This window comes from Amblyomma americanum, chromosome 8 (genome assembly GCF_052857255.1).
Source record: "Amblyomma americanum isolate KBUSLIRL-KWMA chromosome 8, ASM5285725v1, whole genome shotgun sequence".
Classification (NCBI taxonomy): Eukaryota; Metazoa; Arthropoda; class Arachnida; order Ixodida; family Ixodidae; genus Amblyomma; species Amblyomma americanum.
Window position 1 is genome coordinate 110,097,686 of NC_135504.1, and position 72,089 is coordinate 110,169,774.

Here is a 72,089-nt window from a genome sequence, read left to right on the forward strand (position 1 = left end):
AATACCGCATTCTCATAAGACGGCCAAATTTTTTTTATGCCTTTGCTACTACTTGCAGTTTGGTGTTTTTGTGCTTCAAGTATCAAATGCCACATGTTCTTTGAGTAATAAACATTTTGTGGAGAATTTAGGGTACCAGTAGAGCTTGGAATATCATTACAATTCGCTCACCGGGAACGTATTTAAGTTCACAGTGCCATTTACGTCTTTCGTAGGCTGCCGTGGTCTCGTTAGTTTCTAAAATTACTTGCGCCGCGACCATGAGTGTCGCCTGATCTACTTTGAGGCAAATGTTCACAAGCGTTGCTTTCGTTTTTCTACCGGCCAAAAAACATAATAAAGCTAACCAGTTCTTATAGTGCTGCCATAAAACATTTCCTTTCAGTATAAAAATCTACCTCGCCATGACCCGAAAACAGGCGCCAATTTGGAGCCTGGGACCAACATTCGCCTATTGCAGCGTTTATTTCACTTCGATACCCGAAATTTCTTGCATGCTGTATCAAACCCGGTAATCTCCTCGAACTGCTACTTCAGGTCAATGCGAGCTATTCATTCATATTTTATTCATACACCGAAGTGTACAGGAGGCAAAGGTAAAAGCCGTTCTACGACGGCTTGAGGGGTCCCTGGCCCCTAAATACAGTGGCAGAGGAAAGCATAAACACATAAACAAAAAAAGATTACAGCCTTATGCTACTTGTATGTGAGCATTCCCAAACGTAGAAAGATTATACAGAAATTATACATTGAGATTATGTACACAGAGATTATACAGATTATGCAGATTATACAGAGGATCTATGAAGTACATACATGTATGCACAAAAAAAATATAAACATCCATGGTGACAATCAGTTTGTAAAGAGCTGCTTCAGCTCAGACAAGATTAATTTCACAAGATCAGTGCTTGTCTATTGTAATAATTTAGAAGCCTCGGTAAAGTATTCTGGAGCATTTGCGTACGATAATTGGTGCGGCATTTTGGGATTTTCCAGTATTCTGTGTTTCTTGTGGGATATGACATCATTTCGCTTCAATCATGCGACGTCGAAAAGGAGAGATATCGAGTGTTTTGAGCTGAAATAAAACACGCGAGACCATATATAACGGTACAAATCATGTGCTCAGTGCACGTTGAACTGTTTAAAGAGAGAGGCAGACGATTCTGTATATTTTAGATTTGCAATTATGCGTAAGATTCTTTTTTGTAGTTTTAACCGCTTGTTTAAATTTGCCGTGGTAATGGTGCCCCATACTAATAAGCAGTAATGTAGAGAAGACACAAAGAGAGCATTATACATAATTAGTTTTACTGATTGTGGAAGGCAGTAACGGTGGTGATTTAGTATTCCAGTGACCGAGCTTAGCTTCTGCAATAAGTTATTTACATGATCATCCTATTGTAGTATCTCTGAAAAATAAACGCCCAACAGCTTAACACATGGAACAATATCTATTTTACAATTTCTAAAGGTGATATCATGCTTAAAGCCAATGCGTCTGCCCTTTGGACGAAAAATCACTGCCTTTTTTTAGTGTTTATTTTTAGATGGTTATTGCTCGTCCAGGTATCAAGCTTTCCTAACACACTATTCGCTCTCATTATTAAATCAGTTTCACAAGGTGATGGGATAAAAATACTCGTGTCATCCGCATATATGACTAGCTTAATGCCGGGACAATTGTGGGTTATGTCATTTATATACAAATTAAAAAGTAATGGTCCGAGAATGCCTCCTTAAGGGACGACCGCAATATTTTGTTGTCCACTAGATATGAAGTCATTTACTGAGACAAACTGTATCCTGTGTGAAAGATAGCTTTTTATTAACCTTAAAGGGAGACCGCGGATTCCATAATGGTTTAATTGATCAAGCAAAATTGAGTGTCTGATGTAGTCGAATGCCTGATGAAGTCCACAAAGATACCAGCAACCAGCTGTTTATCCTCAAGCTTCTGTAATATGTATTCCTTTTGATCCATGAGAGCGAGTTCAGTGGACGTACTTTTTTCGAAAACCATATTGGGCTTTAGTTATAACATTGTATTTGTTGCAGAAACAAGTTATTCGCTTGAACAGAACCTTTCCTAAACTCTTTGAAAATACAGGAAGAATAGAAGCAGGTCGATAGTTTGAAACGTCAAGACTACCGCCTTTCTTGAAGATAGGCATGACACGTGCGACTTGCATTTTGTAAGGAAATATGCCGGAAGAAATACACAAGTTAAAAAGGTATGACAGGACTGGACCGATAGTATCTATTACGTATTTAACAGGTCTAATGCGCACACCATCAGAGTCGCAGCTATGGGAGTTTTTCAGGTTTAAAAATGTAGAACTGACTTCACTTCACATACAGCGGTGCACTCCGTATACACTTTCTGTAACAGGCCACCGCAGTGGCTGAGTGAGGCAAAATTCTAGATGCCCGTGTACTGTGGGATGCCAGTGTACGTACAGAAGCCCAGGTGGTAGGAATTTCCGCAGCCCTTCACTACGGCATCCCTCATAGCCTGAGTCGCCTTGGGACGTTAAATCCCCATAAACCAAACCAACACTTCATATAACTATATGGGCTATCCGAAGCTGTCTGTCTTCGACCCATTAGCTCAGACATTTCCTGAGGCAGGAAACGCCCATACCAGAGGGCATCTGTGCAAAGCTTTCTCAGCGCATTTGGTACTCATGTGTTCGAAAGATAAAATTTAAAGCAGTGGTTTTCGGCGCTTTATCCTGCCTTTTAAAGCGCACGTTCAGCAGGGTCATGTCTGAGCAGAAATGTGGCTAATTGCACAGGTGCGGAAGAAGGAGAGATTATGAGCGAGTTTTAAAGAAGCGGATTACGACTTCAACATGAAAAGATCACACAATTTTCTCAACAAATATGGTGATTACACTCTTGCAGAGCCAATCTATAAACTGATAGGGATCGATACTGAGCGCATTGCACTTCTGTCGCCACCTGCCCGAAAGAACACATCCCGCCGAAAAGTTGCGCGTTTTTCGTTTCCTCTGAGTGATGGCAGCTACAGTCCACATAACTCATCTGCGTAAATCCGTCTGTTTTTTCCAGCCCACCTAAGTAAAAACCAATCAATTTTCTTGTGATTGGTCTGAAACAAGCCGAAATCTTTCATCAACTGAAGGAAGCTTCATCGGAACTGTGGGGCGATGCACTAAGATGCGCGAGTAACCTCACTGAAAGAGCGCGAATGCGTGATAGTTACTTCTGCTTGCGTGCAGCCGGTCCTCGCTGAAGGCGAGTGATAGGTCCGCAGTGGCATCCGACCCCTTCCTGCCCCTCTTCGGGGACACTCGGCAGCCGTTTCCATGCACCCGCCTAGAGCGGTTTTTGGCACGGCACGTGCATGGGAAGCAGGAAAAGATCCAACCGGCGATGCTGTGAGAGCGGCAGTTACAGGAGTTAGGAATGCCATAAAAGAAGTCCAAATCTTTCATGACTTATTACATGAAGAGACCAACGTGGAACGTCCACAGCTCACAATGACTGTCAGTCGGCCAAGTGTAATCCGAACGCGCACATGACATCGCTAGCACCGCATTAGCCTTAGGCTTAAGAGACTCACATCACCAGTATGCATGGTTATTGATACTCGGCAGCTGAAGGGACAGCACTGTCGAAGTCTTAGAATTTTCGGAGGGAACATCTTTAAAAACGTATTTGTAAGCTTTTGTTACTCGGAGTGGGCGAAACGTTTTTGCGATTTTTGTCGGTTCAAAGGTAACTCAATAATTGAGACCAGCAAGGTGCTTGACGAAATGGAAGCCTGCATGAGTGCTCTTCAACCATGAAGGCTCAATTTTTTTTCAATCTCACAGCGATTCCTCAGAGCGCATGGCATTGTGTACTTAAAAAGCGCCCCGAGATAATTGGTTATGTGCGCCTTTCAGCAAGCCACTCACAAGGAGTTCCTGCGTCGCCTTTCTTCGCATCTCTTACTGAAAGAGCAGAGTTACCATAAGGAGTCTTGATACTGTTACGCAAGCCTGCCCGCATGGCTGCTTTCCAAAAGAATGCCGATTCAGTCTAGTTTGAAATTAGCGAGAACGCGCATTTCATCTGCGGTATTTGTGACCCTTGAGAGCCTCGAAGTGTATTCATGACCGGCCAACATGCTTTTCGGTTCTTCATCTCAGCTTACACATACACGAGAGCCAGCATCATTAGGTAAAATGACCCCTACATGCTGAAACAATGTCTGCAAAATAACTGTATAAGAGTAGCTTTTGCCGAGGCCATTAACCATGACTGATAGCTTACAACGACGAAGCAACCTTCTTTGTCTGCTTGCTGTTCTTGAAATATGTCCCTACGTTGTCTGTCAGTGCTTTTCCTTTCGGGGCGGATTTCTACAGTGTGGTCCTCGCGAAGCTGTCAACAGCGTCAAGGACGCACCTGTCTTCAATTTCTTTCTCCGCTTTCTTTGCTATGCGGCGCTTAAAGGCCAACAGCTCATGATTCGGAACGCTAGGCTCAAGGCAGTATCTCGGTTCCTTTTTCAAGGACGTCTGTGATGTCTTCTGGTGGTGTCACATTGCCTAGAACTACCGGTCCCTTCCTAGCATCTTCTTTTGCAGAAGGCTTCATACCAGTGTGCAGGGCTTGTCTTAACATGCACGCTCATAACGCCTCAACGGTCCTGGCTGCTGCGGGGGAGGGGGGGGGGGGGGTGAGGTCACAAAACAATATTTTCCAAGGTGACAGCAGTAAAGCACTGCAGATTAAAAGCATCAGACTGTATTTCACCGCCTCGTTTGAAGCAATGTGAATTCGCTGGCATGCAGGGAGACACAAGAGGTGCTGCCACACATGTCGCCTCTAACCTTGATAAAAAGGATTTCGGTACTTTCCGAGCTAATCTATCTGTGCTAATCGTCCGAATTTTGACGTTTTTCAAGTCGTAACTCACAGTTCTGGTCGTTTTCATCATTTCCAGAACGGCAGTGGGCGGGTAGATTCATATAGTCTGCTCTTCTTAATCTGCAGTGCTTTATTGTAGTCATCTTGGAAAAAATTTGTTTGGCGACCACACCCCGCACCCCCCGTTTTCTTGACCTTTTCGTTCTTTGGGCATAGCTGCGCATGCGCTCACTATCGTCTGTCTTATATGTTCAAAGAACATACTTGCCAATAAAGATAATTGGAGTCAGCGCCCATCCTGTCACTTTTTCTGTGTGTTCGTCTAAATATGTAGCTCTGTTAAATTTTAAAAACTTTACTCTGTAATCGCTGCCAAGACTGACATTTTGAATTATTATTGTGATTTGGCCGCTGAAAAGTCTGGATATGTTGCCCTAAGGCTGCCTGCAAAGCATAATCGTCATCATCCTGACTGTGGCCCCTGCAGGGCAAAGGCCTCTCACATGTCTTTCCAATTAACCCTGTCCTTTGGCAGCTGCGGCCACCATATCCCCCCAAACTTCTTAATCTCATCCGCCCACCTAACTTCCTGCAACCTCCTGCAACGCTTGCCTACTGTTCGAATCCTTTCCATTTGCCTTAAAGACCAGCGGTTATTTTTCTTTCGAAGTACGTGACCTGTCCAAGCGCATTTCCTCTTCTTGAATTTGACTGGGATGTCATTAACACTCGTTTGTCCCCTCACCCACTCTGCCCGCTTCCGGTCTCTTAACGTTACACCTATCATTTTCCTTTCCATGGCTCGCTGTGTTGTCCTTAACTTGAACTGAACCCTTTTCGTTAGCCTCCACGTTTCTGCCCCGTAGGTGAGTACCGGTAAGATACAGCTGTTGGACACTTTTCTCTTGAGGGATATTGGTAAACTGCTATTCATGATCTGAGAGAGCCTCCCATATGCGCTCCCTCCCATTCTTATCCTTCTAGTTATTTCCCTCTCGTGATCCGGATCAGCGAGCACTACCTTCCCTGAGTAGAAGTTTTTGCTTTCCACTTACAGCACTTTGTTACTAATTGTGAACTGTTGTTCCCTTGTGAGGTATTTGAACATTACTTTGGTTTTCTTCATGTTAATTATTGAGCCCATTGTTCTAGTCTGCCTGTCTGACTCATTGATCACGCTTTATAGTTCATCTCCTGAGTGACTTGGCAAGGAAATGTCATCATCGAATCGCAGATTACTTGGGCATTATCCATTAACTCTTCCCCAACAGTTCCCAATCCAGGCCTCGGAAGACTTTTTGTAAATAGGCGGTGAACTGTGAGTTCACAGCCCCATAGAGCTAAAAAAAATAGTGGCAGCGCGGAACACCTCCTTCAAGGCGAGCGATGTGCGAACACTTCTGCTTGCTGAAGTTGATAAAGTCGCACCACACAACTGCGCCAACGAAGTGCAGCACATCAACAGTGTTCAAGCTCACTTCAGAAAGATGCGAGCATTTGGTGACAAGCTTCAGCCGTTATCACAAGCCTGGAAAATGAGCACATTATAACAGAGTGTGTACGGTCGGCCACTGAGCCATTAGAGTGGGCTCCAAAATGTCACTTGCTTACTAATAGGAACTCTGCTAGCTCACTGGGTCAAATTGATTACCGTTCTAAACGTCTCCGAAAGAATAGTGCTCTTGATGAAGAAGTTTCAGTGTATCACCTGTTGTACTCAGCAATGTTATCTACGGGTGTGCGTTTATCAGCCTGATGTGTTTTTGATAATGATGAGTGTTATGGTAACTCATACGGCAACTCATACGAAATAGTACCATAAATCAAGATTGTTCGATATGCTCAGGGTTAGGTGTCTTGGACACACTTTTCAAGCAATTTATGTCAGAGGAGCCGAGCATCAAGTCAGAGGAAAGCTTCAACCAATTTTATCGCCAGTGGGTGCCCGGCGGTACTGGGGATCGAACTCCTGTGATACCCGCGATTACGCCAACCTGCTCAGTATCAGTGCTGTCCTCAAAGACGCAAAGGCTGATGCATGTTCCCCAGAATGCTGTGATAACTCTGAAGAAGTCACTGCCTCATTTTCATTGTGTTGGGCCCAAGTCATCACTTCAATCACATGACGGCCGTTGCACGCTCACTAGAACTCTGTGGTAATTGTCATGACATCATTCCTGCCTGTTGACGTTGCCCATTGTTGAATCTAACCTGGACGACAGGACCTACCGTGCACACTCCCTATTACTTTGTAATACCGGTTATGACGTCACTGTGTCAATTTCGCTTTTCACAGTTTTGGTGTCCACCTAGGCTACACGACTGCTGATGCACGTTCCTCGGAATGCTGATTGCTTTATCGTGTTGACTTACACTTCTTGGGTGCACCTTTTCTTAGCCCTGTGGTGTCAGGCTGCACCTTTGAATATTTGCAAGTGCTACAAGTTGCATAAATGAACGGCCTTCGAGCACAAGGCACGAGTGTATCAACCATATGTTCCAGCAAGTGTCAAGCCGCGAGACTCAACCAGAGGTTTAAGTCACAACATATCTGCACAATGATATCATTGTTAGCTCTTACTTAATCGGCATGAACCAGGGCAGATTTCACTGCAGCGCAAATAGAGTGTTGTGCCAAGAAGTGAGGGAAGGGCTGCCACATTTATGAGCGTGTATGCCCAGATATGGCCACTATGTGGCAGTGGCCGCGGGGCAAGAAGGATGGCAGCCGTTCATGCCCGGGCGACACCCGCTACCCTGTGCAAACAGTACAAACCTCTTCGCTTAGGGGCGAAAATTTTACAGAAATGCACTTAAATGAACTTAGTCGTTTCAGCCAGGGCCCAAAATGCTTATGCAAAGAGTGCATGTTTTTCGATAGCTAACTTCACAGTTCTCACGGCTGTGATGAACTGGCATCTGTTGCTGGAGAACCCCAGTAACAGATCCCCAGGATATTCCGAGTGGGTCAACTGTTTGCCCAGATGCCACAGTGCCAAGAGGCATTGCTCAAGTTTTTTAGTGACAAAAAGGAATGTTGACTTTGCAAATGTGTGATAGGAAAGGTGCCTGGAAGGCACTGTGTCTCGCTACAAGGTGCAAGCCTTTCCACCTGATGATATTTTTGCTAATAGGGTCATGGTTGTGTCACAAAGTTATAGGAGTACATGTTTGTATTAATTATCATAACTGCAATAAAACCTTTTATATTTGAAGTGTAATTCCTTGAGGTTCATGAAAATTGTGTGCATTGATTTTCGTGCAAAAAGCGGTCGTAAATTTAACATATTGTAATGAACCTTGTATCATCACATTCGTATATTTTAGGAGGACAGAAAAAATCAGTACTCGTGCCGTAGCGGTCTGCAATTCATGTGTGAAAGAGTGAATACCTTTGTCAATAGGTAAAAATGGGTCAAAGCCACCAAGTATAATATTATGTCTTAAGTACATATATACTGCAGTAATCTTATAGCCAGTGTCTACTTATATGCATCATCACTGCCTCAGAAAAAAGTGCAGTGAGATGTGATGTGTTTCTTGCACTATGAACAGTGCACACTGACAATAGGCAGCAAGCCTATTTTATCGACTCAGCTACTATTTTCCTTCTGTGGCAGAACAAGAAATCCCGTGCCCATTAGGCGATATCCAACGATATCGTCAGGCGAATCAAATATCAAGTATCTCCTTGTGAGCTGTTCTTACCGATAATTTCGAAAGGTTTGATATCTGGTAAGTGCGTGACACAGGCGTAGAAATGGGCATACACAGATGTGTTAGAAACTGTGTGACTGCTGTACGAGTGCATATCCCTGTACGGTACATATCCCTAAACCAACCACAAGCTACTAGGTTTCAACTCCCTTCATTCTGGCAGAACGCCCGGCAAAAGGCTACAATATTATTTGAATGGAACAATAAATGTCCAGTCACTCGACCAGCCCAAACACTCACAGATGTCAGGTCTCAAATCGTAACATAAAGTTAACACTACCATAAGTGAAAAGCTTACCCTAGGAATGCTCAGCATAGATTACTTTAGTTGAAATATCTAATCAAATAAATGTAATTCCTTACACCACCCGATTGCCTAATTCACCTCGATCACACACACGTACGTTTTGTACACAAGAGCTCTGCAAATGGCTTCTCTTCTGCAGTTTAATGTTAAATAAGGCTAAACGTCTTGAGCTACTCAGGGGTAATGGTATGTGTAGTGCACAACTTCTTTAGATTGTGGCACCATGAGTCAATTTAACATAAGTCAACTTTTTACTGGGCATTAGAAACAATTTCTCCATTCTTTAATGTGGTTGATTAAGAAAGGCAATTGACTTATTTGTTTTGTGTCAGAAGAGTGGGATATGCACGTGACGCACTGTAATTGGCATAATTACTCAAGTATTGAAATGATTCTACTCAATGTTGCACTAATACAGTTTGTTTCACTACAGTCAGAGGGGGGGGGGGGGGGGGGACCTCGAAACAAGTCATCCGTGACAAGTGCGACCGTGCAACACTAGAAAACAGCCAACAGCCGGTACAGACCTGACAGACAAGCTCTGATCTCAGCGTTTGTGTCACGCTTGTGGCGGTTGTTTTCAGTGTTGTGCTATAACACTTTAGAGAATTTTATGTAATTGGACGGCTCCTAATAATTTCCACCACATGGTGATTTTTAACCTGCGTTCTTTAACGTCGCTCAATGCATGGGCGCCTCAATTTTGGCAACCATCGAAATTGGTCGGATAGAACCCACTTCCTCGGCAGTACAGTTAACAGGACGCCGGGATCGTGAAATCGAGCAGGCGTTTGGATAATTCTTAAGTAGGTATTTTAACCCCCGCAATACCAGCGCTAAGTTCGGGTGTACAGCATGCCAATCAGCTGGTAGCGGTCATTCAGGTGCGTTGTTCAACCGCGAAAAATCAGTAGAGTGAATCATGCGTGGGTTTTACGAAGGAATGAACGCACGGCTACAAAGCTCACGTCTGTCGTTTGAAAAAGATTTAAGCGCCAAATCCTCCCGCATACGTGAACGAAGTCTACACGGGCGCCATTTCTACCTGGTGGGCAGTAAGTTTTGGAGCTAAAATCCTTTGATTAAGACTTAATTGACGTTAAATCCGGGACCAATGGTACGTCTTGCTAAAAAACATGTAAACGGCAGATACAACATGGACGCACCTATAATTTGGTTAAACAGCCTAATCAGACAACGGGACAGAGCGACGCTCTCGGATTTGCACGATCTATTTGGAGAGATGAGGGCGTACGGTGGAAAGTAACGAAGTGCTACGACGTCTAAAATACTGGCCTTTTTCTGTGCAAGCATTTAATGTCAATCTTCAGTTCATCTCACAGAGAAGATAAACTGGTGATCTAAAACAATGTACGGGCAAATATATGCTCACTCAAATCGACTAAAACGGGCTGAGCACAAACTAACCGGTTGCGCTAGCAGAGAAATGAGCTTCTGTATGCACCCCTTCCGTAAGTTGAATGCTTAAACTCCTCACATCCTGTTCAAGCCTCTTGCATATCTTATCATTTTCATCGATGAAGATACTCTTTCAGAACAGGAGATGCTGCGCAGGTATCAAGATTAGCGCCATTTATGAAGATGGCATGATGTTACTTTGGCAGCTTCAGTGATTGGTTGGCGGCGTAACCCAGCCGAGCTCCTCTTGTTGCCACCTGCTGTTCTTTTTTTTTTAGTTGTATCATACTATATTTGCAGCCAACTTATTCCCACGAACTTCATAAACTCATCCGCCCACCTCTCTTTCTTTTGCCCCTTGAAATCTGTTCCTGCACCCGGAAAGACTTCCTGTTGTGTTTCCTTGAAATTATATGTCCTGCAACATAGCCGTATATATTTTTATTTCAATTACAGTTCTATTAACTCGCTTTTGTTGCTTGGTCCACCAACATTTTTCCCGTCTATTGAAGTTGCACTTATAATTCTCTTCTCCGTAGCTTTCTGCTTTCTCTCCGGTTAATTTCGTCTTTTCATTACACTTCAGTATGTATGACAAAGGCAGCACCCATTTCACGTTCCCTCTGGAACAAGCCGGCTGCCACGGCAGAAGGATATTTATTTATTTATAAAATTTTAAGCCTTTTTCAGACCACCACGAAAGAATGGTCTAAAAAATTCATGAATCAATTTCTCAATTTCAGACTGGGCACATAGAAAACGATGAAAGAAGAAAAATACGACAAAAGAAACATGTATGTTACATCAGCCCCTCCAGTGACATAGTGAAAACGCAATGAGTGGCTAACAAGTGCATGAATAGAAATGTGCCTTTCTCAATGGTGTGGGGAGGTGGAAAGGTGGTGTGATTCGCCGAGGTGTTGTGTTCCTCGACGTAGAAGGCTTGGCGCTCTGGCCAGCGGCCCGCGCCGCATTTTTTGGGACGTGACACAACCACTGCTATCAAACTAAAAGGATGCTGCGAGCCATTAACACGTTTGTAGTCCGTTGGGGAGTCAATCTAAAAAATATATTACTGCCGCGCGGACAAAACAATAGACGAACAAAACAACCCCAACCAAAGCGGACACGCGCTGGCGTCCAACTAATTGTATTGGTGCATTAGAGGAAGCTTTTTTTAACCTTCACAGATTTTTATTTTAAAATCTTTGAGACAAGTCCGGGCAGTCTGTTCATTTGTACTGTACAGCCAAGGGGACATTATGTACAGCCGCGGTAAAAATACGCGGCCCACGGCTCCGGCGAAAGGAGCGGCTGCGGGGCAGCACCGCGGCGCTGCTACCTGCGTCGGGCGCTCACTGCGAGGGTGTAAAGAGTGACGACAAAGCTTCGATCTCACCCTCCCACGAGCACGCCACACGGCTGATGATTGTCAAGTGCGGCGTTAAGCTGTTTCGCGGCTGACGGTCAGTACGAAAGAGGGCTCTGCAATGCGTCCTGCGTGTGACATTCAGCGCCTACTCGAATATCTCGTCTTCCCTATGCACAGACCGGCTGCGGCAGGCGCGCGTTCGGCAGTTCGACTAAGCGCGTCTGCCTGCGAAGCGTCCGAGTTCGGTTCGCATTCCATACTTACGCGCGTCTCGCGTCCGTGTACGCAGCACTCAATGTCCGGCGCTTGGTCGGGTTAACCCTAATTTGTAGCTGGAGCTCGCTCCTTTAAAATCGTTAATTTAAAGCTAAAAAAATCTAAGCACGCTCCTGCTGCAACGAAATTACGAGTAACACACTACCTGAAACAAAACAGGGCTTCACCTAGTTCGCAGACCGGGGTCCTGACTCGACAATAACTTGGTCGGCCCTATTGAGCACCGTAATGCCCGTGCACCCAGGCTCACCACGCATGGGCGAGCGGGGCATACGAGAGCGAAGCAGTATCCACGCGGCAACGGTGAACCGCACGCATTCCCCTTCAGCGCGGTTGGCAAACAACGCAAAGCGGAGACGCGCCCCTTCATACTGACAGTCAGCCGCCAATCAATTGAACGCCGCACTTGACATTCATCAGCCGTGTGGCGTGCTCAGGGGAGAGTGAGGGCGAAGCTTTGTCGTCACTGCGTGCACCCTCGCAGCGAGCGCCCGACGGAGGTAGCAGCGCCGCCGTGCGGCCCCGCAGCCGCTCCTTGCACCGGAGCCGTGGGCCGCGTATTTTCGATCGCGGCTGTACCTCGTATGGATTAATAGACGACTATATAATTCAAAATAGCTATTAAACTTTTTATTTTTGATTTTAGGGGTCAAGGTTACATTGTGAAATTGATAGCCGTCAGCATGAAAGGTGTGCCCTGTTTTCTTAATTTACTTAATAGGCGAAGGGGTGCGATATATGGATCCTCAAAAATACTTATTTGAAACCTCGTTGAGTTGGCTTTCCTGCAGTACTGATTTATAAAATCGCGTCCCTGGCACTTCTTATGCATCAAGTACATGCGCAGTTGGTGTATTTGGGGCTTACGGTGCTTCAGCCCCCCACCCCACGAAAATTTTTCGAACTGTCACGCACCGCTGACCAAAAAAACCACCGGCGCCGGAAGTGATTATGGATTTTGTCACGTACAGTGTCTTTTTCAGACTAGAAAGACATTTTGGAGTTAGCGAGCATCGCTAACTCGGGTTGGATTTCGGGGAACGCCCATGCACCTGAAGTCATGCAACGCAAGGGGCCCCATCCTAGCACAGACTTTCAAGGGCCTATCGATAGCTCGGTCTTGCGACTAAAATTTCCGTGCAGTTACTCACAATACATGACCGGTGACAGCTGCTGCTGCTGCGCAGTGCACTGGAATGAAGGACAGCGACATTTAGCTTTTTTCCTGGCCGTTCCATATGTACAAAAATGTAAAGTTTCTTGAGCTACGAATATTCATTAAAATATTTGTCTTCTGCTTGCTGATTTCATGGCCTTTGCGTACTTCATATCAGCGGCATGCACTGTTTTGCTGGTTCCGGACCGATATAGTTCTAGACTTCGTGTGATATTTTCTTTACTCATTAAATACGCAACAACATGGAAGCACTGGTATCGGTTATGTCTGCCCCGAGTCAACGATAAGGAGATAGTTGGTATGACATGATTACAAGACATAAAACTGAGCAGGGGACAAGTCGCAGGAGAGAAGCAAACAGGAAGAGCTAGTCCTGTTTCCTTCTCTCCTTTGTCTTGTCCCTTGCTCAGTTTTATGTTTTGTAATCATGTCTGCCACAATTTTTAAAACACACGAATACATTGTTTTATTTTAAAAAATAATATTTGACTTGACTAGACAGTGCATAACATTATCTATTACACAATGGCATTTTCAATGCCAATAGAAATGCAATTATGACATGAGCCACCCCCCCCCCCCAAACAAAATTTCTGGCTACGCCACTGTTCCAGACTTGTCATGTTCTGGAAGGAGGGGTCATGCAGGATTATGTAGGCCTGGTGTTTTGTGGCGTAAGCATGCTGAGAGCTTCCTTTTCAGCGCTAATTCCACGCAATAAAGAAAAAGAAAGAAGTGCCTGAGGGGTTTAGGCGTAGCCTGTCTGGTTCCCAAATCAAGGGTGAAGGGTTCGATTCCCTTCTAATTGTCCAAATTTTCTTTTCAGAGTAAATAGTTAACTTTCCGTCGTGCTGTGAGCTCGTAATCCCAGTTTTACGGAATTGACGGCTTAACCGTTTCAATCAATCGAGATTTTCTAGCAATCTCAGCTCCAACAACTACGGCGGTTACTCCTCGGAACAGCAGTTTGACGCAATCGCATAAAAAAAATTGGAGGGGCCTCTTATGCTCCGCCTTACTGGCATGACGCAATAGCGTAATGTGTTAATAATCCCGAATTTGCAGGTCATTCTCCATCTTACATCCATAGATTCTTGGAGGTCTTCATAACCCTCCTGGAGCACTGGTGCCGCAGTTCAGCTATGCGCCATTTCCCTCAGGTGCTCCCAGTGGCGGGCCTTGTGCGGCGCAGGTTGCTCTCCCCTCTCGACCAATCATTAACCGAACTGCCACGCACTGCCGTGGTGGACAGTTCGCTCACTGTCCGGTGGGCAGGGTGTGATGATGCCGCAAGGTCACGCGACTTAGGGGGCCCGCCTGCCTCTTGGGTTGCTCTCTAGGGACAAGGCCGACGCCGGATTTCTTGGACAACGGGGCCTGTAACGCTCTCGCGCTAAAACATACTGATCAGCAAGCTCCTACGTGAGTGCCTCGAATATGGGGTAGTTGAAAACGTGCAAGATAAGGAGAGAATAGAAAGTGTTAAAGAAGAGGAGGCACGATGGCAACATGAAAATCGCGCTACATTATCAGGAGAGGGCCGAGCCTATCAGAGCAGAGCAGATCAATGCGGAGCTCATGGGACTAGTATTGCCACCTACCGGAAAAAAACACAACCTTCAAAAACAAACAGTGCTCTATAGCTTTGGGAGATGGCAGCACAAGTCCACACACCCTTTATGCGATCACATTTGTGCGCTCGCTCCTAGGTTTTGCGTCAGTATAGTAGACTAGTAGTTGTAGAACTAGTAGTAATAGTAGTCGGCGTAACCAACGGGCGTGTGCGAAAGGAGCCTATGCGATGGCATTTACCGTGGAAGGAGCAGGGCATGGAGACTGGAGTATGAAGAAAACTAAACGCGCTTGCGTTTCTTTTCGCACCCAGTAATGTTTGCCATTTTAACTACACTAACGCCACCGTGCAAATATGAAGCAATTTACGTGACTTCTAGGGAAACCAATTATAGCCCATGCCTGTCGTATGAAGAAATTAAGCCAAGTAAATATTGAATGCCGCGAACGTTACGACGCATGTAAAAATATCCAACGCTATCAACAAAAGAAAGCATTCCTTGGTCAGCCGGCCGGCGCCCCGTGCCCGCCAGAACTGCTCCAGGCGATTATTATGAGAGCCTCTAAACCCATGTCCTCGTTTTCTCGCCCTATATTCGGAAAACTGTTCTATTGAACCGGAGAATGAGCGTAACAACTTCCCTGCTACGAAAACCGTGCACCTAATAGCCAATGATAGCGTCGAGACCCAGGCTTTCCGCAATTCTAGCGTGGCCTATTGCCTGCTGCAGCATTTATCGGTGACAAGCCTATCGAGGCTCACCTAAATTCCCCTTTTCTGTGGTACGCACATCCCACAGTGATACAGCTGCTGAGTACACGCTCTTTCTGCTGCACGCTTTACAGCATACATTCGCGATGTCCCACCAGTAGCTGCGGTAGCAGCGGTAGGCAAAGTCAGGCGGAACCTGTATTGCCTAAAGTGCGAAAGTCGCTACTGACATCAGCGCCTGCACATCTTTGTGACGACGTGGCGTGAAGGACGTGTGTATGTACTTGCTGTCGCGTCACCCTCAACTGAGATCTTCCCCGCTCCTATGTGCCCTCACTGCCTTCACAGCGAAGCACCCGTTTACGACACCACTATGCACCACCTACGGTGGACATGCCCGGAAACTTCGCTGGTGCGCGCAAGTCGGCTGTCTTCCAATATTGACTCCCACTTCCACTTGTGCTTAACGAGAAACATTTATACGCGAAGTGTATGAGGCTTATTACACGTAACCATACTGAATGCTTTTTTGTAACGCTTAATAAAGTTACTTATAAACCATAACTTTTTTATGCCCTTGGCAAATTTAACACAACAAAAAAAGAATGAGCAATCAGAGGTGTCTTGCAAAGGGAGCCACCCTTCTGGTGGTAACCTTTGCCAGAGGAGGTTATAGCGAGAGCGTTAGAATGCGCAACTGGAGAGGGGTTGTCATAGGAGCAACTCGGAAGATGGCTATCGCGGAAGGGGAATATGGCGACAGCACAGTGTTTAACTGGAAGGTGGTTGCTGCGGGAACCGTCTGGAGTGTGGTTACCGTGGGAGGAGGAGTGTAAGGCGAGTTGAGAAATGCGCTACCGAAGGAGGGTTGCCACGGGAACGACTAGGTGTGACTACTGTTGAAGCAGGAGGGAGAGTAATGCATCGAAATTTCTCGCTGAGTATTTTGCCATACAGTGCTAACGTTGCTTTGATCATCTTCCCACTGAAATTACTAAAAGCACACTCAAATATCGGCTCTTCTTAGTCGATGCAAACCGAAAGCTTCTTTCAATTACGCGGAGTTTGAGTTGAAGGAAGCCTAGTAGGAACGCAGGGATGGGGGGGGGGGGGGGGGGCGGAATGGAACGAGCCACCTGCCGCCCCTGAACGTGAACGGGCGCTAAACACTTTTGCTTGCGAACGTCCTGTAAACACTGGGGTTAAGTGATAGGTGCGCAATGGCGTGTGATACCCTCCTGACTCTGCTTAGTGCGCTCGGCCACCCTTTCCTTGAGCCAGCCAAACTTAAGTCAGCCAAGAAACACGTGGATATGATGTCACGGAATTTTTGTTCCTTTTTTATCGAGCAATTGTTTAGTTCGCCTCACCCTTCAAAGACGCTCTGCGCCGCACCATAAACAGCCATGTTTAGAACGTGTCGCCTCCTATGCAAGCAGCCCGACCACTCTACATCTGCCTTGCCTGTGAGCTCCGGCGTATAGGAAGAAACAGGTACAGTTGCACTGACTGTTTTCAAGCAATTGGATGGGCATTGTTGCTGTTGAAGAGAATAAAATTGAAAGTGAACTGGATATAGAGGTGGCGCTGTGACCCTTAAAAGAGTATAGACAACTAATTTTAGTCCCGCGCTTTCCTCTTATAATTTCTTATAATTTACAACTGAATTTCTTCTGTCATGTTTTCGTTCCGTTTTCATCAACCAAACAATGACTGTGACATGCAGTTAAACTTTACAGGATGCGAAGCGCGAGAAACAATATAAACGGTGACAGGCACGTACCGTAGGGGGGACCCGGGCCCGAAATTTAGGTCCGAAAGCACTCTTTCAGTAGACCTATAAAATTCTAGGCCACCATCGCTTAACCGAGTGTCCGAAACTACAAACTCGGGCTACCAACTTTGAAATGGCAATCGAAGTCACCGGGAACCGGATTTGGCGGATGTGTGTCTGAAGCCTCCCGGCAGGAATTGGCCGGGGCTGGCAACTCGAGCTACCAACACTAAGATGGGAATCGAATCCACCAGCACCCGAGTCAGAGGCGCTGCTCCTATAGGCCATGCAGGAACTTCCATGCGGCTTGGTTATAAAGCTGGGCTTGATATCTCTATCGCTCCTGCCAACTTGGACAGCACAAATCACGGTCCTCCTCATAAACGTGCCTCTGGTAGGTGGTAGTCGGCTGGTGAGTCGTGACATGGCCGAGCGGGCCATGGGATTAGTCAAAACCGACTTGGCCCACCTTGGAAATTTTGGAGGCCCGCCCCCCAAAATAAGGCCTGAAAATCCTTAAATGTGGATGGACAGTCAAGAATTCTAAGCGTTCGCGCAATACCGCGTTTTTGTCGGAGTCAAACCGTCTCTCATTTTTCAGACCCCCGCTAAACTCGCACAGATTTCTATAGCACCGCCATATCAATCCCTACACTTCACAGATATTCGCCAAGGCTTGGAAGCGATCGATAATCGGACCACTAGCTCCCAGAAAACAGCAGTGTTAATGATGATACTAAATCAACTCCCTTCGAATTTTTTGGCTTTAATAACAACGGATAAACCACACGTGGACAAGACTGAAGAACAGTAACATTTTCAACACACAAGTTTTCCCACGTCTTCTTTCGACGGCTTTTCGTTGCGCACTGCCCGATCAGGACGAAGTGGGAAGTTCCGAGATCCCCCCGCTCTGGGTGGAGGTGTGTGGAACACCACGGGGCGGTTTCTATGTTTGGTGAGGCATTGCCTCAAATAGTCGCCGCACTAGAAGAGGAGTCTCCTACGACCAATCAAGCGCTTCCACTGCGTCAGCCTTCCACCATCGAGTATGCTCGTTTAACTTCCTCATTTGTCTAACTGTATACTTTCTTAAGCATAACGCATCACTTGTCCAAGTATTTGCAGCGCACGTCGGTTGACATGAACGTCGCGTTAGACTACGTATACCTCGTTTTGTGCAGGCTGGAAAGAATGGCTGCTAATTCTGAGGAGTGTCACAAATATTCGCTGTATGTCAAAAGACAGCTGCTGATTTTGGCGTAAGCTGGGAAATGCCGCGAGTGGTTGGCAATCAAAAGTATTGGGCTAATTACTTATCGGTTTTCAACTGGGGAACACTATAGGCGAGTAGCGTTTAGTCCTGACATGGACGATCTCAGAGTTTCTTTTGAGCGCTTCTTTAGAAACCACAGGGAAAGTTTATGTAGTTTGCAGTTTGTACTGCCACCGCACGTCTCTAAAAGGAACTTAGATTCTGTGATTCCGGCTTTGGAATTTTACATGCAGGACATGCAGACAAAGCACATATCTGCGCTAAGGGGAGAGTGGCAGATGTGGAAAGCAAAACGGGAAAGCAACCGGAGTATAGACAGACACCACGCTACTCCACTGGCGCGTTAATGAACGGCGACAAGGTTCTATTTCCAAATGTTGATACACTCCTATCGATTCTAGCAAGCTGCCAGTGACTACCGCTGCTGCAGAACGCAGTTTCTCTACATTTAAGAGGGTTAAAACACACCTTCGGAACCGAACAGGTGAAGAGCGCCTTAACGGGTTAGCACTGATGTCCAATCATAGGGCTCCAGTAAGCGTTGACAAAATTATTCCTGCATTAATATTGAAACCAAGGTGACTTGGGATCACGGCATAAGAAAAATGATATTGCAATCCAAACTAAAAGTAGAATTGGCTAGAGAAAAAAAAAATGGCGGTGGTTTAGCCACAGGATGGCTGCCGCCACCGCCACGGCGCCACCACGCTGAAGGATCGAAATGCTACCGTAATGTAGCTATTGCTACAAAAGAACACCGTCATATATAGCACCTTTTTAGTGATTTATATTTTACCACTCACACTATGATGTGGTAGTTCTGATGTTAATGCTTATTTGTAGCAGAGCGTACATCGTTAAAGTGTCTCTTCTGTGCAATGCTGCGTGTTGTTTAAATTGTAAGCTATGTGTTTAGTTTTCACGGTGCGTATATGCTTCGTACAAGCGGCTTCTGTGTAACTAGCATTGGTAGTAAAGAAGGGGCATACAATGCCACACTGAAAGGAAGTTCTGTTCCTCGTTTCTTTCCTTTACCATTATAATTTTAATGAAACCATATCAAACAATTCAGTTATCATTATGTGTGAAATAGATTAGGAAGGTCTCCGTTTTGTAGTTGACGTTTTCGTGTTTACTTGAGCGCTTTCTGCATCACACTGCATATACGACCATGTTGTGTTAAACGGTAGCCGATTATGAAAATTCGTCTGTGTGAGTGATTATTGTGAGGTGCGTACCTCTAATGGGCACCAGACAAACTTTATTGTATTCACGCTTGCATTAGCAAAAATCCTCTTGGCCCTCAGTATAAAAATAGAAAATTTTGTTCGGTTGCCCCCCCCCCTCCCTCCCTCCGAAAAAAAATCCTGGCTACGTGCCTGAGCGCTGGTAAGTAGTTTTAATTCCCTACAACACTTAAACCAGCCTGCCTCAAAGCCGCAAATACTACAAACGATGTATCATCACTTACATTGGTACTTTTTCGTGCTTAACGTGAATTAAAAATAAACTAGAAGCCACATTCATCTTTCAGTCGATGAAATGGAAACAGCGAAAAAGGGGGAATTTAGTTTGAAATATTTAGTGGTGCTAGGCGAATAGCACGCGGTAATGTAAGTATACTATGTCTAAAGTATAATGTGCAAAAAAAAAAACAGGTAAGCAAAAATTTGGTGTCTATAGATCTTTAATAGATCACAATGTCTGAGCGTCGCACTGGATGGGCCTTCCGGTGTGTTGCTTTCTGTTCTTTAAAAAGAGACTCCTTGTGTCTGACTTATGTACCACGTTGACAAGAAGGGCGCCTAATATGTCGTAACTTCCGTCTACGGATCTCGCCTGCGCAGCGTATCGTGGAGGTTCAGCAACATGCATGTTTTAAATAATCGGGTGCGGCAAGCAGTTATCATTCACCATATTGCAACTCTTCTAGACTCTGAAAGATATGGGGTCCTCATGAACGACTCTAAAACTGCGTGTGCGACCCAAGATGTGGCGCAAGGCCTCGAGGAAACGCCCAAAAGAGCCCTGGTATTTTACATGCGATCGCGGGAAACGGAGGCTTAATTGATGTCGGATTTTCATCCACCTTCACGGATATTTGAAGAGCCTCACATTAAGGTCAGGGTCGTGTTTACGTTTCCGCATATCTCCTTAAATTGGGCATTTCTTGTGACGTCATTCCTGTTTCTTTCCCTGATCATGCCATGGTAATTGCGTGGTTTGGAGAATGTGGCCATTCCAAGTGTCACCCGGGGGGACACTGTGGAAGTTTAATTCTTCGTTGCTAAATGAAGAACACTTTAATCAGCGATCAAACATAGCTCTGGAACCTTGCTTGCATACAAGAGTCACAATTATTGCAGCTTGGGGGTTGCTTAAGCAAGAACCTGGTGGCATAGCCATTGAGATCGGCTCCACGACGTCTTGTTTTAAGCACGCTGAGGAGAAACGGATCTTTCAGAGCATTTACAATTTGCACGATCTTGAATGCCAGGTTTCAGTATTGTACAGAGAGGAAATTGAAACTATAAAGCATCACCTTAAAAAGTTCGATGCAGAACGCTTTACGGCTGCCCATGTACAATCTGCAGCAATCGTGCTTTGCACTCATCATCAGACTGACTACGCCCAGTGCAGGGCAAACGCCTCTCCCATGTCTCTTCAATTCACCATGTCCTTTGTCATTTGTGGCCCCCGTATCCCCGCAAACTCCTTATTCTCATCCGCCCACCTAACTTTCTGCCGCCCCGTGCTACGCTCCGCCACGCTTAAGGACACCGTCACTCTTAAGGACCAGTGGTTATCTTGCCTTCGCATTACATGCAATGCCCAAGCCCATTTCTTCCTGTTGATATCGACTAGGGTGTCATTAATACGCGTTTGTTCCCTCACCCACTCTGCCCGCTTCCGCTGGTTTGTACTTAAAGGAGCTAACTAGACAAGCCTTGATTGACCAGCGCCGCCACATAACTGCAAAGCGGGTAGCTCAGCTCTACTGTATTTCACCGGGGTCACAAGTACAGGTGAAATAGTCGCCGAATATGAAAATCATTTCAATAATTACTGATGCTGTTCATGTAGCGCGCTGAGTGCCTATTATTACGCCGCTTTCTGAGCATGGGTGCACGCTAATAAGTGGCTTTTTAAGCTTAGCTGAATTGGAAGAAGAAATTGATCGACTGCCACTTTCCAAAACTCCTGGACCTGAAGGCCTTTGAAGGAAATTTTACAAGAAAATAAAATCTGTTTTACCGCCTATGCTACTCAAAATTTTTCAGACCAGTATTCATGTTGAATTCTCGCCACCGTCATATACCAAAAGTCATATTGCCTTAATACCAAAAACTGACGATACGGAACAACTACGACTTGTAACTGGTTAAAGACCTACATGCTTTCTAATGTTGATGATAAGATTTTCGCTTATGTCCTTTTCAATCGGCTACAGCTTGCAATGCTCATTTTCACGGCACCTCTCATGTGGCCGGAGGCGACAGTCACTACAGTCTGATCTACATGTAGCGCGTAAGGTGTTGAATTATTTCTGTGACGTTCATGAACTTGTACTGCTGCTAATTCACACGTCAAAGGCGTTCGATTGAGTGTGCTATTAATTCTTTTTCTCTTTTAAATGACGTCATTCTTGGTTCAAAGCTTTCTACTTGCTTACGCATTTGGCAGAAAAACTTTTCCACGCTCCTTATTGGCTCTCTGTCGCAACTAGGTCGCATTCAGTTATCTGTAAAACTGGGTTTCCCACTGTCCCCGTTCCTGTTCGCACTATAGTTGGAGCCAGTTTGCATAAAGGTTATAAGCAGTAGAGCCGTCAGCGGTTTTCGTATTATTTGTCACGAACTGAAGGTATTAGCTTAGGCTGATGACATTGCATTTTTTTTGCGCTGATAAGCTATACATCGATGAGGTTATTCGTTTAACGCAGGACTTTTCTTCAGTCTCAGGAGCTCACAATGTTTGTTGAAAGAGTTGCGGTCTCTGGCTTGGAATGTGGGGATCGACACCTGCTGAATATACAAAATACATAGGCAACCCAAGCACGTTGGCGTCTCGTGGAGTGTCTATAAGCACAGTGCACATCACTTCAAAGAACGCGTTCCTACTCTAGAGCGCCATTCTCAGGCTGTTGTCCCCCATGGTCTCTCGATTTTTGTCAGGGTAAACTCCTGTAATCTCTTTCTTGCCTCTAAAGTCTTTTACGTACTCTAAATTACTAATTGAACATGACTTTATAACCAGCGTTTTCGCAAAATGTTCACTACCTTTGTGTGGGATTCGTCTTTTGAAAATATGAAGCGTGATAACCTTTGCCGACCTGTAAGAGCTGGCGCCTTTGGTTTGGGCCAACTGTATGTCCGACAGACTGTCTCACGTTTCACGTTTTTTTCCGTGGCACTGCACAGCAAACAGTAGGCGCATTTTTGCAAGTCAATTTAGTCCATATTTTAACGAACTTCAATGCGTCCTCTAGGCTTCGTGGTCGTCCGTATATGTGGGGCTTAAAACATGAGGTGCATTTGGCTGTTCGCTTCTTCCCTGAGTTCCTCTTTTCAGTGTCCAGGAAAGAGTTGTACAAGGACTTAAATTGCATGCTCTTGCCTCTTTCTAAGTAGGGCTTTGTGTATTCTAGTCTACCTGAGCATAACTTACTCAAGATAGTGCGTAAAATTCCCCTCCCGCCAGGTAAAAAGACATTTTTCTACAGCTACATATCGAGACATTGCTCATTAAAGCATGGTTCGAAGAAAAGGACATTTTTGCATCTAAGATAAAGTGCCGTTTTTGTCATGGTACAGAAGTGATTGAGCTGTCTTTCATCAATTGCAAAGATGTAATACTCTTTTGGAATAGCATGTGTTAAAGCTAGCCGGATCGGATCAGCTTAGTGTCGTACCAACCGACCGGATGAATTAGGAGTGCCGTCTTTTAAGTTAAACTTCATAACATATATTGAAAGCAATGTACATGGCTAGAAAAATCAGCTTTCCTCGCTTTGTGGCGGAGTCCCGAGCACTTCTTATTTTTCTGTTTTAATTCAAGGTGGCCAATTCCTCTTCCAAAAAGGGACGTTTTCCTTGTATCTTCTTTTAATCTATGCCAAAGGAAAAGGAGATCAGCCTCTACACATGCAGCGGGCATTGAAAAGAAGACTTTAATGGACACCGCATTCTGTGCGATATCAAATAGTGCCATTTGTTGATAAACCTATATAGGTGTCGCTTCCAACTGGACTGCACACCCTCTGAAAAATCATGGATGATGAACCTACATTGGGGATGTTTTGCTTCTGCAGAAGAAAATTTCAGTAGAGTGGCTATTCATCTAAAGAAAGTGCATGCCCGGACCGAGTTCAAACAGGAGTGGTATTGGCTCTTAGTGCTGAGGTCTTCATTGGATCTTTTTTCGTGTTTGGTTGTTTAAATGTGTCGTTATATGGACCGCTTGGATTTGCGTGTGTTTTTCTTATTAATAATTGCACGTAATTCATACACATACACGGCGTTTCAGCTAAGGCTTTACAAAATTTTTCAAATTAGGCTTTTTGAGTTATAAAAGCGCTTTTTTTCGGAATAGCATTGTTTGCGGTGTAGTACATCGGAACATAGCTAAGACGTGCTAACTAGCACTCTGGCTTACTAATATTGAATTGTTAACTTTTTCCTTTTACTGTTAGGCTGCTTAATTATTGAGAGGCGTGTAGCCCACCGTAAGTAATATACATATCAGTTTTTAGAATTTCTAGAACGCGCTTACCATCGCCCCTGTGGTCCAAGAAATTTTGGCTATTTCGACGAGTTATGTGCACTGGAGAGGTTGCTTGTGTCTTGTACCATGCCCACTATCCACGTCTAAATATATTCATTTAATGCGTTTGTTTAAGCGCATATGGCGACCGCCGTCTGTCAGTAGCCAGAGGCGAGTGGAAATCTGCCCACCCGGCTACGAATGAACTTAGTATACCACCACCTATAAGAACTAGATATACTGCCTCGGATATAACAGACATTAGTATGCTCCTTAGGATACCACGAACTTCAGTGTATTAACCTCGGATATACGGCGCCTGAGTACGCCTCGTCGGTTACAACGAATTTACATATTTTAACCTGAGATGTAGCGTACTGTGGCATGTTAACCTTGCATAGAACGAACTTTCGCGTGTTCCTTTCGATATAACGAACCTAAGTGCGACATCTTGGACATAACGATGTTTCGGTTCTGGGCCTCTAATATAACAAGCCTAGTTACCACCTCAAACGCCATCATCATCATCATCAGCCTCACTACGCTCACTGCATGTCTCTGCAATTAACTCTGTCCTTTGCCAGCCGCAGCCACCCTATCCCTGTGAATTTCTTAATCTCATCGGCCCACCTAAGTTTCTGCCGCCCCCTGCTACGCATGCCTTCTCTTGGAATCCACTCCGTCACCCTTAAGGACCAGCAGTTATCTCGCCTTCTCATTATGTGTCCTGGGTTTGAGCAGGAAGTCGTTTCCGAATTGAAACGAAGCAGTGGCGGGTCAGGAATATAAGAACCAGCCGGACAAACTTGCCGGAAATGAGCGGCTGAGGTATGCCTAACAGCACATGGGATTTGCAAACTAAGCTTCCCATTTCTAATCATGCTAAGAGGCTCCACTCGTTCAATGAATTTGTGCGCAATTGTGGGCGACATCGCCGATACCCTCACCTTTGATTTCCGGTAGATGGCATCTTAGGCGCGTATTAGTGGGTAAGCACTAATTGGATGGGTACCAATCCCGAGCAAAATCATTCCTAGTCTGTTCGCAGCTGTCCTAGCGCGAAGAGCACACAAGCTGAGCACTATAGAGCAAAGGCTGTGATCAACAGCAGTCACATAGGCACACGCCAGGCCAACATGATTATCCTGCATGCTTATAAGGCGCGCATTATTTTCCTTTTATTTGCTCAGCTGCGCCGCACCCCAGTCAAGTGTTATAGTGGATAAACATTCAAGTTGCCTTCACGAGGTAGAAGTTGACAACTAAACCTTGAAAGCAATTAGTTGTTGCGTACCAGCATCCACTGTGGGCATCACATATTTGAGGATTATGCCCCACCCCTAATGTAATAATTTCACCCCGCTATAAATAGGCGTCATTTCAACAATATTATTCTGAGCAATAAAACATGCATTTGCGCCACAGCTGCATCACACTTACGGGACTGTTATGATGCAAAGACAGTATCGAGCACGGGTCATGGGCTGAAATAGCCCGCATCATTGATTTAAGATTGCCAAATTCTAACAATGCAAAAAGCGCTAAATATTGCGAGTAACAAAGTGCTACATAAAATGGGAACTTATGCCGCGGTTGTAAACTGGTAAAGAACTCGCACCTGCTGCTAAACTGAGCATAAAGTTGCATCTCATAAACACATAAAGAAGCGAAATTAGTACGTACGTGTGTTGTGCTGCTCCTGAAGAATGGACAAAAGAAATAAACCAGCTTCAGTGCAGGGCATCATCTCTACTCGTCACTCTGCTCAGGCCTCTCCTCTTTGACGCAAAATGTGCTTGAGCTGCTGAAAGTCGTAATTGCCAGTTGCGCATTCCATGGAAGACAGAGCTACCCTCGACGGTTCCAACTTTGCAATATACAGCGCGATTTTTTTTGCACTTATAGATTTTTCTTTTAAAATCTGATAGATACGTCGGTACGGTCCGTAGAAATGGATTGTATAGCAAGGCGTACATTGCGTACTTAATAGAACTCATCTATTAGGCGATTAATTACCTCAAAATTAATCAACAACTTTTTATTTTCGATGGCAGGAATGCATTTTGAAATTGAAGGCCTTAGGCATGGAATGTTAGCTCAATTTTTAAAATTTCTTAATCGGCAATGTCTTTCGAAATATCGAACGTCAACATAACACACTTGAAAGCTCGTTGAGTTAGTTTTCCTCCAGTGATTAATTATAAAATGGCGACGATGTGCATAGTATCATCGTGGAAAGCAAGTGATTTGTTCGACGTCATCAAAGAAAAAAACCGTTGTGTTCTGTATTTCATTCATTACAAATGCAAACGACGGTATTTTATAAATATGTCTTTCGGGACAGCTAACAAAAGGGGCTTTCAAATTTTTTATATTTGACATTCAATGTTTGGAACCGCATTGCCGATAAAAAAAATTGGAAACAGGGATCCCCTGCGATGCTCAAAGCCTTTAATTTGGCTTTTATATATTCATATGTAAAATCACAACTAAAAACGTCGAGCACCACTTTTTAATCATAAAATGCCTAATTAGTGATCACAATTTGGTTCAAAATCTCCGCCTTACTGTACAAACGTATCTGTGACAGTTTTTATAGATCAATAAGAAAAAGTTGAATTAAAACCGCTCTCCATATCTCTTTTTTGATGTGACAGCTCATATACGATAGTCTTGCTACACCACCCTGAACAGGAGTAGCGACGGTTTCGTACATGAGTTCACGCAAACACTCTTACAAAAACACAGAAAAAGTACTGTGGACGAAATAAAAAGAAATAAAAATCAATTAGTCCAACCCGCACCGCCTGTGGCACACTGGCTTACACAAGAATACCCGCAGACACGGAAAAAGGTATTCAAGATCCGTAAATTACCGCTTTCTGTGAACTCTCCTAATAACACTTACTGCTATTCTTAGAGCAATTATTCCGGAGCCCTCCAATACGCTACCTCTTCCTTCTTTTCGTCTTCCACTCCCTCCTTTATCCCTTTTCTTACGGCGCGGTTCAGGCGTCCGCCGATATGTGAGACAGATACTGCGCCATTTCCTTGCCCCGAAAACCAATTTGCATTTTCATTTTTTTTTTCTTAGAGCCTATGCGCAATAGAGGCCCATTTCCTGGTATCCAGACAGCGTGTTGCCTACATTGGCGTTGAAGTCGCCCACTGGTAGAGCGCACTATGATTTTAGTTCGCTCATTGCCGATTGCATGTCTTCATAGTAGCATTCAATGATCTGGTTATGATGGCTTCAGATCTAGTCATGATGGCTTCAAACCTTCAGTGTGTACCTCTTATTAAGCTTAATTACGTTAACTGCCACCCTTCGCTAAAAATTGCAGGGGACAGCTTGTTAGGCTCCACTTTAAGGGTATGGCGCGATAACGTAATGGGTTAATTTCCATATAAGCAGAAGTTCGTTTGGTACTTTACATTCATAGATCCCCGGGAGTCCTCACACCTTTCATGCTCCTCCTCATGCGCCTTCTCATATCCTTCCTGCGATGCGCAACTGCCCGGCAGTGAAATATGCTGGCTCCGGTGGGGCTTATGAAACCCAGGTTGTTATTCCCGAGCATCCTCCCGCGCCAAATCATTAATTTATTGCCGTCAGCCACATCTTGCAGTTTTCTGGCTATCTGCTCGGCCGGTTGGGATGACGCCGCAAGGTAACGTGGCCTAGGTGGCCCACCTGCCTCCTAGGTTGCTCTCTGGGAACCTCCTGCCCGATTCGTGCTAGTGAATTTTCGCTCACAACGCCAACGCCGGATTTTCTGGGCAACGGGGCATTTAACGCTGCCGAGTTAATGCCCTGTGATTCCTCTATGTTCCCAGCTGTATCATGACTAATGAGGAATCGCACACGTGGTTCTCGTCTCCCAGAGCACGTGCCCTCGTTTCAGCACAGAGCCATAGTTCCTCGAACAGCACTAATAGACTACCATAATTGGTTATGCTTCTAGTGATGAACGTTGCCAGGTTCAGATTCCAATGGCGGCCTGACAGAAGCAAGAGATTCTTAGCACCCTCCGCTGCGTCACAGGTCTGACCACCGCCTAGGTCAGTTTCTCCGCAGCCGCTAGGGACAGCGCGCTGAGGGTTAATTGATTTGTTCATAGAAGCTGGTGGCCAAGTACTGCACCCGAGCGGCCAAATCCTGTTCTGGAGAGAGAGTACGTTGTCGGTTGCGTTCACCTAAATCACGCCGCACCCCAGGCCTGCATATGCAATTCCCTCGACACGCGGTTTTTTTTTTTATTCAGTGGAGACTTGCTCAATATGGAGAGAAACGAGCATGCTCTTAAGAACAAAGGTAATCTGAATGCAGTGAAGAGGAAACTAGGCGTAGTCAAAATCATATCTATGATTTCAGTTATTAACAGGGCACTGTCAGCGATATCGATAAGATAGTTAAAGAAGCCGAAGAGTTCGACACAAATCAGCATAGTAGCTAATTTAATCAGGATGATAAGGAGAAAGCCAGTTGCGGATAGCAATGGCACAACAGGGTAGTAAACAAGGAGGAAATAGAGAAAGCCTACGACCGCCGACGACCGCTAAATGAACTATAATAAAATTTTTCTGTCATGCTGTTTCGGTTTCAACAGCTGAACGGTGGCTGTGACGTCAAAGTGTTTTTATATGTCGCGTGAGGCATGCAAAAACTGCGATTATTCGCCGTTTCATCAGTTAAATTCACTCAAGTGCTGAAGCCAGCCTTCCTCAAGAGCCAGAATGACAGCGAATGCAAAAGCAATTATTATGTCGAGATTTCTACATGCCTCACTTGACCTATAACCACACTTCGACGTCACAGTCCACATTCGGCTATTGAAACCGAAACCGAAACAGTTCGAGAAAGAGATTTGTTTATAAATTATTTAGCGGTCGCGGGAGAATACAACGTGGTAATCCGTTTATAATAATGCCTTACACACCATTACAAGGAAGAAAGCACGCACCCAAAGCTTTGGTGTCCATACTCCTTTAATGCAAATTGAAAAACTAATTTCTTTTTTATTTGAGAAGTGAGCCATGAGGCATAAGATGAGAAAGGGGGAAGGAATGCTGGAGATAGAAAGTTAAAAGAAGCAGCCTTTCTGAAACGCACGCGGCATGAGGATATTCGGAGGCCATTTGTTCGGCTGCTATAAAGCGACGTGTTGTCTGTCCCTTGAGTGTGAAATATCGCCACCTATTTAAAATGTTAGCTTTATTACTTCCCGTCAATAACCACAACAAGCAAAAACAATGGCACCCAGGCGTGGTGCCGCTCTTCGCACTTCGCACACACGCGTTCCATCGCACATGCCCGCGAAAATCGACGCGCGTTAATAGTGCTCACCTGGCTTTCTTCCGGTGTCAACCTCGGAGCCATAAAGACGAGCAGCACAGCTCGCCAATCCCATGTCTCTTGTGCGCGCACACTGGTCGATCACCATATACGAGGAGGAAATGCGCTCAAAAACAAAAATAACAAAAAAGACGAAGCCGCTGCCACGCATTTGCTGCGCAGCGTGGGAGTCAGACGTCCGCGGCGAGGGGATTCAGCACATGTTACCGCGTTACGATCCTCTTCAGATGAATGAGTGTAACTCCGTAAAAGAAGGGATCGAATTGAATCAATTTGACTCCACATTCCGACTTTTTTTTTCTTTAGATTGTATGCTTTATATAATTTTAATGGCTCTTTCAACTTTATTTAAAAAGAGCGCCTGGTGACTGACTACAATCGTATGTCTCCGTTTATGTGATGGGCACATAGAACAGACAGCATTTTACTGTTGCTGTCAATTCTTTATTTCAGGTGTACCTACTGAATCTAAATGTATTTATAAAGTAAATTTGGACGAAAAATTTTGCTTCATCAAGATGACAATAGTCAAGGTGACATGCGAATCCCGGCAATGTTCTTGGTCACAAAGACGGCAGGGGAAATAAAGGGTTATTCAGATGACTTGTGCAATGCTGTAAATAAAGACCATGCACTCATCTGAAGTCTTGACTACAAAGTCTCGTCTTGAAGGCAGTAGACTTGGCCATTGCAGCATACTAAATTTTAAATGTGCGTGTTTTATATAATTAACAAAGATAAATTACGTACTTTCTATCGTACACTTCAGCGCGAAATGTACAATAAATATTGTACAGCTTGTTGAGAAATATTCAATTTCGTTGTTTTGTTCAAAGCAACTTTAGAGTGGCACTTTTTGGAGTATCAAAATGAAACCTGGAAGATTAGTAAGTTGTCAAGTTACTATGCGCTTCCGCAGTGGGACGTTATCCTCCTGACGCACCCTCAGGAATTGAATATCGGTATTTGGTTTCTGGGGGAAGGAAATCGCGCATTATGTCACGCATATCGGCGGAAACCTGAACCACGCCGTAAGGAAGGGCATAAAGGAGTGACTAAAAGAAGAATGAAAGAAAGAGATGCCGTGGTGGAGACTCAGGAATAATTTCGACCACCTGGGGATCTTTAACATGCACTGACACCGCGCAGCACAGGGACGCCTTAGCGTTTCTCCTCCATCGAAACGCGGCCGCCGCGGTTGAGTTCGGGCCCGGGTACCCTCATGGAAGGAAACAAGTTGCAAAAAGACGCAATGTAACAACATGTCACTGGTCGCAACCAAGGCTCCGCGATAAGTGTGTGTGGGTGTTTCGTGTTGTTAGAATCATGATGATGCAGCAGGAGCGCTCCAAAGCAGTCGACATTTTGTGGCATAGTACAGACAATTTCTTCCAGCGTCAGGCCTGTGCCCCAGCGCCACAGCTCGAGGAAAACGAAGTGCTGGCGCTGATCGCGTGGCCATGGCTGTGGCCGGTGGTCTAAGAATTCCTTGCGGTTTTGTATAATCGAGTTTCTTCATAGAAGGGCGTTTGAAGCGGCCAACATTACGACGCATGAACGCATAGTCTCTCTACAACTTTCAGATTTCCTGGAATATTTATTATTTATTTATTTATTTATTTAGTACATACGGTTGGCCTCACTATGAGGCCGTAACAAAATCGGGTTTACATACATATGAAAAAGTCCGAAAAAATATATTTCAAACTCAAAAAGTTAACCACGCTAAAGTTAATTAGTTTGAAGAAGAGAAAAGTGATTGGCTCTTCGTAACGTGCTGTGCAGCTTTTGCATTGTAAATGTTGAGTTCGTAGTAACCACCAAAAGCTACCTAAATTTTTTCTCAATTAGGAAATCACGGACATCTAAAAGATATCATGGCCTGGTCAAGAATGCCTGCAACTGTGGTCTAGTAAATTTCGTTGAATGTACTCTCATTTTTAAAGCTTGGGACGGTTTAGCCTAAGCACCGCTCTTAAAAATTGCATTTCGATGCTATTATACATCGCCTGCTTTGACTTCATAGTTTTGCGCACAACGACGGAAAGGTATGGGTTCGCTTCGAAAAATCACAATTACCAAGAAAAAAGAAGAAAAGCAAGAATAATCGAAGCAGAACACAACATTTTTGTATCCCGGCCCAGCATTGATTTACACTTATCATTTCGTTTGGACGCTTCACCTGTCAGGTGCACGAGCTGGGCAGTACAAAAAAAAAAAACCACACGCCACACTTAAAGGCTCTGATATATTAAAAGAAAATACGCAATCCGTCCATGATTTATGAAATAGTGAAGCAAAGAGTCAATGTTATGATGAGAAGAGCGTAACGCATATAGAAAAGACATCTTCCAAAGGTAGGAAAGAGGTATGTGCAGCTTACTCTTTTTTTTCCTGTGCAGGAGGACAAACAAACTGTGGAATTTTTTTCCGTTTGAAGGAGCGTTTTTCAGAGGTTACTTTTAAGCCCTCCTTGTGTTACGCGGCGAAGCTTTTAAATAACTTACGTCGGCTGTAAAGTCCCTGAATAGTTACAAGGACCACCTTTAACTTCCATATATTAATCGTAAATGCCGTATAAAGCTCTTCAGCTGGCCATACCCTAGTCTCTTTTATTTTTATTCATGATGCCATATGACCGGTAACCAGTGTGTACTTCTAGCCTTGGTCAAACATAAAAGGCTCTTTTAGACCTTTCTTTCCAGGGGCTGTTCGCGGTGAGCTGTTCATGCCTAGCCCTTTGTTCTAGCTTCTCGCTGGAGGAACAAAGAAAGATAGGGGCCTTTATTATTCCTACGCAGCGTTCCTCGTAGGGTTCCTTGCGATTACTTTGGCGTTAATTGCAAGCTCTCACTTAATAAGTATGCGCCTGTTTCATGGGCCTATTTGGGTGGGTTGGCACGGCTTTCTTTTTCATTTCTTTATATCAAACATTTTTTCATACGCAACTGGTCTTAGTTAACAAGGGCTAAAGGCGGATGCTCTCTTCTTGGCGAGGGCCATGTCATTGGTCGGCAAGCGCAAGTAACGGATTTAATCGTAATGTAAACAAACAATTTAAAAACGCCTACAGCACAAAACGCATCTTTCGGTCATGTATACGTTTTGAGCAGGAAAGAAGACAAAAATACTCATGACATTGAATAGGACAGCATGTAAGATTTTAGGGCTTTTTCAAAGCTCCCAATCGATCTTAACTGTTGTATGATACCTAGGAAAGATGGGTGAGTGTTCAGAAAGTTAAAGAATGAGCACATCATTGTTAGGGTACATTAACATCGGTACCATTATGGCATAAAGGGCGGTGCACTACTCTTGAACCGCAAGAGTGGATGTTCTCTAATTTGTCTCGACTGGAAAGAACGCAATAGCCGCCGTTACATCGAAATGAAAATTCTACACGCGACAGAAAAATCTACCGTACAGAAAAAACTGCGCGTCAACTGTCTTCGCCTCCTTGGCTGCAAATACAAACACAGTTTTTTACTTTTCTTAATACACATAAATGATTTACGTAATGTCGTTTCTTTTAACCTTAATTTTTACGCACATGACTGCGTTTTATACGAAATTACTAATTGCTCTAATTATCATCTTCGCCTACAAGAATCATTTTCTAGATTTTGTGCTTGGTGCTGTACTAAGAGATGAACATTAACCTTGATAAAACTGTCCTGGTGTTCTTCTATATTAAATCCTTTCCTCCATATCTAATAGCTGATATTGGTTACCCAGATCACCTGTTAGAATTGTGTAATTTCAGCGAAGCGCCTAACTGTGCTAGTGTAACAATCTTGGTACCATTTTCACGCACATCGTGTCATAGACTAATCACATTGGTTACATTTGTAATAAAGCTATTAAGAAGTCAGGCTTTCTGCGGCGAAGGTTAACTAATTTGCCAACAGACATAAAGATTTAGTGTATAAATCACTAATACATCCAGTTTTAGATCATGCTTCTGTAGTGGCGGCCGCGGTGGCAGAGTGGTTAAGGCGCTCGGCTGCTGGCCCAACAGATGCGGGTTCGATCCCGGCCGCGGCGGTCGAATTTCGATGGGGGCGAAATTCTAGACGCCCGTGTACTGTGCGATGTCAGTACACGTTGAAGAACCCCAGGTTGTCGAATTTTCCGGAGTCCTTCACTACGGCGTCTCTCATAGCCTGAGTCGACTTGGGACGTTAAACTCCGATAAACCAAACCATAAACCATGCTTCTGCAGTATCATGCGCTAGGACACTAGGAATTTCACCTGTTCAGACCCTTGGGAGATGCTGACTGCGCCACGATCACGGAGTGACGTAGTTAGGGAGCGAATGCGCCACACTCCTTTCGCTCTTCCGTGTGGCTCGAGAGGCCGGATTCGATGCGCCGCTCGAACGGGAGGCAGAGAGGCGGGCTTTGCGGCCGCCGCACGCTTAACTCAAGCTTTTGGGCGGCCAAAATTCCTCGACCATAATTCCAAAGGTGTTTACATTTCTTCATATCTAATAGCTGATATTGGTTCCCCTGATCACCTGTTAGAATTGTCTAATTTCAGCGAAGCGCCTAACTGTTAAACTTTAGAGTTACGCAGCATATCTTAGTCACAGGAGAGCCCTTCGCCCTGCAGTGGACATAGTCAGGCTGATGACAATGGTTATGATGAATAGTCTTACCTTATACGTTTCATGACATCCGCCTATGGCCGTCGCAATGATCACGAAGATATTAACGTTTATTTCAGAATTCCTATTTTTAAAAATTACTTCAGGGTTTCCTGCGAACATTCACGGTTTCTAAATCGCCACGTAATACACGAACTTTTTCACAGCAACGTAAAAATGTGTACCCATTCATAACTCAAACCCACGTAGTAGAGTGACAGAAGGACCCTGAAAACACGGCACTGAGGTACCTTACAACACTGAGCAGATTTTCGAACCATTTCTTATTGCTTCGAAGCTACACTACTGGATTCGCTAGCTAGATCGGACGTATGCCACACTCCTCGCCAGCGCTAATACTGTCCCGTGGCTGTAAATATTTGCACTTACAATGGCAGAACAGCAGTCCTTGTTTAAACACAGCATTAATTTTAAATGACAGGCAAATGAATGCAGGCAGTCTTCTTCGTCTCGAGTAATAGAAAGAAATGGAAATTTCGACCAAGTCGTCGCCACTCTAGCCATGTTCGCACCACTCCTATTCAAACAGGCCAAAGACGCCTTGTCTTAGAGAAGCAGCAGGAATATTTATCGCTGCTGTTTAATGGGTAGTGTCAGTCAGCTGTCCCATGCGGAAATATGCAAAAGCTAGCTCAAGTCACGTGACACTGCTGGCGTCCAACTAAAAAAACTGCATACTTGAACGAATTTCTTGCCCTGAAAACTGAGCTGTATGGCGGCTACGGTGGCAAGAGGACAAGGTGGTCTTGATATATTTAAACATTTTATGTTAGAATTTCTGGCGTGTACACGGCATTATTTGTATTGTGAAATGTGTGTGTTGCAGCGTTTTGTTGAGGGTTATGTCGCCAGTGCCAGTGTATTTCTTCCATTATGTGAAAAGGAGTAGCCGGCGCCACAGTCAGGTGCCAAGATCTCGTTTTATGTCCATGTCAATAAAAAAAGATCGCAGTCCCTCTCGCAGAGCTGAGTTTAAAGGGGACATGGTGGACACCTCCGTTTATTTTTTTCTCCTTAGCAAAAATCTCATGTCTTTTTCTGACTGTGTTGGTGTTAACCGAGCATTAAAAAATATGCATTTAGCACTTTTCTCGCCACTTCGTTCAATCTTGTGAGGTATACACCGAAATTAACACTATGTCTCTGCTAGAGCCAGGACTCCGAGGTCAGCACAAAAAAAACTGAATTGAAGTAGTTTACTTGCGAAGTTAGCCTATGACACGTGTATTCGAATTTTCCGCCTTTTCTGTTTTATAAAACCTCGATTTCAGTTAAAACAGCGTTTTGGTCGTTATAATGCGGTAATATATCACTACAGGCCCACTGCAATTTTTTCTGAGTGTTCCTTTATTTGTGACAACGAACATTCCAGGTGATAAAGCTTTTACAGCACTTTTGGCCATCGCGAACAGCGTATAGACACTTGCGCGAGGCCAGAATCATTCAAGGGGAATGTACTCGTCTCTGTAGTAAGAAATAAAGTGATAAAGTCGCCTTCCGGCGGCTTTTATAAGTAAACATGAAAAAAAATAAATATTACGTGGCATCGCTGCAATATTTCTGGGATCTCTGCCGAAAACGTAAAATTCGACGAAGCATAGTAGGAGTCTTCAGATTTGGAAGCAACAGAATCACAAGAACGGGACGCAGAAAGGAACACACAAAATGAGGGCTTCTGCTTCCTGTTCTTTTGATTTCTCGGCATCCAAACTTGAAGTTTGCACCCACTAGCTCAGTTGTCCACCATTTTAACAATAGTTGTCCACCATTTTAACCTGGGTGCAACATCAAACACGACATCACCTATGTAGAGTGTGAAGAAAATGTCATTTACAGCATTCCACTTAGCTGTCAACGAACCTACGTAGGGCAAACGGGTAGATGCCTGAAGAAGAGGCTCAGAGAGCACAAAAGATTATGCGAGCAAGTAGCGAAATCAGGAAACCTGGCACCACATTGCGCACACTGCAAATGCACCCCGATGCTAAAAAAACACCAAGGTAATAGGTAGAGCCAGCAAGAGGCGGGAACGCGAAATTATCGAAGCTTTCGCTATGCATGTTGCTCCAGATAACCAATGCATCAGCTCCCCTTCGATGATGCTAGGGAGAACCGAATTAAACTACCTCAGGAATAGCAATCTTCGGCTGTTGTAAAGGCACTTGTTGATCTTTTTATTTTTATTATTATATATTTTTTCTTCATATCGTTCTTGTCAGCGTCGTGTGCTCTTCCCTCTTCTGTGTATGATTTGGCTTTAATATGCGTATATAGTCATGCTTCTTCAGAGAATAAACAGTTGTTAGAAAGCGCTTGTCCTGTGTGTTCGTCCCTTTCCGTATTTTGGTAGCGCTCACCAATACCTTCCAGGGTTTAACAGTAAGCATTATGCTTAGGTGATAGATTAGAAACAAGAAGAATAAAAACCTAAATTCCAAACGTTTCAGTCGCCTATTTTTTCATCAGCATTGTACCTTACTCTACACATGTCTTAATTAGTGAACGCAGCCCACAGGCCCCATCCGTCAAACTACCTGAAATGGCACATTTTTAAGACCAGTCAAAACCTTGTTCACACTCATTTTAAAGGTACCTAGCTACCTGGAAAAGATTCTCTTTGACCTGCTATCAAAACATGGGAGGTGTCTCTGAAAAATGTACAACAACGTCGTAGACAGTGCAGAAAATCTCTCATGCACTTGTCAGCCGCAAGCAGACTTACTAGAGTGGACGAGGCGTTTTCGAGCAGGAGTTCCTAAGTCACCAAATTATTTTTAGAATATAAGAGCTACCAAGGAAAAAAGTTAAGTTGCCCCAAAAACCAATTATTATTATTATTATTATTATTATTATTATTATTATTATTATTATTATTAATATTATTATTATTATTATTATTATTATTATTATTATTATTATTATTATGAACACAAACTGTATGATGATTTCTTCTTAATTCCGGACAAGAATAATTCCACCAACGAGCAGTCAGTCTTATCAGTAGTCCATGATCTCTTGAATACTATTCCTGGCATCCGGTTTATATTAGCCTACGCTTCATACGTCGTGTGCACTGACGTCAAGGCGGATAGAGAAAAGCTGTTCGACTGTTTTGCTATTTTTTTAACTCGTGGTATTCACAAGAAGAACTACAAATTCGATAGGAAGTGACACTAGAAATAAACATGACGAGCAAAACAGGTATATTACTAGTGTCGCCACTTAGCGTTGTATGTTTCCGGCTCACAGTGACAGCTAGGGGTCTACACAGGAAAGCAAGTAGGGCAGCGAAATTGGGGGCAGGAAACGGGAAGTTGTTTATACGGTCCCGTTCAGCACTCGCCCTTTTCCGGCGCGTACAAAGAGTTACCATCGGAAAGGGGTGATTAGGTATGGCGGCATATTTAACCTCATGAACTCTGTAAGGCCTCGTTGTTTGGCTCCATTCGTTGAAAAGGATAAACTACAAGCTTTGAAAGATATTGTGCGAGCCAGATAGCGGTGCATTTTGATCCTGAGTCGCCAGAGGAAAATCTCGGTAGTCCAAGACTCTCTGCAAACTTACTGTGAAGTCGACTGAAAGAAGGTACGAATTCTCTCTGAACGAGGTATTGGCCCCGGTACCAATTGAGATTTTGTTGGATCTGGATTTATCAGCATTGTTCCTATTTTTCGGTCATAAAATGTGGTACAGCATCCTTACTGACTTGTATATTAAGCACTTAGCCACTGAAGATAGATATACAATATTCTGTAGCTCCTGTTATTCTTGGTCTGCCTCACATGTACTAAAAAAAAAAGGAGAGAATCCCACACGCCAAAAACAAATAGAAAATCGATTACAAGAACTTTCCGCCCTCTGGCGCCACCCACCGCTATTCGAGTCCTAGACGAATAATGAAACACCTACTCATGCATAGAGCAGTCTAGAAAGCTCAGTCATTGGTTACCAAGTAAACTTGTGATTTTTTTTCTTTGACCGGACATTACAGTCGAGAATCTGACCGTAAGCTCATGAGAATGTCTTGATTCGGAGGCGGGTATTGCTCTAGAAGCTCGTTCGCACTTTCTTGCAGACCGAGTATTAAATTTACTTCGACATATTCGATACCTTTGAGAGCACGTGCGTAACGTAGCGCAGATTTTCACATGCTTGCCGGCAATGATGCAATGTGTCGGCGCCAGCTTCGAGTGTGCCGAAAAAATATGGCTTGCTCTATGCGCAGGCACATCTTTCGGTTCCTTCACCTTAAGTCGGCGATGTTCAGCAAATATCTCCCCTAGACGTACTATACGATGCTCAGCATCTGTCGCTAACTCTCAGATAAAAATTTATTCACAAAGTTTTATCAGCTTTTTCGCAACGTGAGTTCAAAGCTACATTCCTTCCTACCGTGTTATATACAGAGCTTTCCGCAGGTTTTATAGTACGCTGAAGGGCTCAGGAATACCAAATGCAGCTATGTTGCTGGCTAGTTGTTTCATTTATTTATTATAATTGGCTCCCTTCGCATTGTTTTTGAATCCCCCGCCTCATCTAAATAATTTTGTTAGTTTTTTCTATGGGTTGCCCTAGTATTCCGTTGGCACCACTGCGCTGAAGAATCATCGTATATATCAAGCAATCGACTCAATAAAGTAGTGTATAATCAATTGCAATAACTACCACTAATACTGCATTTCTACGCAGAGCTCGGTGCAAAGTGCGAGTATGACGATCACCAGTCCTTTCTTTCTCGCGCCATATGGCTGCGCGCGCTCTACGTCGGTAGCGGAGGCAGCAGCTCAGTGGAAGTGATACGCAAGAGAGGCTCCGGTGCTGGCATAATTTCGCAGAGTTAAGAACCCTAATTGTCAAAATAATTCGCACCTCTGCACTACGAGATGCCTCATAGGCAAAGCTTAGCTTTGGAACGGTATAATATACGTGATCTCGCAAGCCCGTAAGGGATCTTATAGGTAATGTGGTCATCATCTAAAGAGACCTGAAGAGCGTTAAATGCACACTTCGTACCATGTCATGCGCTGAAAATTTTGCAATCTGAAATAACTACGAAGCTACTCACTTTGACGGCCGCTAAGTTAGCAAACCATCGCGTCTACTTCGCCTTGTCTGTTGCAGTTCCCACTGTTATTTCCGTCACTGTCACTCTTTCAACCTTGAGTGTAGCCCTGCCCTGGTATTTTGTACAGACACTTTTCAATATAATATTCTACCTCTTTGTCTTACATATGTGCAGCGCTCTCTTCTTAGGTGGCAGAAAAAGAAGTAATATCAGTCGCTGGCTGCAGTTCAAGGATAGGCGGTTGCGAGGGATAAAAAGACAGAACAATACATTTGGGCAAATTTTCTTTCAAAACACGGCGCATAACGACATGAACACTTCCGCCATGGAGTGGTTCAAGTGTACAGTAACATCAAAAGCCTTCATAAAGAGAACACAGCCTGATGCGCCGTTCCGGACAATCAACGCAATCTAGCGGCTTGGCATGCTATGCTGCTCCTGCTTCTTTTACAAATATCACCTTGTGTAAAATGAAGACACCCCCGGATCGCGTCGTCGGCTGCATTTAACAGCCTTAAGGGTAACGGAGTGCATTCCAAGAGAAGGCAAGCGTAGCATGGGGCGGTAGATAGTTAGGTGGGCGGATGAGATTAAGAAGCTTGCGGGGATACGGTGGCTGCAGCTGGCAAAGGACAACGTTAATTGGAGAGACCTGGGAGAGGCCTTTGCCCTGCAGAGAGTGTAGTCAGGCAGGTGATGATGATGACATGCTCCGATGCGAATAAAGCGAATAAATGCGGCTGTTGATCACAAAGTGAAGTTTGAATTTTCATTGAATGTAGTAATTGTTTTCATATTTATGGTTATTATAGACTCCGCACATGATCGTGGAGGTTTACCCCTATCATAATACACGAAAGGCAAAGCTTTATTGGTTGTCACAACAGCGCACGATGAACGAACGGTAGGTGGGCCTGCCTCCGGTCTTCGAATAGCGGTAGCCGCGGGCTGTACCCAGCCCTTTATAGCTGCCTATACGGAGAAAAATTTGTCCCCATGTTGCATTCTTTCATGAAGCTTTTGACTGATTATATGTATACAGCGTCCTGAGTAAGCAAGTCTCAATTCGCAGTTTTCTGAGCACAAATTAACACAAGCCCTCACGCCCACATTCCCTCGTTGTTTTAATAATTCTACTCCTTCTACTGCTCCTTCTCACTCATTCTCAGGTATTGAGTAGACTTTTATATCGCAAAAAAGTGCTGCATGTGCACATGAATGATTTCATTGGACACATCGCTCTCTATAGAATAGAAATAATTTGCATTACACTACTGCATATGGCGTTCAGTAACAGATCGTGCAGTTGCCCACTGAAAAATAACAAAGAATTCAGCCAGCCAATTAGCCGATGACACTATATTGTGAGGCGTCGCTACATTAGAGCAGAGTGTGATTAAACCAAGCAGAGGCTATCAACCCAGACGGCGTACTTTTCGTCGATTTTGACGGCACATTGAGCGTTGTACTTGCAGAAATAGAGAACTTCAGTGCGCTCAAGAAAACGTTGGGATTGTTTTGATTAATAAGGCTGAACACTTTACGTCATGACGGTTGTATGTGAGGTTCCTACTTTGCCGTAGGAGCCGTGTTCGGCCTGCGAATGGGAGTGATGTTTTACACTTTGTGCCCTTACCAATGGAATTTCTAGTATACTATACTTAAACAGACCAACGTTTAAAAACTCATGCCTACCCTTTTTAGACGCCTGCGGCAGTCATGTTTCAGTTCGTTTTATCAACATGCATTATTTTTTTGTACAACGCAAAGAAAGGTAGAGTCACTACTATTTCCAAATAGGCGCCAACAAACCAGTTGGGTGCAGTCAATTATTGTGCGCTTTTTAAGGAAATGCGCACAGGTTGTCCGCGATGGAATATAAAGGTTAAGAGCTTGAATTATCTGCTAAAATCATCCATAGAATCTGCGCCGTTCGCTTCGGAAATGCCTCCCCAACAACTTGGACTTTTTGTTCTAGTGCATTCATTTCTGTACAGGAGGACCGCAATCGGACAACATGGAACGCATGCTACTTGGAGCAAAACATCACCATAACAAGCTCCGGTGGCTAACGCTGCTGCTCATTGTCCAGAAGGTTGTGAGTAACGCCGGTTGTGAATTTTATTTTGGAGTATTCTGGGAGCCAGCAGGATACTCCTGGATAGCAGAACCACTATGTATCTCGATTACTGAGCAAGGTTATGTCTATTTAGGAGAGAACTTTCTAATTTCTATCAAAGCTACTGGACTTCCTAATGGGAGAAACTAAAAAAGCTGGGGAGCGCAGTTTCTCGTCACAAGATGACGCGAGAACGCTAAAGAGTCCCTACGGTCGCTTGCATGCCCCCTGGCGCACCCTTTCACAGACATCGGCACGCTTGTTACTAGCACACACTGCTTTATAACAGTCATTGTCCATATTAATTCGATACTGCTAATAAGTGAACCAAAATAAGTAATTGCTCCTGTAATGTAATTCGCCTACAGTGTCATGTGAGGTACTCATCCAAGATCTCAGTTTATCTCACTTAATGAACGCTCCTCACTTGTGTAGAGGCAGCAAGCGCGACTCCTGACCCAAAGGACAGTGGTTTGATTCCGTTTGACAACTTTCTTCCTTTTCAGAAAATTGTTTTTATGGGGAATTGAAATAACGCAGTATTTGACTCACTTCAGCGGACACCTAAACCGCGCGGTAAGAGAAAGGAGAAATGTGTGAGTGAAAGAAGAAATAAAGAATAAAGTGTTGTAGTGGAGGGCTTCAGAATAATTTCGACCACCTGAGGATCTTTAACTGGCACTTACATTGCACAGCACACGGGCGCCTTTTGCCTTTTTTTTCTCTTCAGCGAAACTTTCTCTACATCACTATTCTCTAAACCGATCGGGATTTTTCTGCGACTAAGCAGACTCGTATCATCACGTGGACGTAGTTGCAGAGTAAAAAGGTAAGAAAGTAATTCAAAAACGTAGAAACGCAATGCATTATGAATTCATCAGCCATTGTTATGCTACGCTTTTTGCAAGCACCGCAGTCGGGTGAAAACCCACTTCCGAAAAAACAGCCACTGAAGATTCACGGCAGTTCATGGCAGCATCTTTGTTAAGGCCGCCGTATTTTTATTGCTCGTGAGCTTCTTTCTAATCTAAGAGCGAAGGTTTTTAACGGAAAGAAAATTCTGATGAAAAACGTTTTCCAGTGATGATAACTTTTCGTGAGCAGGCAGTGCAGAAGCGAAGGTATCGGGCTCACAAATCAGCCATTTTTTAGGTATTTGCACCTGTTTTTTGCTACCCACGATAAAAAAAAACGTTTTTCCTGGTTACTTGGGAGCTGTTTCCGACGGAAATATTTTGAGGTATGATTGAAGAGCCCATGCAGATTCCGTATCTACTGTTTTGTAAATTTTGACTTTCTACCAGACTTTCGAGATTCGAACCCCGCCTGCCCCTTTAATTAATGCCAGATATTCAAAACCAAGCAGTGATTCATATGGGTGATTTCATTCTTGAATATTCACTATACCCATCGTGACAAAAGCAAACAGCAGAAAAAACGACTTTTCGCTGAGGTAGGGAGAATACAATGACAAACACAACTTCCCTTAGGGGTCAGCGCATAGCCACATTTTTCCCTCGTCCTTACTATCTCTGATTTACCGTCCCGCACCTTTTCGGGCTTTCTTGTTCATTACAGTTTCTTTCATCTGAATCTTGTTTCCCGCTTGACATGCACTGTTAGTTTTATCTAAGCTATACAACTGTTGCATTACAAAAAATAAGTCAATATTATGAATGCCACAACTTTGGCAGCGCAGCTTTGGTACAACCGTCGTGCATCGCGGCAACGGTATTTCGCAGGAAATTTTTGCAGCACAAAAATTCTTTAAACCTACATTGGAAACATTCGTAGTCAAAAAACAAAACACGACGATGGAAGATAAAGAGCATGTTTAAATACGCCGACAATTCTTTGCTGCTAGACAACTCCTGGCGCTCCGGTAACGTTAATTTAATATAACGCGCAAAAACATGCCCTTCAGCAACCCACAGTTCCTCGGAGACCTCATTTCCGCCGGAACTTTAGAAGTCAAGTGAGCAATTCTGAAGAGGCCGTACCAATCCTTTACCAGGTTATGCAGTCGCATGCACAGATAACACCACCATTCGCGAACATTTGTGGCGCTTTGCATAAAAACACTTCGGCGAATCTCATAATTACCGCACTCGGGCGCCTGCCCGCGTACATGGGAACACAGGTACGGTGTAAACAATAGGATTGACTGGATGTGTCTAGGAAGTGAAATTGACTTTATGCTCCAACGTAATGAATGTATTTTACTTTGAACGGAAGTGGTTTTTATCCCGCGGAGTAATGATCGTTGTCATCCGTATGCCGATCATAACCCAGTTTGTACGCCGGGTACCACTTGAGACCAAAAGAAGTTCGTCAGTGGTAGTGGTTTATTTCGTAAATATAAAAAAAGGACGGAAAAAATTTTGCTAGCCCTGGCATGTGCCATCGCTACGGACGCACCTGGCTTGGGGCAGCGGAAATAAAGGGATAGCAGGCAGACTGGAGAACTGAAATGAGAGAGGTGAAGGGACACACAGAAAGGAAATGGGGAGAGAGCTGCAATATACAAGTATTATATTTACACGATAACAAATATACAGGTCGGGCGTGTGTGATGTCCATAAACAAGGAAGAAAAGCACAACACTCTGTACACTACAGCTGGAGTGGGGCGTCCGACGTTGACACATCACACTCACTTTTCCTGGGCTTCCTTATTTTTCCCGTAGCAATGTAGGTGGCCTTGAAATCCCGCACTAGTTTGGAGACAACTCTCCAGTGAAGCCTAGTAACAACTGATACAAATGCAGCTACCATGATGAGAAGAAGCATGCTGAAAGTTCTCAGGATACCTACCACCATTTCTGCGGAAAGCCCGGTTTAATTGTCCTCGAAGTACGTACATGTGTCACGCAGCTTTGTTCGGCGCGTGCACAGGTAGTCGCCGCGGCAACGGCAGTTGTTGGTTGCAAAGCATTTTCTCATACCCAACAATTCTTGACAAAATTATTTTCAAGCGGGAAACCTTGCATGAACGCAATTTTCGCACATAATGTAAGATTTCACTATAACAATTAATATATCCGCAGATCACCCGAAGGCAGTCTTTTTTTTTCTATCAACGTTTTTGCTATCGTTAAAAGTGTTCACCATTGGTTTCCTACGGCAGTCTCTTAACTGTTTGATGCGATAGATGGAAACACTTTAAAAGAAAGATTTTTCTGCACATCAGAAGAATAGACCACTACCTTCAATGTTTCTTACAATAACAGTTTATTACAACTTTTCTATTTTCAAAGTTTTTGCCCGATAATATTGGACGTGTTTTCCTTTCCGAGCTAAAGCGCTAGAGCTGTACATCCCCCTACTGGTGAAAAAGAACAACCGCCCAAGAACTCCACAGCCTTTTCCATGCAATGCCATAAATTCGGGACAATCAAGTTCCATTGGCTGCCTCAACGTGGCACATGGCTTTCGAAATTCAGAAATAACGCGTTGACATCATGCGTGACGTAAGAGAGAGAGAGAATGACCAAGTGGCCTCCAATTGAAATGTTATTGATAGTTAGCCTTAGCGGCAACAGCTTGGCGCTGTCACGAATTCCTGACGATGATATCTATTGAATTTGCTCACAGGCGTTTCAATCTACCCAATTGAAATATTTTTTTTGAATCTTCAAACACCTATGCGGGGATTGTTATTTCCGCTCTTAGGTGCATCTCATTGGAATACCAATGTCAGCATCTTCTCAGAATAATTGGAGTCCGTCTTCTTGTGGAAAATTTGCAAATAGGTATTATTCGGTCGAGCATGGATCAGTCGGAGCGTAAGTAATGAAAGCAGACTATATATGCGGGAAGCAAATTTCCTCGCAGACTACGTCGCTTTTCGCCCATCTAGCAGTATATAAATATTAGCCTAGTCATGCTGCTGCGGCTGATGATGATGATGACGACGCAATAGGACTGCTTCTAGTCATTCAATGCCTTAAGCAGTAGTAATGCAATGAACGAACGTGGCAACAAATGGGAAACGCACAAGGTGTAGCAGCACAGCTGAATGAATGCAGGCAAGTAATCAGCAGCCGTGAGAAGATCTTCAATTTGGGCTAGTTCGGGAATTGTGTATGCAAGGAGGGAAGCTCAAACGAAAGTTAAAATGAATAGGAAACACCTAACAGTGCAGCTAGAAAAGAAAAAGCAGTATCTAGGAATAGCAGCGTTGCTACGATTGTTCCTTTATTTCGCTTGTAGACGTCGCAAGCTGCGCTGCGACCAGTTTTCGTGATCGGCAACATGGCCAACACCCCAGCAGACGTGGACCGCCTCCTGGAAGAAGGAGCTAACGCAATCGAAGTGGACGTACGGTTTGGTACGGATGGAAACGCGGTTCGCGTCTACCACGGCTTTCCCTGCGACTGCTTCCTCGACTGCGAGGGAGAGGCGCCCTTCACGGAACACTTGGAGTACATAAGAAGCGCTACGAGTGTCGGTAAGGGCTCAGATGCAACCGTAAGGTTACCCATATAGGCCGTGATTAGGCATTTGTTTTTTGTCTCTTATTGGTTTCAGGAAGCCGCAGTGTGCTATCGTCTGTGGCGTTACTGATACGAATGGAAGATGTTTAAAGACATGCATCCTTTGCCAAAAATAAACGGGCTGCCTTTACCACTTCTCATACTACCAACAGACGTTTTAAATTTCAAGGGGGGAATAGTGCTGGGGACGATTCCCGTTGTACAGGTTATCCTTGCATGGGGCGAAACTTTGCGCCAGCTGTTTTACCGCTCCTCGGCCAGCCCGCTCCCAAAGTGGTCACAGCAGCCTGGTCACTTTTGGGAAAAAATTTGCCAACCGAGAGACAAATGAGGCTTAAATACTGCAGATTACTTTCCTAACGCAGCCAACCAACATTCGAAACGTTGTGTTAAGCATGAAACTTTTTAGCATAATGTCCATACTAGCTGAGATACACCGTGTGCTTCTACTATCGCTTATGAAGGGCAAGTTTTCACTGCAATTGTTCTGCACACACAAAAAAAAATCCCTCCTGTCAACTGCTGTGGTCACAGGGACGCAATTAGCCAATGAGCGATTCCTGTACTTCACCATCGCTGAAAGATCTTTGTTGCAGGTTTTCGAATTCAACGATAAAAAAAGCTTTCATACATTCTATAGCGTTTCTGAAGATTCCGGCCGATCGAAGTACTTTCACAAAGGATGCGCTGCTATCTCTGCAAGAATGTCACCATGGCATCGCCAGTAGGACTGGGAGAGGGTGGCGCATCCTTACCGTAAGAGTTGTGTTGTACTGGCTTGCAAAGGGTACTTCAATTCGCAAGCTATAAGTTTACAGCTTCTCATATGGGCGTTGATTGTTCCCCCTCTAGAACTAATCGCCCAATATGCTGAAGGAGGGGAGGAGGAGGAAAACAACTATATTTGATATCAAAAGTAAGGCCTTGCATAAATTGGCTCTTGCTGTCCTATGGTCCGTTAATAATCCAAGTACTTCGATCAAAGCCAAGCGGAGCAGGACGGAGGGGGGGGGGGGGGGGGGGGCACGAAAATTAAGGGAAGGTTGGCAGGATTGTATCTGTACAGAATGCGTTTTCAATGTGCCCTCACTGTCGAACTGTTGAGGCCTCAAGCGGCGCCAAGCCAGCCCATGTTGCAAAGCGTTAACAGGGTGAAAACATAGCGTAAACTTTGAAAATTCGTGTAATCGTCCCGTGCTCACTTCGTGCTCTCCTCCTTCCGCGGCGCTTAGCAATATCTGCATTTAATCCCCCAGCGCGATACGCATAGTCTTTTTATCCACGCGATATGTGCGATGTCTGGCCACACCACGCATTTCTCCCGGTAAGCCTCATTGGGCGGTACAGTTCATCAACAGACAATGGCAAATCTCAAATTGCTATATTCCAGCGTAGTTTGCGGAACAAAAACCTAATGCTGCGCACGGAAAAACAAAGTCAATATGTTTGATTTAAATTCATAGCTTATGTTGCCGGCTGACCACTTACGAGTTCTGAAATCTCATCGACTATTGCACTGCATTCCCACCTAGTCCAGCAGTGTCTGCCGGCCCGTTCACCATCGTGAGTGCAATGAAGAGGTCTTACAGCAGAAAAGCACTTTCACTAGCTATTTATGGTAATCCGTATCCATTACTCCATATTCATTTGGGATCACCTATATACACAACTCTTTGGTCCACAGTAACAGCAAAGTCAGGGCGCTCTTATTGTCTAGCAGGCTGTTGAATAGCCCTCCTTTTGCACCCCACCATCATTGTAGCCTAGTAAAACCTATATCAATCAGGACTTTCTACACTATAAACATAAATTAGCCTATATAGAAGGAAAAAGAGGGTAATCTGCCCTCTAGCGCACTCTATTTTTGGGCAGGGTATGCCGCCAAATTCTAGGGGTAGATTTCCACCACCAAGTATACGCAATGCCTACTCTTTGCAACGCAGGTATATCTTTATCTGAAAGCATAGCAACTTGATGTAATCGGCAATGGAAGGAGGCTTTTAAACACGGTACCGAAGGTCTTGAGGCGAGAAAATACAGAATAATGAAAACCGGGCTAAAATCTCCGTAACTGCTTGAATTTTGCAACTTTTTAACCGCCGCTGAATTTGCTTCCGGGTGCCGACCATCACTTTTTCGTACTTTTTGAGACGAAAATATACACCAGGCTTTGCTCACAAAACGGAGTGCGCTAGAGGACAGCTTAGTATTTTTTACCCCCGTATAGGCGTATTCATGGTTAGATTGTAGGGTGCGCAAAATAACGAATACTTTGTCGGTTAGTTGCACCATACCCGTGTAATCTTGATTTTTTAGAGCTAATATTGGCTAGGTTTGGCGCCTGAAGACATTTAATTGCCGCTTTGCTTTACAAATAAAGCAGTGCGACAGAAAAGAAGATAAACTGACCATAAGCGACACAATGTTTACAAATATAGCCTTCAATTATTATCAGAAAGCATTCGACTCAGTGGAAACCTCAGCAGTCATACGGGCATTGCTGATATAGGGTGTAGATGAGCCTTATGTAAAAATACTGGAAGATATTCCAACTGTACAGCTACCAGAGTCCTCCATAAAGTCAACAAAAAAATTCCAAAAAGGAAGAGCGTCAGGCAAGAAGACACGATCTCGCCAGTGCTATTCACAGCATGTTTACAGGAGGTATTCAGAGGCCTAAATTGGGAACAGTTGGGAATAAGAGTTAATGGAGAATACCTTAATAATCTGCGATTCGCTATTGGCATTGCTTTGCTTAGTCACTCAGGAGATGAACTGCAAATCATGATCAATGATTTAGACAAACAGAGCAGAACGGTGGGTCTTAAAATTAACATGCAGAACACCAAAGTAGTGTTCAACACTAGCAAGAGAACAGCAGTTCACAATTTGCAACGAGGTGCTGGAAGTGGTAAAGGAATCCGTCTACTCAGGGCAGGTAGTGACAGCAGATCCGGATCACGAGAGGGAAACAACTAGAAGGATAAGAATGAGGTGGAGCGCATATGGCAGGTTCTCTCAGATCATGAATAGCAGGTTACCAATATTCCTCGAGGTAAAAGTGCACAACAGCTTGTATTTTACTGGTACTCACCTACGGGGCAGAAACATGGAGGCTAACGAAAGCAGTTCAGCTTAAGTTAAGGACAACACAGCGAGCAATGGAAAGGAAAATGATAGGTGTAAGAAACCGGAAGCGGGCAGAGTGGGCGAGGAAACAAATGCGTGTTAATGTCATCATAGTCGAAATCAAGAGGAAGAAGTGGGCTTGGGCAGGGCATGCAATGCGAAGGCAAGATAACCGCTGGTCCTTAAGGGTAACGGAGTGGATTCCAAGTGAAAGCAAGCGTAGCAGGGGGCGGCAGGAGGTCAGGTGGGCGGATGAGATTAGGAAGTTTGCAGGCATAGGGTGGGCACAGTTGGCTAAGAATGGGGTTAATTGGAGAGACATGGGAGAGGCATTTGCCCTGCAGTGGGTGTAGTCAGGTTGTTGTTGTTGTTGTTGTTGTTAATGATGATGATGATGATGATGTTTACAAAAACAAGGACAAGCATCATGCGAAAAAGTACTGTTTAATATGGCGACACCAATCCCAGAAATATGCGGACAACGGCTTGAGCAATGCTGTTACAGCTACCATAACTGGGCACACACAACACACGAGAAAAAGAAAATCGTTCGCCGGTCCACTATAATCAGGTGACGGGATACAATAATGCAGAAAACAACCGCTTTTTTCAAGTTCAAATTCTAGAGTATTGACGTCTTGTTTTACATGTCAGTTGGCATTTTTTTATGCAGGCTTGTTGACAGCCACAAGAACCACAATTTTGCTTATCCCGAATGAAGTAAACCTGTGCTTATCCATGATGCCGGGCTTTATGCACCGGTTATTCTTCAGTGTTCTTTTTATGATATTTTGTGGTAGGCACGCGCTGTCCACCCATGTGCCGACGCGCGCGATATACAGTAGGGGACCAATGTATTTGGACGGCATGATCCGCAAATGAATCCGGTCAATCCTTTTGTGGATAGTCCACACTTGTTGCACTGAAAGAAGAGAACTTTTTTTTCTTTAACCTCCACAAGTGTGGTCTCCAGCCGTTGGCTAATAAAAGAGCAAATGACTTCGCTGACGGACCACGCGGTCCACTCATTTTTGTCCTCCGCAGTGCCTTTGCTGGGCATAGTGTTTTTCAAACATTTCACCAGGGAGTAGTAAAAAGCCGTTCTTAAAATTTCCAGCGCTTAATAGTCTTTTCCTGGTGGCTTACACTACTTGTGCGTCCCACCTGGGCGAAAGGTGCTAAATGACTCGAAACTAACATTTAATCTTCTTTTCTTTCTTTTCCTCTTGCATTTCTTAGCTGGTGGAAAGCACCACAACAAACTGGGGCTGCTCTTCTTGGACTTGAAGACAGAGGACATATCGGGAGACAGCTTGCATCAGGCCGGCGTCGACATTGTCAGGAAACTTGTCCAGCACCTCTGGCGAGATAGTAAGAAATGCCTTCTTTTAACCGATCTTGCTCAAAGGTTCAAAAGAAGGCATATTTCAAAAGGTGATTTCAGCAATATCGTATGCATGCCCTGCATGAATTGTGCGGGCGCTCCCTCATGTATAAATTTATGGTTTTAAAATTCATTTCCGAGTTCTTCAGGAGCCGCTGATCATTCGTGTGAAAACGGAATTTCGCGCATTTATGTGTTCAAAAAGAGAGTTCAAAATACCAAGTAGAGGAAAGAAAAATTTCACGTTATGTGCGAACAAGACGAGAGAGATTTTAATACCAGGCTGAAAATCACGTGTAATTGTGCAACCAATAATCCTGTTATCACAAATGCATTATACAGCTGGGTGGTTCCACAAGAGATCACACTACCTAAATATTTATAATTTTTAATTTTCTCAATTATTTTGTATATCATGCACACATTGTTCAGTAGGCCAACAGAAAATTTCATTTTGGGGAAATGCTAATATTTCAGGAAATAAAAATACAAGCGACGCCATGGCAGAGGCAGCGTTTTCAAGCATAGCTCAGTATCGCAAATTTGCAATGACGTAAAAATCCAGATATGACAGCCATGACGGATATATTTTCTGCGATAAAAGTACAGGTGAGAGAGATTGTCCCGCTGATTTGCCCCAGTGTGAAGAAATTGTCGCTTACTGGAAAAAAACTTCGAAAACGACCCAAGTCTCATATGAGGCGGTTTTCAAAAATTTTTCTGCGCAAATGTTACGCACATCTCCTTCAAATTTGGAAAAGAGATAACCATCAAGATGCTAAAACAGATACCGTGTTCATGGTTATATAATTTGGGAAAGTGCAAGAACTATTGCCGTAGATCTGACATTTCTTAATCTAATAGTGTTCTTAAAAATCAAAGGAAAAAACCCATCTCCAATTTTTCCTAAAACTCCTAAAGCGAGTCTCTAAAAGGAGGCGAAAAAGAATACGAAAGAACATATTGCATTACTTTGTTTCCAACATTGTTATCCACATTGTTATCCAATCTCACATGAAATCAAAAAGCTTTAGAAATAAAGAACTGCGAGCGATACCTGCCAAGACCTACCGCAGAAATTAAACAAACGAGTAAGTAAAATACGCAACACCGTCCGGAGTACTGGTGGACAATTTAGTAGCGTCGTGGAAAGAAAGAGATGAGAGGAAGCTACGTGAAGTCTACCTGGCCGTAGAGGGTTACACTTGCTCCATCGACAAAGAAACTGGCGTTAACACCCATGAAAATAGTCGGAGATGAAAGCGCCATATCGTATATGTAACATCTGAAAGTTATTCCTCACTAGACGTGCAACGCTGTCACAGTTAAACACGGAAAGGACAAATTATAAAATGCCCGCTTGATTGTCAGGGTCTCGTTTAGGACTGTTATTGTGCCACAACAATGAGTCTAAGAGCATTTTCTAGCTTCAACGTGCAAACCTGGGAAAGTATTCCCTAATATGCCACCGGTTCCTTGCAATAGTTACGTTTTTTTAATTGCTCTCCAGGGGCCCATTAGTAGCGAGCGACCACTACGTATATTTCTGTGCGCGGCTCTGGCTCAAAGGACTATAGACACCTCAGACACCTACTGTTATCCTCTGTAAGGCTAATCCCGCCTTTATTGCTAACCCACCACCACCACGACTTTAGTTTATTTCGTGTGTTCTTCCTGCAAATGATACTTTATACATTTGAATATATGTATCACCGCATGGTATTCGCCTAAGACAGGTAAGTAATTTATATTTTAATTTCTTCTCTCATGCTGTTCCGGCTTCGACTTCATCAACAGAACGATGGCTGTGACTAGCAGTTGAACTTATGGCCATGTAAGGCGCGGAAAAACTGCGATAAAAATAGTGATACATAGTTTTAATTCCTGCAGAACCTAAAGCAGCCTTCTTCAAGAACAACAGTTACAACAAGCGATTATCAGCAGTTCAGTTATATAGCCGTACTTTACGCCTCACGGGACGTCAAGTTCAACTACACGCCCGAGCCATCGTTCAGTTTATGCAACCGAAACACCGTCGAGAAGAAATTCAATATGAATTTTGAGTGGTCGTAGGTGAATACTACGCGGTTCTTCATGTAGACAAATGTCAAACACATCGTTTGAAAGAACAAAATACGCAAGCAAAAATGTTGTGTCTATAGCCCTTCATTATATGCCCAAGCAGACCTACGGTGCCGCAACGTATTGGTCCAACTCACATCAAATACCATGTACGAGCATCCTTTCTAACTTACGCCTTGTAGCCGAACACGAAAACAGGAAGATCACGGCTCAAACTGAAGCCATCACTCTACGTTTCTCTTTTCATTTCATTTTCATGCACAAAAAGAAAACAGAGTGCCAAAGAGGACGAAAGACATTTCCTTCCAACCAGTCACTTCAGTGGTACCATTGGCCGAAGTATTTATCAGTGACTGAGTCTTCAAGCTATTTACCGAGAGAAAAGTGGCTATGTGCTGATGCGCCTTCCAAATATTAACTCGCAACAATGCGGAAGGCAGGAAGGCAAAAACAAACGCTCTAAATTCACCTATGGCACCTGAGAAGGGCACAATTTTCCTTTTTCTTGTGGACCAGCCCGCGATGCTGACCGCATTGTCATCGCATAAATGATTCATTAAGACGTCATTGTATGACTCACACGCCCGCAGTAGGCGAAAAGGTGCTCTCGCACCATTAAAGGGTAAAAGGTAACACATTCTTTACCTGTCTATAAAATAATGCCTTCTTGTTCTGTTTGCTTTGCTGCAAGATCTGCGTTCCTTTTCAAATGAATTGTAACTGACATTCTTTGCTCTGTTTTTCCTTCCGAGAAGTTCCCGTATCGAGTGCCGTGAACGTGCTCCTCTACGTGAACGGTGTTACCTACAAGGATTTCTTCAAGGGAGCTTTGGAAGCCATGGATGATCTGCCAGATTCAGAAAATTGGAAACTCCGCCTTGGTGAGTACATTCACTCAGGCAATGAGTGCGCTCAAGAAGCGTCCGGCACCCTGCCAGTGCTAGGAACACCTAGCATTCTATTGCCGCAGAAAGCCCACCTTTTACCCATAAATTCGAGGTATATCAGGGGCAACAGCGTCATGGTTGTATCGAGTGAAGCTGTACAATGTCGCCACGAAGATCATGAACATCATCATCAATCATCATCATCCTCATCAGCCTGACTACTCCCACTGCAGAGGAAAAGCATCTCCCATGTCTCTCCAATTAACCCTGTCGTTCGCCAGCCGCAGCCACCCTGTCCCTGCAAAATTCTTAATCTCATCCGCCCACCTAATCTTCTGCCGTCCCCTGCTACGCTTACTTTACCCTTACGTCACCGTTAAGAACCAGCGGTTATCCTGCCTTCGAATCACGTGCCCTGCCCAAGCCCATTTCGTCCTCTTTATTTCGACTAGGATGTCATTAAACCGCGTTTGTTCCCTCACCCACTCTGCCCGCTTCCGGTCTCTTAACGTTACACCTATCATTTTTCTTTCCATGGCTCGCTGCTTTCTCCTTAACTAAAGCTGAATGAAACCTTTTCGTTAGCCTGCACGTTTCCGCCCCGTAGGTGAGTACTGGTAAGATACAGCTGTTGTATACTTTTATCCTAAGGGATATAGGTAAACTGCCATTAATGATCTTTGGGAACCTACCATATGCGCTCCACCCCATTCTCATCCTTCTAGTTATTCCCCTCTCGTGATCCGGATCAGCTGTCTCTACCTGCCCTAAGTAGACGTATTCCTTTTCCACTTCCAGCCCCTTGCTGCCACTTGTGAATTGCTGTTGCCTTGCTAGATTGTTGAACATTACTTAGATTTCTGCATGTTAATTTTTAGACCCAGCCACAAAGGTCCCCTAATGCACACGCAAAAAGGATATATGCAAAGAAGAGCCTGTCTCTCTGTTCACTTTGTAAGCGTTGGTAATAATTGTCGGGTCTCCCATACTCGCTGAGAAGATTGAGAGGAACCGGTACTTATTTCAGCCCTTAATTCAACATCAGCCTGCAGAAGGACGGCAGATTGGGCGAGTTGGTGTTCCGTGGTAACAAGAAAATTCAAACAGCGAAAATTCATACAGTAGTCTCCTCCAGTTTGTCTCCTCCTCTTACTGGTCCTGTCGTCTTGCGCTGTTTGAATTTTCTTGTTATCAGCCTGTAGCTCTGGTGGATATGCGCGAACTAGCGCTAATCACCATCCTAACAAGATCCAGCATGTTCAGCGTGTGCACATATAGAAAAAATTCGGGGAACGCACAAACTCCGCATAATTTGTACGATGTGATAGGTCTAATGGGTACCTTAAGCTGCCTGGAGTCCTCTTTGCATATCCGTTCGGAGACAGGCACATTATTCTTAATTTTATTTATATTTATTTTTTATTTACTGCGAGACACCCAAGCCTCCCTCAGTCAAAACCCAACGAGCGTTCCCCACTGGTCGAGGGGCCGCGAGCGCGGCTCTTGACCCAAGGGGCAGCGTTTCGAGTCCTGGCACTTCGATTTTCTTTTCCGAGCAGTTGCTTTTCTATCTTTACAGGCTCCACGTAACGGTGGTTGAATGACGTCACCACCCGGCAGACAAATTAGGAACTGTGTAGTGACGTCATCACTTCTGTACTTTGTCACCATTGTGGAGTGTTCGAATTCCCGCGCTAGGCCTCGTGGTTGTTCATAACTCGTGACACACAGGACATAGTGGAAGGAAACAAGACCGACACGAGCGCTGTCTAACAACTGACTTTTATTATTTCTAAGAGGGTGAGTTATATAGGCACCAACCACAACAACCGCAACAAAAAAAAAACATAGATCACCGCAGATAAGTGAAAGGGGCAGTTTCGTCTAACTCTTCTGTGCATTGCTGGAAGTGTAAAGATTGTTTCCCCCCGTTGGACAGGACAAAGATCTTGTTCAATCACCCAAATCTGACCGGCAGGGAGCTGGTGGAGGGGTTTCTGATAGGACAGGAGTCGGACACATGTGTCAGTTCGCCTTCTATCAATCTCTTGGAAAAAGATTCGCGCTCTCGGATAATGCGTGGCGACAGGGTGATAGCAGCTGCTTGTAATGTGTTAAGATTGCTGATTGGCTTTGTTAGGATGAGGTGATTAACCTCCCGCTGCATACGCGTACGGTTTTTAAGGGCTATCGCGATTTCATTATGTGTTTTTTTTTTCAATTGTTGTGTTTGGTGCCTATATAACTCACCCATCTAGAAATAAACAAGTCTGTTCTTAGACAGCGCTCGTGTCGCCTCTTCTTTCACTACGACCTGTGCATCGCACTGCTTTAAGATGAATCCGTTCCAACTTTTCTGTTCTCGTGGTTGTCATGTGTTGACACTCTCGACCAATCCCGAATTTTCCGACCAGCCAACAACTACGCCGGTTTCTCCACTGAGCAGGACCCATAAGACTTAAACGTGAATAGATAATAAAGCAGAAGCTTGAGTTTTGAACAGCTGCTGCTCTTAGGGTTCAGCATCGCATGTGGTCACAGCACGCAAATAAACCTTGCTGCCCAGCAAGGCTTGGCCGCAGTTTACGGTAGCGGTTTTCAGGTGCATGCTTAGGAAAATGGTTTGCTATAACATGGCTTTTTCCCGCATGCGTGATGTACGCTTGCGTTCATGAAAGCTTAATCTATGCTTTATCTAGCCCTTGATATATCGATTCATTTAACGGAGTTCTCCGGGAAGCCGTTTTAGATTCTATAAGTGCGGTGTAATTTTTAATGCTTTCGGATTGTTCCATTGCCAACATTTTATCTCCCTGAGCAATAATACAAGTTGAGCATCGCTCAGAAATTCACATAATTCGGTTACGATTCCTAAAAAAATCTCTCACAGCCGCATCTCCTTTTTCTGTGTCCGTTTTCGCACACTTCATTCCTTCCACCATAGAGTGTCGCTTGTGTCCATACAGAGCTATTCCGCTAACGCATCTTCCCTCCTCAAAACCTCACCCAACATGACCACTTGACAACTCCTGCGTTTTACAATGCCCAGCCGCCACGGTGGCTGAGTGGTTACGGCACTCGGCTGCTGGCCCGAAAGACGCGGGCTCGATTCCGGCCGCGGTGGTCGAATTTCTATGGAGGCGAAATTCTAGAGGCCCGTGTACTGTGCGATATCAGTGCACGTTAAAGAACCCCAGGTGGTCGAAATTTCGGGAGCCCTTCACTACGACGTTTCTCTAGCCTGAGTGGCGTTGGGACGTTCAACCTCCATAAACCAAACCAAACCATGTCCATTACTTGTTCGTAAAAACAAGCTCAATCTTTAAAGTTCCATGCCGTAACCAAAAATTCTCTCAATTGAACCGGAGTTTTCTAATTTAAGGTGCTTTTTCTCTCCGGCAGCTTCAAAACTCCGTTAATTTGGAAATCGTCTGACAACTTTCTTCTAAGCATTAACTGAAAGTTTGAAAAATTCCCTTAACCCCAAATTTTTCCCCTCAAATATTTTGAAAAACTGTAACTCCTCGAATGGAAGATCACTGGAAACAACCCACATAATAATATGCACAAGAAACGCATAGAGACCTTTGCTGACGCTTGATGGCTCATGTCGCGTATAGCCTACTACGAACCATTTAGATGCAACTGCCTTCTCAAGCTTCCGTGCCTATCCGGAAAATGTATGTCCAGGCAGCATAAAAAGAACTTCATGTGATTTTAAAATGCTCCAAAATTGGTTTGTGCATAGAGCGTTTCCCGAAGTTACCAATTCTACTGTTGCGTTAGCCCCCTGAAACCTCGAGTTCAAAAATAAAACATCTTTCGCCACAGGGTTCGACTTCGGCCCATTCCTCTCCTTGTCTGATGTCGGAGAGGCGTTCGCCGATCTCAACATACACGCCCATCGCTGGCAAGGGGACGGTGCGAGCAACTGTATCGAGGACCTGTTCGGAAGCCTGCTCATATCGAGCATTGTCGACTGCCGCGATGGCCAGAGTCAGACCTGCGACTACGTCGACAAGGCGTACGTCTGGAATCTGGACAAATCCCACACCATTGAAAAAATGATCAAGTGAGTGCGTTGTCAGCATAAGTCCCATACAAAAATGTCCTATGGCCGGCTAAAGAATTTTGGCCCAAATAGCTATAGACCTTTCCTATTTCTGACCATAGCTGTCTATACAGGCTGATATATTTTTCTATAGAGAGCTTAAGACAATTGTATGGTTCCAAAGCTATAGCTTTAGTGGCATAGATTTTTCAATAGCTGGCAATAAGCACCTCTATGGGTGCTTATAGACGTTCATAAAAGGCCATGGACGGACATAGCTTTTTCCATAGACGCCCATAGGACGTTTTTGTATGGGGTAGGTTTTCAGACGTACAGCTAATAACGCATTCGAAAGAAATCCTTCTATTGAATTTGAATGCACGCCTTCGGGGGACATGGTTTGGTGATGGCATCTCTAAAGACCAAAAAGTTTTCAAAGGTTAGCACCAGGCTTCTGGCTTCAAACCAAATATTTAGAGCTTCAGAGGTGCCACAATTAACTGCTTCACCGCATGGCTTAAAAGCAAACCATGGGAACTGAATATATTCCACCGACCCTGCGCTCAGTGCAGCACATCGCTTTGATCGACCGCTGCCGTAAATTTCGGGGCGTCGTGGGAAAACCTACGAAACAACGAAAATGGACTGTCGGTAAGCGCAGAGCGCGGGACATTGCGGCACAGAATATGTAAAGTCAAACCTGGCTATAACGAAATATTTTATAACGAAATAGTGGATATAACGAAGGAATTGGCATTCCCCTTGGATGCATCATTTATACGAAGTGAAATTTTCCAACGATCGGATATAACGAACCTCCAATGAACCCCACTAGCCATTTCCCGCTGAATGTGTCCATTTGAGGTAGTTCCAAACATTTTTTTACTGATCTGATCAGGCAAACAGAAGCCACTGCGGCTAGCCAGCTTGGCGGAGCATCGCAAAAAATTCGCTGTGGCTCAACATGGCTGAGCCAGGTTACACGGAGCGGAAGCTCGATTAAGCATGGTTAGACACGGTGTAGCTTTGGCGCAGCCCAGCGTGGCGTAGTGGCGTAGCGACCGCTGCCCTTTAATCACGTGGTTAGTCACGCGACACAACTGGCCGGAGCGAGTGGTCGATGCGGTGGTCGGTGGTGGTGGTGGTGGCAAAACATTTATTAATTATAGAGAGAGGTGTTGGGGTCCGTGACCTGAAGGGTCACGCCCTTACAACCACTAGGTGGGGATGCCTAGTCAGGTACCCCATTGGCGGTTGCCGCAGCCAGGGCACGCTGCGTTAAGGCCCATTGGGCCTGGAGGGTGCAGCAGCCGGACAGGGTCGCCTCCCAGTCCTCTCTGGTGGGGTTTGGGATAGGGGGTAGGGATGGGTTCTGCTGGCAGGCCCACACCATGTGGTAGGTGTCCGACACCTCCCCACAGTGAGAGCACCGCCCGTCGAATTGAGGATTGAAATGCTTTAGAGCTGCCGGGCACAGCATCGTGTTAGTGAGCAGGCGCATGAGTACCCGCTCGTTGGCCTTCCCCAGCCCTTTGCAAGGAGTGGGAAGAGTTTGGTGGGTGGATTCGCAGTAATCGCATATTTCCTTAAAAGTGTAAACCGGATTGAAATCGGAGTCCTGGTCATCGTCGGGTCCCGAGGGAAACGCCCGGAGAGAGAGCGCGCGGGCGGCGGCGCCGGCTGCTTCGTTTCCGTGGAGGCCTTGGTGACCTGGAGCCCAAATAATAGATCGGTGCGCAGGATCGGAGTCTCGGCTACAATTTTGATAGATGCGATAAGCCAGGGGAGTAGCCCACCCTTGCTCGACGTTTCGACAAGCCCCTCGCGAGTCGGTGATTATGTATTTGGAGGAGGAGTCGGAGGCTGCCAGGGCGCGTTTCATGATTTTGCGGAGGATGACCTCGAGAGCATCCTCTTCCTGTTTCCGCAGGTGGAGGTAGGGAGTCGAATACAAGATTCGACTGGTCACGAATGCGTTCGCCAGCCGTAAGGCGTCTTTGCATCGTAACCCACCGCGCTTGTTGGAAACCCGGCGGACCATGCGGCCCACCTGGTCCCCCACCTGCCGGAGCTTGGCGAGTGTTGTGTCGCAACGTCGCTGGTTGTGTATGAAGAGTCCGAGGACTCTGATTTCCTTGGATTCGTTAATGGGGCCGCTTTGCAGGGAGATATTGATTTGTGTCGAGCATGTGCGCGAGGGGCGCAGATGCACGAATTCCGATTTCTGCGGGGAGCATTGCAGACCACAGTCCCGGGCATAGCGGTCCACTATGCTGGCGGCCGTTTGCACGCTGGTCTCCATGTCCCCTAGGCATCCTTGCGTAGCCCAGAGGGTGATGTCGTCGGCGTACAGCGCGTGCTGGACCCCTTCGACGGCACCCAGCAGGGCAGGTAGGCGCATCATGGCTATGTTGAATAGCAGAGGGGACAGCACCGCGCCTTGTGGAGTCCCCCTCGTGCCGAGCAGGAAAGGTCCATGCTCTTGGTCCTGTATTTTGATGTATGATAGTCTGTCCGTGAGAAAATTGCTTCACGTAATTGAAGGTATTGACGCCGCAGTGAGTTTGACTCAAGTGTGTGAGTATGACCTCGTGAGTTACATTGTCGAACGCTCCTTTCAGGTCGAGCGCGAGGACAATTTTGTCGTTTTGGGGGTATGTGAGGGGGTTCAAGATTTCGCGGTCGAGTTGGAGCAGGACATCCTGTGCGGATCTGTGTGGGCGAAATCCAAACATGGTGTCCGCGAAGGTGTTGTGTTGTTCGAGGTATTCGGACAGCCGATCCCGTACCATCGTCTCCATCAATTTGCCCACACACGAGGTGAGAGAGATGGGGCGGAGGTTGTCCGTGTCGATTGGTTTCCCGGCTTTCGGGATGAAGGTGACAAGGGCCGTCTTCCAGTCAATGGGGAGTGGGGTGTTGTGTATTCTGTCTTTTTTTGGGGAAAGGGAGAGTGCGTCTTCCACGAACGGCATCGTTTACTACTGCCTGTGTTTCTCGTCGCCCGTGTGCCCTCCTTTGAGTTTTGTGTGTGTGTGTGTTTCCTTCGCACGTGTGCGCGACGGGGTGCCATTGGGGACCGGAGCAGTGCGGGACACTCCCAGTTTTTGGAGCGCCGGTGTCTGGCCCGGGATCGGGTTTCGACGACGGCGCCCGGGAGGCGAGTTGGGCAGCGGAACGGCCGGATGCAGCTGAAAGCGGCCGGGCCCCTCGGACTCTCGGCAAGACAGTGGCCTTTTAGACGGCAAAGAAGAGAGACGTTTGTGTCGGGTGTTCCGTCTGACCACTCTTTGTGTATCCGTAAAGTAATTACAGTTTTCCTTGTCTGTTTGTTAAAGAATACGCCTCCGAGTCGTCACTGTTTCCTGAATTATTCACCGTCGCACGATTCGATCGCTCTCCCACACGAAGTTTTTCTCACATAGACAACATGGGGTTTCCCCCGTCCAGATCGCATTAATGTATTCTAGAAGGCACTGGTACGCTGAATCAGGAAGGTTCGCCAAACGTTTGACGGTAACCTTGTCCCGGCCCGGCGCGGTGCCCCTCTTCATTATGGCCAGACTGGCCCGCAGATCGTGAAGCTGGAAAGGCTTGTCCAACTCCGAGTTTTCCCTGCCTGCGTAGGAAAAGGCCGATGTGCGGCCGTTCTGAGTTGTGCACAGGTAGCGATCCCGGAGTGCCTGTGCCAACTGCGTTGTATTTCCTTGGAATGAGTGCATGGCTTTGTGTAGTTGCTTGTGCGTTTCTGTGCGGGTCTGCGTTGGGTTGATGAGGGCTCGGAAGAGCCGCCATGTGTTGCGGCTCGACATTTGCCTAGCCGCCGTGTTGCAGCGTTCCACCCAGTTGGAGTCAGCGAGTTGGGCCGCGTACTCTGCTGCCTGCCGGATGAGGTCCGCAATGCGCGCTTTGAGCTTCTTGTTGTGTTTCTGGCGCTTCCAGCGGCGCGTAAGGCCGCGGCGCGCTTGCCAGAGGTGGAGGAGGTGGTTGTCCACGTCCGTGACTGCCTCTGTGAGCTGTATCTGCTTCTCGTGGGAGCGAAGGTGCGATATGACTAACTGGGACCAATTCGTGTAGCCTTGCTTTGTGAGGTTCGTGTTGGCGTCGGATGGGAAATTTTGGCGAAAGGTGGTCCAATTGGGGATGTGTGCTTGTGTGGTGGGGCGCTTGAGGGGGCGTGTATAAACAGTGGTGTTGAGGATGCAGTGGTCGCTGCCGAGGGTTTCCTCAGTGTTGATCCAGTCAGCGTGTCTTATGTTGCGAGTGAAGGTGAGGTCCGGGCATGTGTCTCGGGTCACCGAGTTGCCCGCGCGCGTAGGAAATGCCGGGTCAGTGTGGAGGGTGAGCCCCAGTGTGGACGCCAACTCAGCCAGCATGCGTCCGCGCAATTCCTCCTTACGATAGCCCCATAGCTGGCTAGGGGCGTTGAAGTCGCCCACAATCAGCAGGGGGTCGCGACCCGCCTCTTTAAGTGCACGGCTAAAGAGCTGCGCGAAGGTCACGCGCTTCAGTTTGGGGGAGCAGTATACATTAAGTACGTGTAGGGGAGGATCCGACCGTCGAAGGGGAAGGATCCTTACCATGGCGTATGAGTACGGTATATTGAGATCGAGGTCAATTTCGGAGGCGGTGTACGACTTGTGTACAAGGAGACACGACGAGGGGTCTCGCTGGAACGTCGCGTAATTAGTCAACTTGGCCGCCGTTCCTGGCTCCTGGAGGGCGACCACGGCGGGCAAAGCCTCGAAAGTTTCTAGGTAGAGACGCAGGTTCGCGCGTTTCTGCCGGGCCTTGAAGCCTCGACAATTCCATTGCGTTACGGTTACCAATTTGTGTGTTTTCGGAGGAGGGGAGCGCTTGTTAGGTCGTCCTGCCATCATTAGCAATGGAGGTGTCAGATGGGGGCTGATGGGACTCCGACCCAGAGCCAGCACCGGGTTGGGGTGCGGGGTTGGAGTTCACTGAATCCGCGTCTCTGGGAGTGCCGATAATTTTCTTGTGCCTGTTGAAGGCTCGGATCCCCTCGAACCGCCGGCTCGTTCGGGTGGTGTTGGATTTCATGCACCGGCTGATAGCTGCAGGGACCGATACCGAGCATTTGGTTTCCATGCAGCTCATCGCCGTTTCTAGCATTTTCTGGAAATGGGAGGTGAGACGCGCCTCCATTGCGGCCATTGCCGACTCGAACGCGGGCGGCAGTTCGGGCTCACTCTCTATGGCGTCGGAACTCGGGATACCCGTCGCAGCAGCTAGCTTTTCCTCTAAATTTTGAATTTTGGTGAGGAAGTGCCCGATCTGTGCTCTTAGCTGCTCATTTTGTCTGCGGCTTTCGACATCAATGCCGTAAGCCGAGGAGGGGGAAGAGGGTGAGGAGGAGGGAGGGGAGGATGCGACCTCTGCCCAGCTGCTCACCTGAGTGTGTTGCTGCTGCGCCGGGGCGCGGGCTCCGGCAGCGCCACTTGGTTTGAGGGCGGGGAAGTGCTTGGCGTCGTCTCCGCTAGAGGGCGGTGGTGGCGCCTGCTTATTCTTCATTTTCTTCTTTCGCTTCTTCTCTCCCGTTGACTTCACTCCGGGAGAGGAGGAGGCCGCGTTGATGTCTCCCTCGCGCGAGCCGGTGGCGTGATTGCCGCGTACCGCGCCGCCCTTGGCTTCGTCGACGGGGGCACCTTGCCTGTTTCCAGGCGCTGGCTTCTCGGTTACCCCATGTTGGGAGGGCTTGGCTCCGGCAAGATGAAGTCTGCGGAATTTTGCCTTACAATCTTTCGAGCCCGTGGGGTGGGCTAGTCCACAGATTGCACAGGACGGGTTGCACTCGTGTGGCGCACGGCCGTCCTGCGTCACAGTCACAGTTTGGCCGCAAAGGCCGCACTTGGGCGAGTTATGCGTGGGGCAAATGTCCGCGCGGTGTCCCACAGTACCGCACTTCACACAGGCCGGCACAGTGCGCTTGTATTCTCGGACGGGGGTGAGTTCCCCGTTGTAGTGGACGTACCGCGGGACCACCTTTCCAACAAAGGTGATCACCGCGATGGATGATTTTCCGAGGCGGCGAATGTTGGCAATCTGGCCGCCTCGCCAGGCAATTTGGGCGGTGAGCGTTGCGCTGGTTTCTTCGTCGGCGATGCCTCCGATGACGCCGCGGCACACGTCCCCGGTTTGTTTCAAATGCCCGTGTACGGGCAGGGTGCCTTTGGTTGTCGACAACTTGAATTCGCCGAGCAGGCGATCGGCAAGGTGTGGATTCCGTGCGCCCACAACGAGCAGATTCTGCTCCCAGGCGGGGACGATATTTAGAACGTGCTCAGCAGTAGAAATACCGAGGTGCGAGTTCAGGGCTTTCCCCAGCTCACCACGTCGGAACGTATTCCGTAGGTCGGCGGTGACCCTGGGCTTGATTATGACCACGTAGTCTTCAGGGTGCATCTGTGGCATTGGGCGGGGTTTCCACTGACGCGACTGGGCTTGTTTTGTACGCGATGAGGCATGCCCGTGCGTGAGGGCTTGCTGCTTGGCTTGGGACGCCGCCGTGTTGGAGCCGGCTCTGCCGCGCCGGTTGACAAGTTGAAAGAGCTCCTCGTGCTCGAAACGTGCCGGTTCCGCGGGAGCTTCAGGTAGAGGTGGCGAAACAGTCGTCCAGGCCATTTCGGCAGGGTCGTAGCCCCTTAGAGGGACTTGGGAAGCCATCTTGAGATGCGGCGAGGGTGTCGCCGCCACGGGACCGACGCAGCCGTTAGGCCTAGCGCCCGCTCCTCGTGGCAAAGTGACAATCTCCCCTCGCAAAGCGAAAATTGAGCCCACCTGATGAAATTTGGTGTCTCCAGAGTCCTGGTGATGTTAGGGACCCACTCGATCAAATTTCAAGAGAGGCCGAATTGATGCGCCGAAAGAAATAGCGACACTTGACGGAGCCGATATGGCATGCGTCTGCTCGCGTTCCTTGCGCGTCTCTCCTCCCGCGGTGGTCGGCGCAGCGGTGGAACGAACGGTAACAGCTGCGACAAGTCACGTGGCAAAACGTCATAGCGACACGTCGGCACGCCTTCGGTTAGAGGTCAAATCCAAGCGTCATTTTATCTTGAGCTTTGCATGCGGAACTTTTTCCTCCAAACCACTTGGAAAGTTTATCCCGCCTCAAGCGCGGGCTGCGTTGAGCGTCCGTGTGCACACGTCAGCTTCGGCGCGTGGTTTTACCGTGGTGCTCGGTTCTTATCGAAAATTGGGTATGCGGCCTGGTGAAGGGTGCCACGCTACAGGGTGACCATGGCCCGCTGAGCCTCGGCAGAGTTTCAAAGTGGCCTGATGTTGCCCCGTTTTCCAAACTGTTCGCTCCACACGACGCAATGAGTGTGCGTTATGTTTCTCTGTTTGCGTGTGTAAAGTTTAGTTTTCGTTTTCGCTTTACGGTCGAAGGGTTAAACCCATTTGGGGCAATCTTGGTGTGCTTGACGCTGTCGACGTCGCGCTAGTTTCACAGTAGCAAGGGCGGAAAACTAACCAGAAGGTAGCCATGGTCAAACCCTATTGTTAGGTACACGCATTCTTCACAGGACCCACCTGTCATGAGGTGAAGATTAGTTGCCCGCCTGCTCGGCCGCTATGCTGCCAAGCTAACCGAAACGAGTAGTCGGGAATAAATCGCCGCTCGCCCTTTCTTACAGCGGCCAGTATCGGCTTCACCACATAGGAAACCGAGCTAAGTATTCTGAACACACCCCACCCTGTCCATTATGGCGTTATTCCTGAATAGCAGTTTTGTAGGCTCTAAACCCCATGTAGGCCGTGGAGCAAGCTGCCTCGCGTTAACAAGGCCTTCATATTCGGTTGCTGTACGTATAGTCCACAGTGGGGTGAGCGCTCGGTGCACATTTTTAAGATTCCCGCAAACCACGCCCGAGGCACACTAAAGGCCAGCTGTGTAGTCGTCGGTATACATATCGGCAGGGAAGCCCATTGGCATGTGATAGTTGCTATCATGGTCACGTAACGTCATAACGAAGGAACGGCTATAACGAAGAAATCGCGAGGCTCATTCTTGCTTGTTATAACGAGGTTCAACTACCCCACAAAAAAGAGCGGGCCATCCTGAGGACTGCTTAATAGATGATGGCAAGAAGGCTCTCCCACTGATGTGTTATTTTATCTTAGCGACCATACATTTGCGTCGTTGCGAATAAAACCGGTATTTGGTGCAAGAGAACTGGCGTTGCATAAATACCCTAGGTATCGTTTAAGTTCCCAACCGTGAGCTTCAGAGGACGTCTGTTAAAACCTTGACGAAAACGGCTTACCCTTCAGCATCATTTCGACCACGAGTAGGGTTCTTACTTATAGTAACTACAGCACGCAGAGGAGGAGGAGGAAAAACATTTATTCAGAGCACAAAAACTGGGTGGGTTCAGTACAAGAACCCATTGGTCGCCATCATAATCCGGCCCCTCTCAACCAGCAATTTCTGGTCGAGTGGGCTGTGGCTATGAAGGATTGCCTCCCAGCGCTCATGAGTCGGATCGGGATTGCTGTCCAAGTCTGGGTTTTCTTGACATTCCCAAACCACGTGAAAGAGTGTGCCAACTGCTCCACAGAAGGGGCAGGACGAATTGTAGGTTTCTGGGTACCATTTACTCATTAGGTAAGGATTGGGCAGAGTATTAGTTTGTAGTCGCCTGATTATGTGCTCTTCATATTTACTTAGGGTTTTGTGAGGAAGAGGATATTCCCTTCTTGTGATCTTATAGTACTCCGTAATTTCTGCGTAGCTTAGTAAGGGTGAGGGGTTGTCAACTATGTCAGAGAGAGGCTGCGTGCCACATGCTCGGAGGAGGAGAGCTCGAGCAGCTGTGTTGGCCGCCTCATTGCCCGTCGTTGAGAGGTGCCCTGGCGTCCAGAAGATCTGGATGTTGGAAGGATTAGACCTTTCCAAAATTTCCCAACACGGAGCGCCAACGCGGCCTCTGAGGTAATTGCGTACCGCTGCTTGTGAGCCGGACATAACCGTTGCCTCGCTGTTCTTTGATATCGCTAGTGCGATAGCTGCTTCTTCAGCCGATGTGGTATCCACCGCTTGGATAAGGCTGCTTGCAATGATATCTCCCCGGGGTGAAACTGCTGCAATTGCCGCGACTCCGTTAGCGGGTCCAGCCGCATCGACGTAGATCGTGTCCTTGTTTCCATCCCAGCGCTTAGAGAGGTGTCTAGCTCTGGCTAGTCTCCGTCCTCTGTTATATTCCTCATCCATGCGTTTTGGTATGGGGTGAGTCGTAATGTGTGATCTCATCTGCATGGGCATGTCGATCTTGTCAGCGACTTCCCGGGGTGGACTGATTCTCAGCTTCTGTAATATTTTCCTGCCAGGCTTAGATGTTGAGAGCCTGACAATTTGATTTACACGGTGGGCCTCTATTAGTTCGTCGATGGTGTTATGGATCCCCAGCTGTAGTAAGCGCTTAGTGGATGTGCATAAAGGGAGTCCCAGCGCCGTCTTAACTGCCTTTCGAATAATAACATCTAGTTGGTCTTTTTCCTTTTTGCTAAGCCGTAAGTACGGGGTGGCGTATGTTAGTTTAGAGAGAATGAAAGCCTGAACTAATCTTAGGGCCTCCTTCTCTCTTAGCCCATTTCTTTTCTTGATTACCCGGCGTAGCATTCTAGAGACTTGTTCGGAATAGGCTTGGAGCTGTCTGATTGTAGTGGTATTAGTGTTGCCGCTGGGTATGATGGCTCCCAGGATCTTGATCTCTTTCTTGATCGGAATGCTCATACCCTGGACCGTAATGGCGACAGAGGGAGTGGACGGCAAAAGCCCCGTATTCTGCCTCTTGCCACGGTCGATCAGGAGTAACTCTGATTTCTCGGGAGAGCACGTTAACCCATACCTCGCCGCATGCTGGCACACGACATTCGCTGCTTCCTGAAGCCGGCCTTGAATTTCCCCTTCATTACCGCTGCAACACCAGATCGTAATGTCGTCGGCGTATATAGCGTGCTCAATGCCTTGGATGCGGTCTAGCTTCTCTGGTAGCCCACGCATGGCCAGGTTGAAGAGAACCGGAGACAAGACCGCTCCCTGCGGAGTGCCCTTGGAACCTAGATTGAACGGAGAGGAGGTCCGATCACCAATACTTATTGACGCTTTTCTATTGGATAGAAAGTCCCTCACGTAATTATATGTGCGGTCACCACAGTTGGCGCTGTAAAGCTCATCCAGTATTTCCTGGTGGTTGACATTGTCAAATGCCCCTTTTAAATCGAGCGCAAGGATGGCCTTGACCTGACATCTACCGGGGTTGTCCAGAATATCCTCTCTGATACGGAGGAGAATATCCTGTGTTGACAGCTTTTCTCTAAACCCGTACAGCGTGTCAGGGAGGATATCAGTCTTCCTCAGGAGTCGCTTCAGTCGGGCGTTCACGACCCTCTCGAACAGTTTACCCAGACACGACGTCAGGGAGATCGGTCGTAAATGATCAATATCGCATGGCTTATTGGGCTTGGGAATAAATCGCACTAAAGCCAATTTCCAGGAGTCGGGGATCTGGCCCTTGTGCCAGCACTGCGTGTTGAAGTATTTCACTAATTTTCTTAAAGAGATGTCATCCATATTAAAGAGCATCTTGGTGTTTATCTGGTCCGGGCCAGGAGCGGTGTTCTTGCGCATGACGTCAAGCTCCGCCCTCAGTTCCTCAACCGTTACGTCTTGGTCCATCTCTTCATTGGGTGCACCGGTGTACGCAGGGAGAGGGTACGAGGATCCCAGATCGAGGAATTTCCGTGCAAGTTCTGCAATGAGGGCTTCGTTGTCCCCTTTATAGCTGTGCAAGGCTTTACAGAGCGTGTCTGTTTGCTCTTTCCGGTTTGAGTTCAGCTCGATAAGGGATCTGAGGAGTCCCCATGCTTTAGCCGTGCCCATTTTACCGTTGAGCTCATCACACAGCTTGAGCCAGTTTTGGTTAGCGAGGTTATGTGCGTAGTCATCCGCTTCTTTGGTGAGTTCTGCAATCTTGGTCTTCAGCTTGCGATTTAACTTTTGCCTTTTCCACCTCCTTGTCAGAGATCTCCTGGCTTCCCACAGGTGTAACAGGTGCGGGTCAACTGCCTGAGTTTCCTCCGTGGTGTTCACTGTCGCAGAATGCCTGGCGACGGTTTTCATCTGCAGCGCTGTCCATGCCTCAATATCTGTGATATCTTCGTCCGGGAGACGTGCGAGTTCCTCTCTCCACTTGTCCCAGTTCACAATCTTAGCCTTGCCAAATGGTTTCCGACATTTAACTCCCTGAACAGTGCAGGATATGATGAAGTGATCACTGCCCAGGGACTCGCCAGTGTTAGACCAGGTGGACTGCAGGCAGTCTTTCACAAGCGTGAGATCGGGACAGGTGTCTCTGCTGACGCTATTACCCGCTCTGGTGGGATGCAGGGGATCCGTTAAGATTGTGAGCCCTTCTCTGTTAGCGATCTCAAGGATCCTCCTGCCTTTCGGGCTGTTAAAGTGATACCCCCATGCTTGGTGGGGCGCATTGAAATCACCGGCTATGACGAGGGGGTCCTTACCTGCCCTCTTGATAAAATTATTAAATAGCGTGGCTATCTGACGACTTGAGTCCCTGGGGCGACTGTACACGTTCAGTATGTGCAAGCTGCGTTTTCCCCTGTGTTTGGGAAGAATTTCAATGTAAGCATGTTCGATATTTTCGGTTAGCGGTTCTTGCAGCGTTGCGGTAAACTCCTTGTGAACAAGTATTCCTAGGCTATGCTCGTCTTGGAAAGTTTTGTACCCCTTCATGCTGATGACCGTATTTGCTTCTTGAAGTACTATTACAGCAGGTGGCGCCTCCGACGTGTCGATGAAAAATTGAAGGCTTGCTTTTTTCTTTTTAAAGCCCCGACAATTCCATTGCCAAATAATTGTTTCCTGTCCCCTATGTGCCATGGTCCTTATTCGTCCTCTTCTGGAAGGGGGTGCCTGTCGGCATATTTGGATTTCCTATTTCTGAAGTTGCACTCGTTGAGTTTCGATTTGAATTCGTCTCGGACTGTGGCAATGGCAGAGTTTATGTATTTCCTAGTGTTGGCGGACTCGTTTGCGAGCTCGTTTTTGACCATCTGAATAACTTGTAGGAACTTTTTATTCTGCTCCTCTCTGTCAGCCCTCAACTCTGCAATGACGCGCTCATAAACTGACTGTGAGTTTGGCCGGGCTTCGGGTGTTTTGTCGTTAGTTGTTTGTGACTGCAGCCTGACCAATTTAAGTTCAGCTCGCAACGCCTCGTTCTGTTTTTTTAGCTGAATAATTTCTGCTTTCAGGTCGTTAAACTCCTTAGATATCGCGTTTCCGGGGAGGGATGGAGGCAACCCAGCATAGCCCACCTTTACGATGTGTCTTGAGTCTTCTTGCTTCTCAGAAGACGGTCCGCGTTCTCGGGTGCGTGGCGTCTCCTGTGCCGGTGGATCCGCCTTAAGAGCAAAGGAGACCGACCTGGTGGTCCCCTGCTCTTTATGATGTCTTGACTCTTCCGTTCCGGATCGGCCTGACGAGTTGCGACGTTGAGTAGACTTAGATCTTGACCTGGACCTGGACGTAGAATTGGAGGCCGCTCTTCTGGATTCCTTCTTGTCGAACTGCTCTTTTCGGCTGGTGCGTACAGCTGCCGCGTAGCTCTTGCTGGTGCCACTGGTTGTCGGTTTCTCTTCCTGATCATCGAAATGTTGATGTTTCCTAGGCTTATTGATGGGATCCAGAAACTTTGCTTTGCATTCCCTTGAGTAGGTGTGGTGATTCCCCTGGCATGCCGCACAAGTTGGGGTGCAATCGTGAGCTTCCCCGGGATTCAGCTTGCCGCACGAGTCACATTTCGATTCAGCTGGGCTGGGGCAGACGTCCGGTCTATGTCCTTCCCTGCCGCACAGTACGCAAAACGGTCTAGTTTTCCTATAAAGAAAACATTTTCGCTCGATCCACCCGTACGTAACAAAGAAAGGGACTTTGTATCCACTGAACAGTATCACCGCTGAGTTGGATCTGCCGAGCCTTCGGACGCCTAATATTTCGTGGGTTTCTGAGGAAAAGTCTTTCTCTAGGTCTCTGTCTGATGCGTTGGGGTCAATCCCGTGCACCACCCCTTTGCATGAGTCTTGCGGTGTTCTCACGTAGGCATTAAGGTGGTACTTTTTCCCGTCTAGGTTGATGTGATCGATCTTCGCAAGTACTGTGGCGTCTTCGACATGGGAAGTTGCCGCGATGATGATGTTTTGCTCTTCGATAACTCTGATGTAAGGTTTGGCGCGTAGCGTCTTGCCACGTAACGCGTTTTCGAACGCGACGTTAAGTGGGTGTACACTCCCACCCCACATTTTTAGGTCCAAACGGTCTTTCGGCTTGATAATCACTTTAAATTCATACTTGTCGAGGTCAGGCAGTCTCGGGGGCCTTTTGCGGCTCGTGGGATCCCCTGCTGATGACTTCGGGTCGTCATCGTATGTCTTCGGAGCCCAGTGCCCTTGTGCACGCTGTCCTGCCCTGAGGTATATCGTCTTCCATCCAGGTTCGGGCTGTGAATTATCAAAGTTCCCCTCGCCTTGTTTGCTGCTGCTCGGAACACTTCCGAATGCTCCAGACTCGGGGTCGTAGCCATGGGTGTGGTCCACATCCATCGTCGAAGCCGTAGCGGAGTAGCTGCTCGCTGGTCAGGCCGAACGCGGCAACGGACGCCGGGCCCGGTGCCGAAGTGCTTGCGAGGCTTAGCGATCCCACGTTTTCGCTTGGGCTTTAAAGTCCCGCATAATGCCAAGAAAGTCACTTCTTGGGATCAAAGCGTATCCACGAGTAGTCCTCGACGTTATACGTCTGATCCGTACAAAAATGTGGAACTGCGAATGGATCTTGCGCGCACAGGACGAGAAATCCACGGAGCGCAGACAAGCTGCGTCCGCTCAATCCTATCTCCAGCGTTCGGACTCCGCACGCAGAATCTTCTTCATTTTTTCTTCTCCAGAATGTGGCCTAAGCTATTAAAAGGACGATTACGTCGTCAAAAACTGGAACGCGATATTCACTGAGCAAGCCCGAGTAGGCGTAGTGCTTTATTCTCGCATGTAAAGACCAGAAGGAATGCCAGTTTTTTCCGTGTTTTTTGTACAATAATTTTTTTCTGAATGCGCAGAATGAATTAACGTATTAGGCCGCTTCCTATTTGTATTACCTATAAAAAGGCATTGCAGGAATGAAAAAAATGTCGAAATTTATTACTTTCGGCTGACCATTTTGTGAAACCACCTGCGGAGTTTTTCGCGCTTTTAAACAGGGTTAACCGACTTCGCCTCTCCTGTATAGAGTTCTCTTTTTTTTTCTTATCATGTGATGTTCTCTTCTCAGTTTGCTTTATTGCATTATTACGGAAAAATAGCCACTTTCTTTGTAACGCCTATGGTCCGCGAGGGTAATGTAAAATACCACAGAAGAACCCCACGCTCTGGAAATACTCTGACCATACGCTGCCCTAATATATGCACTCAACGGACGTAGGTTAAAAATAGGCTGACACCTGAAAATATTATGCGTCTGCATAAGAAGCTCGTCGAATCATTTTGCATTGACTCTCTAATGTA

At 46.0% G+C, this 72,089-nt stretch overlaps 1 protein-coding gene across 1 annotated transcript; it reads left to right on the plus strand.

Annotated features, from left to right (window-relative positions):
• Positions 1 to 45,713: 45,713 nt before the first annotated feature.
• Positions 45,714 to 57,513, plus strand: LOC144102669 (dermonecrotic toxin SPH-like). The gene is made up of 4 exons (XM_077635876.1): positions 45,714 to 45,909; positions 50,324 to 50,455; positions 53,306 to 53,431; positions 57,269 to 57,513. The coding sequence occupies exons 1-4, from the start codon at positions 45,714 to 45,716 to the stop codon at positions 57,511 to 57,513; spliced, it is 699 nt and encodes a 232-aa protein (XP_077492002.1).
• The last annotated feature ends 14,576 nt before the right edge of the window (positions 57,514 to 72,089 follow it).

Bases quoted from the DNA above. Each gene is read 5' to 3' on its own strand.
- LOC144102669 (XM_077635876.1), top strand. From the start codon at position 45,714: ATGGCCAACACCCCAGCAGACGTGGACCGCCTCCTGGAAGAAGGAGCT. The intron at 45,910-50,323 runs GTAAGGGCTCAG...TGCATTTCTTAG, and splicing joins AAGAAGCGCTACGAGTGTCG to CTGGTGGAAAGCACCACAAC. The intron at 50,456-53,305 runs GTAAGAAATGCC...CCTTCCGAGAAG, and splicing joins CCAGCACCTCTGGCGAGATA to TTCCCGTATCGAGTGCCGTG.